Consider the following 72,089-nt stretch of genomic DNA (forward strand, 5'->3'; position numbering starts at 1 on the left):
CTACTAATGACGACGTCATTCAAAAGGGTGACTCAGGAGATGCAGAAAGAGGCCCAACTAGCCCCTTTTAAATTGTTTGAAAAACATATGCAAATTGGTACGTTTTTGTGTTTTATTATGATTATGATAGGTGTTTTTGTCCAACAAGAAATATATGGAACATTTCAAGAAATTGATATGATTTAAAGCACAAACAGAAACATTGTTTAAAACTGGAATCATTTTTAAGAGGTTCCACTCCATATGGTAGATTTTACAGATCTGTGAACTAGAATAATTCTGGTTAGTACTAGATGATATTTAAACATAGTCTGTGTTTTCCCAAAATATTTTCTTTGGGAAATTGAGTTTCAAATAATGTATTTCAGGTTCAGGTTTAAATCTTTTTATTGAAGAACTATAACAGCATGCCAATGCGGCATAATCATCAAAGTATATCTAACCCGCACCAGTAGTGGCAATTCAAAGCTCTAAACGTACAACAGATTTTAAGTATCTAATTATTTCTACGATCCATTTCACATTAAGCAAACACAGAGGACCACCAAAGACCCAACAAGGATAGTGGAAAGAACATGCTTTAGAAATTCCACCGGATAAATACAGTTGCCACCCTTATGAATAGTGGTTCTCTGTAGATGCATTTATGCTAATGCCGGTTTATACATTTAACGTGGCAGTGCCCAGGGGCAAGGTTTCTGAGGCCCTTGATGGTATCATTGGGTTTCAGCTGTACTTGATGCCCCATGATGGCCCTTCTTGAGATATGTTGCTGGTAGTCCACATCCAGTTCAACGGTTCACAGCTTTGCTGATGTTGAATGACAATAGCCTGGATGAAGTGCTGCCCACCCAGGACCGATACTTGGGTGCAAGTCAGCCATGTACTGCAATGACTCAGCTGACTGTTTTGCTATGGGACAGTCTGCTCTTTGCAAACCCAGAGATATATGGGGTTCACAGCGGGCCTATTTAGAAAGACACATGCCAACTCATAACTAAGAAAAAAAAGATATTGTGTAATTGGGGGTCCAGATTGATGTATTGTAATACTACTACATCTATAAATGTAATTGTGCATATCATTTCACCTGGTGAGATAAAGAGGGAGAAATAGGGTAGTTGGATCTCCGCTCCATAACACCTTTGATTAGCTAACCAGTGTAACTCTTTGTGTACGTTTAAGAACACCTGTTTGACAGTATGGTCAAGAGCATTTTGATTGTCGTTTGTTTATCGCATTGTGGCGATTGATTTACTGACATTTGCAGACATAACTTGATGTGTTGTTTTACTTTGCTGGAAAATCTAAAATAAAGAATTTAAAAAAGAATAACAGTTGTTTTTCCAGTGAGAGAGCCCGCAGCCCACTCAACTGCAGTCTCACTCCCCATGTCGCATGGATGATCCCAGATCAGTCACCTCAGACTCCGATATTATTGTGGAGTGTCCAACGGGAGATTCTCCAGAAAGGCCCTGGGAGAATCTGCTTGTAAGAACATGTACTGCGTCCCATTGTATGACGGTCTCAGGCATGATGGGAAATCCATTGACACTTCCAGGCCTTTTGTGATCAGCTCCTTCTCTTGTCCCATAAAGTCTCTTTAACTTGGCAAAGAGTCCGGGTTCAAGTCATTAATAAATACAGTCCTACTTTTCTAATATGTTAACACCGAGACACACATGGACCCTCTGGAGGCAAGATTGTAGAGTAGGATTGTTGATTGTGTGAAATGTTACCAAAAGGCCGAATAAGGTCAGAGAACAGATGCCATCACCCTCCATGGTCTTTTGCAGGACTGAGCTAAGATCAAGGCAAACTATGTGCCGTAGTGAGAATGAAATCCTACCATCAAGATAAGTGTTTTTACCCAGTTTTAGAAAAGTGTGGAGCAGTTTGATAGCAGTACTTACAAGTGGGTGTCAGTGCCCTGCACGCACAGAGGCATATGGTGCCTTGGTAGTCAGTGATGCTACCAGTTAGTATTACTGACTATCATGGTGAGTGTCCTTGGAAAGGTGGAACCCAGATAGTCTTCAGTGGCACAAAACATGTCATTGCTATTGGGCTCTATTGGACAGGTTGCATGACGCTGGCAGAACAGTATCTGGGCATCTGCATGAAGACACTTTGTATAGACAATGCCTTGAAACTGGACCTGGTAATTTGACAGCCACAAATCCAATTATTTCCTCATCTGGACGTTCCTTCCTTCAGTTCCCTCTTCCACAAGCAAGTGCAATAAACAGAAGACATGCACAAGGTACCTGTTCAACAGTAATCATTTCTCATCACAAAGTGAGGTTCTGTCTGCCATAAATTTCCATCACATAGAGTACTGCCAGGAAAAAGACATGCTTGCCATGTAGAAAGAACACCTGTGTAAGGAGGATAGACAGAGTCTAAGTTTGCAGCCGGGGCATCAGGCTGAATGCTCACACACGTTTTTGGCTCCAAGTCATGGGTAGGACTTCTGGGGTATTGAGTTTAGAGGCAGATTTAGGATGCTGACACATAAGAAGTCGCATCTGGCAGTTTTGCGTATTGTTGGCCTTTTCAACTTTTGTAGTGGTTCACTCTCTCACCTGTTTTTAACCCTCTATTACTCCCAGGGTCTCTGAGTGTTGTTGGTTTGTCTGGCATTCCTTTGCCTCTCTCTCTCTTCCAAAGGACTGGCTTCCCGAGTTTAACTCACTGCCCGAGTTTCACTTTATTTTCTCCTTCATTGTGCCTCGCTTCTGTGCCGGCTTCCTGTCGAGATGGAAATTTCTTTGGAGGTTTCTTAAGGCACCTGCTAGTAACAGCAAGTAAGCTGGTTAGAACACCTGTGATTGTTTTTAGCTATATTTTGTAATGCATTTAAGATACTGTTCCTGGCAAGATTAACTCCATGTTCTGGCCCTATGCCTGTGAAGTCCCTTGAACTCTGGTAAAGAAATAAAATATTGCACACAGCAAACACAGTCTCTAGTACAGTGCACCTGTGGCCTTTTGAAAGATAGAATCGGTGCTTTCATACATGTGGAGGTGGACTGTAGTAGGCCCCAGAGGCTTGCTGTAAGATCATAACATATGACGATGAATGGGAGGTTAGCGATCTATTGACTAGTCAATAATTGTAAGTGGGATTTATTTGGTAATATTTTATCACTTCATGAAATCGTTTTAACAAGGGGGGAGAGTCACAATCCTTTAGTCTTAAATCAGTCTGACGTGTAATGCGACATCAAACCACTGACAATGATAGATAGTAGTGTACTTTCTTATGCACTTTATCCCCCGTTCGATATGTACTGAGACAGGTGACTCCACTTAAGGGAACAGCTACCACAGAACCCAACCCATATTCATACAACTCATATTACGTGACTGAATATTCTGAAATTGATAAATAGCTAGGGTGCTCACAGTAATATTGTCAGATAAACAGCAACTAAATATATATATATATATATATATATATACACAGTTAGTCAATTTCAGTTAGTTTCTGAAAAGCGCAAATTTGTTATTGCCAAATTTCATTCAAAATAAACAAGTTATCCATTCAGACAGTCATTATTCTGTCAGCCAGCACATTTTGTTCCAAGTGGAATTTCTTCAGGTCTGTGAATAGCAAATACATACATTGATGTAATTAATTATATGAAGTAAAATTATACTTTTTTCATTGGCCACTATTGCCCACACATTCTTCAACAAGTGATTGTAATTCTACGAGAATGAATTCTTAATCTTCCTGCCAGCTTCCTCCTTCTCTGGCTTGCCGTTCTTTCTATGCTATTTCCTGCTCCTGTGCACCTCTTCTGTAGGCTCTCCTGGTCAGCAATGTGCTCCCGAGGCAGTATACCTTAGTTATGATACCGTCAGGTAATGAGACATTCTTAATTTGTGAAAATTGATATGCGATGAATAATGAATTACTTATTGGAGAACAGTAAATTGCAAATCATGAGGAATCGCAAATTAGTACTGACGTAGCGTTTCATATATGGATTTGCATTTCGGTAATTGTAATTCAATATTTTTCATAATACCTGCATCACATAATCCATTGGGCAGTTAGAAGATCCATGTTAACATGGAGAACCCTGGTTTGCTTCAACTCATGGTGTCTTTGCTTTCCTTGATTTCCTCTTCATTCCCAGTTTGCTATTAACGTCAGTACTAATTTGAGATTCCTTGTGATTCGCAGTTTACTGTTTTCCAATATATGATTCATTATTCATTGCATATCCATTTTAATAAATTAGGAATAGTTTATCACCTGATGACATCATAATAGGATATGCTGCTATGGGAGTGCATTGCTGACTAGGAGAGATTTGTGAGCAACAGATCTGGGAGGAAGAAAGGAGACTGATAGTGACTGCTTTGACTCATAGGAGGGAATGATTGTGTGCTTAAACGCTTACATTTTGGTCTCGAGGGCCATAGTAAAGTCAACCTAATTTTGTCTTCTCAGACTCCGCTTACCAGTGTGGGTTGCGATATTTATTGCACCCAATGAAATCCAGTTTAGGAGGGTTTGGAATTTGTTGGGTGCAATACAAAGCATTGATTCGAAGTTCTTCCCAAAATAGGGCATAAAATGGGGATTTTGATGATTGCTGCAAGAATATCTCCATGGCACATTATTTATTACTTACGCTCTTCTCCTCTGTAAATTTCTGTCAGGTTTGACCCACAAAATGCATCCGGGGTGTGGACTTTAACACATCTGGTAAATACTAGGTGAACTTCGGACAGCTACAAATTGCCATTCTCATTCTCATGTAAACACTTAGGCCCTGATTTAAGATGGCCCAGCGCCATTTTAGATCCACCTTGGTGTCATTCTTTTTACGCTAAGGTGGCCTTTTTCCTGTGCCATATTTACAAAGTGGTGCAATGCATGCATTGCACCACTTTGAAACCCTTTGCACCACATTATGCCTGTGCCAGGCATAATGTATGCAAAGGGGGCATTCCCCCGACTCTTTGAGTCATTTTTTTCGGCTCTTATAATGCCTGCTCTTAGCAGGCGTTAAAAGGGGGTACACCATTGTTTACAATAGGCCCCTATATACTGTTCACAGTTAGCGCCAAAATTGTGGAGCTATCCCTGAACAGTACATCAATAGCGTCAAAACCTTTGACGTTATTGCCCCTACCCTGCGCCATGGTGCACCATGTCTTAGATATGATGCATACATGGTGGCGGTAGGGGGGCGCTAAGGGGTGCAAGGAAAGCGGCACTGCACTGTGTGCAGCACCACTTTCCTTAAATCTGCCCATTAGGCCCTGATTACAATCTTGGCGGATGGGATACTCCGTCACAAGCGTGACTGATATCCCATTCACGTATGGCAAGTTCCCTTATATCCTGTGGAACTTGTATCCCATCCGTCAAGATCGTAATCAGGCCCTTAGATGTTTGTGCAGGAAATCTAAAGATACAGGGCACTCATAACCAAAACCATATCTACCCACTAATTCTAGGATTTTTGACAAATCGTTGCGGATAAAAATAAACATGTAAAGAGCCATTAAATGTGTCATCCTTCGGGACAGCTTAAGAGAGTAAGATTCATCTGGAGAACCTGAGCAGTGACTGTGCTTCAGATGCTGTGGAATTGGCTGTAATGTGAATGGCTGGAATCAAGTCGGTAGAGGTAAGTGCAAAAAGTGAGCAGATGTTGATTTGAGAACTGGAGTAACCTAGTAATGTTAAAAGTTGTCAAATGGAGACAACCATAAGGTCCTGACGAAACTTTTGAATTTCTAAATGCATGGTAACAAGAAGTTACAAAATCCCAGGGAAGTATTTAATGATGGCTTGCAAAAAGGGTTGTAAGTTTTTTTGGGCTCAGACACAGTCTCTTCTCAGCCAAAAGGGCACAAAATTCCTTAGTGTGTGTAAATATATTATTTTGCTTGAGTCAGTATTTGTGGGATAAACCTGACGTTTCAAGGTATTCCCAGATTCAGATAACAATTTCTATTTTCTCTCGAAAGATCGATTAACGGCCTTCTCTTTTTTTCCGTAAACTCTAAAATTATTTTATATAATGTTACTGTTTATTTTTAGACATACTCCTAGAGCATCTCCAGAAATGTGCCTCCCCCTCCCCCCCCCCCCCCCCCGGAGTGTTGCAGAGTGTGCAAGTGGAACATTTCAATGGGTGTGGGACTTCATTAAGTCAAAGGGTGGCGATAGCGAGAGGGGGCGGGTGGATTGTGGGTGATCTTTCTTGATTAAAAGACAAACGTTGTTAAAAGGAGGCAGTATGTTAAGGTAGAGAGGTTAGCAATGAGATCAGTGTATGGCTTTTAAAAACCGGGTTATTATGACTTTATAGGCGAGGGTGAACTATTGAAAGAAGAACTTTCGAAGTAGCTTTTTGTTAGGATCTGATTGTCGTGTTGTGCTTTTGTGACACGTTGATTTCCTGGTAGATGATCAGGAATCAAAAAGGGAACTACAGGACGTTTAACCAGATGGTGGGGAACGGTGTAGTACAACGATGTAATCGTCATGGAAACGCTAGGCTGATTAAGTAGTGGCCTGCTGCCTGTCAAAGTTGACATATATATCTACATTAAAATACTGTACACAGACCCTCTTGCTTGTTTTTCTGCCCCATTTGTGTTGTGCGATGTGGCAGCAGATTACTGTTTAGGGCACTGTCGGGTCACATAGGGACCAGAGAGCCTGCAGAGGAGTGGCCTAAAAGATGATTACAGGAACCGGTTTAGAAGATTCTTTGGAATCTCTGCAATATCAGGTACTGGTAGTTAGGTCAGCAAACTGACAGAACTACCAACAGAACCGGAGAGCCCTGATTTCTATCACGCCAGATATTCAGTCTTGGGGTTTCACTGCAAGTGTTGCAAAGCTGTATAGGTAGGTCAGCTTCACAGTCTTACCAAAGAACTGAAATCTGACCAATGGAGATATTATTGAGCTTTGCATTTACAAGCGTTGCCAGTAAGGGCATTGGGTGGATCTTGTTTGTGACCTTGTATGGGTGGAAATGGTTCACCCCGATGAAGCTGGCTTTATACCGTGCACTTTGCCGCAGGACTAGAGCAGGCACAGTTTCTTTGCACAAATCTGGATAGGGTTTTGAACGATGCTACTTGCCTTCTGCGTTTTCAGAGGATCTAGTGGATCTGTTCGGCTCTCTGGAATCAAAGATTCCATCACGTTTTTTCGGGCTTAAGCCCATTACACTTAAAGTCAATAAAAACCATTACAGCAATAGGATAAAACGTTGCTCTGACCCAGCGAATGTACTAATACAAATCTAGGCCATTGTGACTTAAAAGCAATGAAGTAAACCTTTTAAAAAGGCACCCCATAAATCACTTGTGAAACTTCCTAATCATTCAAAAACACTGCATTGCCTAATTTTCAAGGCATCCAGCAGAAAACGTGAGACAGCGAACACCACGGGTCTTGAGGTTTCGTTCTTAAACAAATCCATCACGAACCTCTCGCTCCAGGTACCCATATTGCTTGAGCCATTTTTGTCTCGGATGGCGTACATAGGACAAAATGGCAGAACATCTATCTCATCTTGCCCACCTCCGACAGTTAACATCGTATTGCTCTGGCTTGAGCAGCGTCCAAATTACAAGCGAAATATTTCAATGCTACAGGGCCAATTCATAACTTAAAATACAACACTTTTGCTAAGACTGGTTCTACCTCGTCCAGATAGGTTTAAAATGTGGGTACGCATTTGCGGGTTAGGGAAAATTGGTTAAGTTCTCTGGGGTGGGATCTGGGACCAAGAAGGCCTGAAACCATATTTTATACACAAATTTGACCTTGCATGTCATTCATGGGGTGATAAAGTCGGAAGCAGTCCAAATATCTGCCAGATCTATCTGTACTAACAAGTCACAAACTTGCCTGAACCAAACACGTGAGCGATCACCTATGAGCTCTAGGACATCACTTAAGGTCTTTTTCTAGAGGACCACATCGGATCTCCCTCATGCTGTAATTCAGTATAATGGAAGTCGTTACTGATGAGGGGATATCCATCATCCCAAGGTCGAAGAGGTGCCGGTGGGGTGTTGGCGGGTAGTCTCAGCAAGCATTTTAAGTAACCTTTCTTACCGAGAGTTAAGTATGAAACATTGGATTGTTCCCACATTGGTCCCATGCTCTACTCTCTATAATGACAAGTTCCGAGCACTGTCATTTATAAACCTCCTGGGCTAAAGAAAACAAACATCTACCCTCCTCTCTTTCAAAACATGTTGTTGCACCTGCTCGCTGTACCGCAGACTGCCTAGGCCCGATTGTGTGTTTATTCCATATTAATTAATGTGCTACTTCTATACCCAAGTATGTAAATTGTCGCACCTGCCCAGGAGCTGAGTTAGCCTAAATTTGTTCTTGACAGTTTATGTGGGCTAAACATTGTTAACGTAGTTTTGGTAGTATAACTGGCCATCCATTGGCAGTACAAACATCAACATATCTAGTAGGTTCTGTAGGCATACTACTGTGTGTCTAGAAACCAGTAAGGTGTTGTAGACAAACAAAAGGGTTGCAACCTTAAATTGTCCTTAGTTTGTTGCGTCACTCATACATGTATTAACCGCCTGATTTACATTGAAGGAGAATGTTGGAAATTAGGTCTCTATTTGGCAGTCAGTTTGCACCCTGTCCAAGTAGGGACCTACAGATGGACACCACACCAGTTTAGAAAAATAGCCAAAATTTAGCAATGTAAAACAAGACCAAAATGGCAAAAATCCAATATACACAAGCAAAGATATGTATTTTTAAAGATAAAATCCCAATAAAGCGCTAAGAAACACAAGAGCTTCAATTGGTGCTATCACGGCGTTGTGACAGAATCGGTCCCAACAGTCTTATGCCACTTGCCAGGGAGTGCAGCGCCGGTCACGGAGTCGCACGGACACCAGGTACAGTGCCTTATAAACAAGGCTGAGTCAAAGATGTAGCATGGTTTGAGGGAGGTGGAGTTGCTGAAGCCGGTGCGGCGTTGGTTCCTTGCTGCTACGGAGGGAGTGAGGAATTGGTTCCTTACGGAGGTGAGGCACTGGTTCCTTACAAAGGCAGCGGAGGTAAGGCTGCGTCAGTGGCGAGGCATCGGTTCCTGACGATCCGGCAGGTTCGATGAGTACAGCAGGTCAAGACACGATGAGGTGACTTCACAGGGTTGCTGTCACACCACGGGGTCACAGTCGCAGTGTTGGAGTTGGGTGTCACGGATGCCCGTGACTCAGCACTCGAGACTCACAATGTTGTGGAACTTCAGGGGTGCTGCGTCAGGCCAGCCGGGTCAGTCGTGTTGTTGCACTCCAGCGGGGACCAGGGCTTTGGGTGCAGGGAGAGGCACAGAGTCGGGCAGCGGCACCAATTCTGGAGTTGTCTGGAGCCGTTGTGTTTGGCTCTTCTTGTTTTTATGCCAGCTTTCACTCCTAAGGGTGCAGGAACTGGAGTGGGCACCATCTGGCGAGTCAGGGTCCTTAGCACGAGAACCCATAGGCTGGCTGGTAAAGTCTTTGCTGTTCCTGAGACTTCTTAACAGAAGGCAGGCTCAGTCCAAGCCCTTGGAGAAACTTCACAAGTAGGATAACCCAGCAAAGCACACACAGCAAAGGGCCAGTTCTCCTCCTCACAGCTCGTCAGCTCTTCTCCTTCGCAGTCTCCTCTTGATCCAGAAATGTTTTAAAAGTTTGGGGTTTTGGGTCCACTACTTATCCTCATTTCTTCCTTTGAAGTAGGCAAACATCAAAGGAAAGCCTCTGTTGTTCGGAGGATCCTTTCTTACCCAGCTGTGGCTCCTGACAGCATTGTGAGAGGACAAGCACAGCCTTAGCCAGGTGTCAGTGACAACCCCTCTCACAACTCCAGCTCAGGAATACCCATCAGCCAGTTGATGGATCATCAGGATATGCAGGGCACACCTCAGCTCCCTTTGTGTGACTATCTAGAGTGTGGGCTTGACTAGCCCCTGTCAGTCTAAACCAGATGTTGATTCCACAGGCAGGCAGAGGCACAGAATGGTTAAGCAAGAAAATGCCCACTTTCTAAAAGTGGCATTTTAAATGCTCAATTTAAAAACCACCTTCACTAAAAGATGTACTTTTAAATTGTGAGTTCAGATACCCCAAACTCCACACCTCTATCTGCTCCCAATGGGAAATGACACTTAAGAGATATCTCAACGCAATCCCCATGTTACCCTACAGGAGGGATAGACCTTGCAATACGGAAATCCGAATTTGGCAGTATTTCACTATCAGGACATGTAAAACACATCAGTACATGTCCTACCTTTTAAATCCGCTGCACCCTGCCCATGGGGCCACCTTTGGGGTACCTTACATGTACTAAAAGGGAAGGTTTGTGCCTGGCACGTGGGAGGACTTGCCAGGTCCACATGGCAGTTTAAACTGCACACACAGACACTGCATTGGCAGGTTTAAGACAGGTTAGCAGGCTATTCATGTGGGTGGCAAAATCAGCCCACTAGTAGCATTTGATTTACAGGTCCTGGGCACACACGGTGCCCAGCAGTCTAGTGCTGCCTGCTACGTGGGGGGGGTGTGCAGAGGGGAGGGGGCCATAACTTCAGCGGATGAAGCGGGCGCGCAGCGAGGCATAATTGTGAGTCCTCGACTGCACTGCCTTTTAATGCTTTTTAAAGTCTTTTTATGTATTTTAAGCGCACATCTTTGCACTTTTCTTTCTGTCAACTGTTTTTACCTCGAGGTCGGGTTCGGGCCTGTTAGAGCCCGCCCGTCCTCCATTATTGTGCCACTATTGCTGATTTGGAAACAGGTCAGCAGTCTAGTGCTGCCTGCTACGTGTGGGGTGTGTGCAGAGGGAAGGGGCCATAACTTTAGGGGATGAAGCAGGCGCGCCTAAGGCAAGCCCGTCTGTGCCCGTCTGCGCCCGTCCTTGCACGGTCGAGGACGGGGGCCTGCTCAGGGCATGAGTATCCCTGAGCGGATCTGTTATTCTGGACCCACGCTTCGGGCTCTGGCTCCAGCTAATTTGTGTAAACACATGCTTCTGCCATTTTTTGGGCAGATTTTTCAGAGGGCTTGTAGGATTTGTAGGTGGGCCCCGGTGATCCCCCGGTCAGACTTGACATTAGAGGAATCTGTTTTGGTTCTCCCTAAGAGGCTGGAAGTAATCAAACCTGTTGTTTACACATTGATAAATGCGCGGTCACTGGTAAAACATAAGACCGAAATTGCGGAAATGATTATCTCAAATAAAGTAGACTGCCTTTTTATAACTGAATCATGGGCCAAGGCAGATTCTAATCCGGATTTTATAGATGCCTCTCCTTGTGGCTATTACTTTTACAGACTGGATAGGCCAGCAGGCATGGGAGGAGGGCTGGCCATTATTTGCAGGTCTACTCTGTCCTGCCGGTGGGAACCAGCTAACGCTCCCGTAAGTCTTGTGAGGGTCTGTATTTTAAAATTCGCCAGAATAATTACACTTTGATTGAGGGCCTCCTGATATATAGACCTCCAGGCTCTGCTGCTTCATTTCTGCTAGATTGGCCCTTTCTTATTGAACCATTGATTGCGGCATCCAATTGCATAATTCTGGGGGATTTTAATCTACACTTTGATAATGTTCAGCTTCCCTATGTCAGAGAGCTGGTGAATCTTATGGCCTCGTTTGATTGGATTCTTTCAGTCACCTTGGCAACTCATTTGGCAGGGCATATCCTTGATGGGATTTTTGCGCGCCCAGAGGATTTGGTGACTGTGTCCAACATTCCCCTGGCTTGGACTGATCACCATCTTCTCTTGTTTAAAAGTACAAAGGGGTCCCCTAACCAACAGATAAAAGCAGGTAATAAATCATTGAGATTATGGAATAAAATTACAGAGGCTCAGCTGGGCCCGGCAGTAAAGGAAGGTTGGGAGGCTGTAGGAAATCCTCATTTGCCTGCCCTGGAAGCTTTCAATTCTGGTTTGGCCCTTGTCATGGATAAATTGGCCCCAGCGCTATTAAAGCCGGAGGGTAAACCTAAGAAAACGAGTTGGCCCTGGTTTGAAAGTAAGTTGAAGGTGCTTCAGAGGAAGTACCGTCAACAAGATCCCTGTCCACCCAGCATTCTGCAGATGATTCCGGATTTGGTGGTTCCGAAATTAGCCACCATTTTTAAGGATGTGCTATCCTCAGGTGTCTACCCTTCTTTATGGAAGCAGGCCACCGTTATTCCCCTCAAAAAGAAGGCTGATCAAACTGCCTTTGATTTAAGCAATCTCCGACCTATTTCCTTGCTACTGACATTGGCTAAGATATTTGAAAAACACATTAATCATGAATTGTCCATGTTTCTTAACCTGGCTGGAGGCTATGATCAGTCTCAACGTGGCTTCAGACAGGCTTATAGCACTGAATCAGCGTTACTTACAACATCTGACTCCATCTGGAAATTTCTGGATGAGGGACACAGCGCAGTTCTTGTGCTACTGGATCTTTCTGCGGCATTCGATACCATTTCGCCTGATATCTTGGTCTCTCGCCTTTATAATGCAGGAATAAGACATGCAGCACTTAAAATCCTGGAGTCTTTTTTAAGTGACAGATCTAACATTGCAAGCTGGGAAGGCTTTAAATCACAGGCTTTCCATCTGCCTTGTGGGGTGCCCCAGGGCTCGGCGTTGAGTCCTATGCTTTTTAATGTCAATATGGCCCCCTTGGCAAGACTTATTCGTTCATATGGTTTCACTCCATCCTCTTATGCTGATGAAACTCAGCTCATCATCCCTGTGTCTAGGAGCAACTGGGAGGAAGTGGCAGAACAGTTTAATAGCTGCATGCAGGATATTAATCAGTGGATGTGACAGAATTGGCTTAAGCTTAATACCAACAAGACGGAGATTGTCTTGTATGGTTGTAGTAAAGACCTGTGGAGTCCACGCTGGTGGCCGGATGAATGTGGGCAACTACCGGTCCCGTGCGGAGCTACTAGAAATCTAGGAGTGATCTTTGACGAATCATTAAGCTTTAAACCGCAGGTTAATGCCCTAGTTAAGTCTTGTTATTGGACCCTGAAAATCCTGAGGAAAATTTTACCGTTCTTGAAGCAGGAGGAAAGAGTCACGGTTATGTTAGCACTGATCATGTCCAGAGTGGATTATTGCAACTCTCTGTTATTGGATATTGATGACTGCACTCTGAGGAAACTGCAATTAATTCAGAATAATGCTGCTCGGAGTATTCTGGCACTTCCTCGTTCAGCGTCGGCTTCCCTCAGCCTAAAGTATCTTCACTGGCTACCGGTGGGCAAGAGGATTATTTTTAAATCTCTCTGCCTTACCTTTAAAGCAGTATATGGGGTTGGTGCGGAACACCTGGTTGACAGACTCAGGTGGTATTGTCCTGGACGCACCCTAAGATCGGAGAAGTCTTTCCTGATCCAGGTCTGCAGAACGCGTAAAGTTAGGTGGGGAGATGAAGCGTTCACAGTGGCGGCTGCCAGATATTGGAATGGTTTACCGCTTGATTTCAGGAACAAACAGAATTTCTCGATTTTTAGGAAAAGGGTGAAAACCTGGCTGTTTCCACTGTAGGGATATAGGCTTTCTGTCGTCCTCTTCTTTTATGTCCTCAAGCGCTTCGATGCTAAGGCCGGAATGCGCTATATAAATGCCCTTATACATACATACATACAACTATACTAGGGACTTACTAGTGAATCAAATATGGCAATCATGGATAACCAATCATAATCACATTTTACACAGGGAGCATTTGCACTTTATCACTGGTCAGCAGAGGTAAAGTGCCCAGAGTACCAAAACCAGCAAAAATGAAATCTAGCACACAGTCAAAAATACAGGAGGCAGAGGCAAAAAAGACAGATGAAACCATGTCAAGGATGCCAGGTCCAACAGAGAGTAACAGAGGGGGCCAATGAGCATCCTAAAATATTAAAGAGGCTGAGAGGGATGCCAAGGACATTCAGTGCAGTTCATAGAAGATTCCTCAAGACATTGCCATAAGCAGACGTCAAGTTCATGAACACAACATCAAGTGGTTCCTTCCTAAGCACAAGATATTTCCCTAAATATAAGTAAAACCTGAACACCTGATCCATCATACTGTTTTGTTTAAAGCCTGCCTGACAATGCGAAATACTCTTATTATTCTCAGCCCATATTTCCAGGCTAGGAAGCTGCGTGAATGAGAACATTTTCTGGATATTATTATAGAAAATACTTAATGGGTGATAATTCCTCAGAAAACCTCATTTACCGTGAATGGCTCAATCTGCACCTGTTCACGTGCTGATAAAGAAAAACAGGGATCCGTCTCTTTCTGGGCTCCTGGGACGCAGTACCAGGATAAAAAATGTGCATACCAGAGATCTTCAGTAATGTGTATTTCCGGTTATACGATGATTTGTTTACTACCGTTCACAATGCTATGCCAGAGAGTACAAGCATCTCTGGTTCTTACTGCCCCAAGAAGATTTTACCATTTGCTACAGTAGCACTTAATCTTCTGACTTCTGTGGAACCCTACTTAAATACTACTGGAAACCGGGGGCCCCACTGAACCATTGTTGGAATGCAGGGACCCCCTTAATTATTACTGGCAGCCAAGGACCCTGGCCAAAATATTTTCGGTGATTTGAGCCACAATATAATACACAAAAAGTACAGACACAAACATTCATCAAACAAATATAGAAATGTTGAAATATTTTATTTTATTCACACACAAATATACTAAAATCAGCATTTCAATTTTAATGGGAGGATTGGAGCTTTTCTAAATTCAAATGAGATCACTCATTGTCCATCCTATATTCTGTTTGATGCATGAAACAATCTGAGGATACGTTTTCAATTTTAAGCTTCCCATTTCAAACTCCTTCACATTTACAGAATGTTTAAACATTTTAAATTGTCAATTGTACTTCTTTACTTATATACGCTTTATTAATCTGTTATTTTGTTTTTAATTTTCAAAGCCTTTATGGAACCTTTGGCTGGCCTTTGTGGATTGTCAGGGAATCCCAGACCATTTGTTAAGAACCACCGACATGCTGTTTACCCATGTTACCTTCTTTTCACTTAACAACGAATTTCTTTTAGAGGCTATTTCTTCTACTTCAATGTAACTTTTAATGTCTAACAATAATTATTCCCTAGCTAATTTTCAATCATTGTCAGAACAATAACGTAGTTCTCAATAGATAACCTTCCAAGAAGAAGGTGATTTTTTTAGGCAGGGAGCTACGGGCTTGATGTTTTAACATGTGTTTTGTGATTCATAAATGGTAAAAATACAGAATCGCAAATTCTGAATTGCAAGACTGTGGGGGTGATTCTAACCCCGGCGGTCTTAGACCGCCGGGGCCAGGGTCGGCGGGAGCACCGCCGACAGACCGGCGGTGCCCCGCAGGGCATTCTGACCGCGGCGCTTTGGCCGCGGTCAGTGCAGGAAAACCGGCGGTCTCCCGCCGGTTTTCCGCTGCCCGTTGGAATCCTCCAAGGCGGCGCAGCTTGCTGCGCCGCCGAGGGGATTCCGACCCCCCCTACCGCCATCCAGTTCCCGGCGGTCCGCCCGCCGGGAACCGGATGGCGGTAGGGGGGGTAGCGGGGCCCCTGGGGGCCCCTGCAGTGCCCATGCCACTGGCATGGGCACTGCAGGGGCCCCCGTAAGAGGGCCCCTAAATGTATTTCACTGTCTGCTGCGCAGACAGTGAAATACGCGACGGGTGCAACTGCACCCGTCGCACAGCTTCCACTCCGCCGGCTCGATTCCGAGCCGGCTTCATCGTGGAAGCCTCTTTCCCGCTGGGCTGGCGGGCGGCCTGAAGGCGGCCGCCCGCCAGCCCAGCGGGAATGTCAGAATTACCGCCGCGGTCTTTCGACCGCGGAACGGTAACCTGACGGCGGGACTTTGGCGGGCGGCCTCCGCCGCCCGCCAAGGTCAGGATGAGGGCCTGTATGTCTTACTAGTTGTTGTTCTGTTTTAGCACGTTAAGATTCTTAACTGAAATTTAGTGATTTAGGGCCAGATGTAGGTAAGTCCGAGTTTGCGACTTGCAAATTGCGAGTCTGAGCGACTCGCAATTTGCAATTCGCAAACCCAAATGCAGGGTGGTGTCCCTGACACCATCTGCGAATTGCAAGGGGGTCGCAAAGACCCACCTCATTAATATTAATGAGGTGGGTCGCAATTTGCGACCTGCTTGCGATTCGCAGCACTCACAGGGATGGTGGCCTGCTGGAGACAGCAGACCACCATGTCTGTGACTGCTTTTTAATAAAATAATTTTTGTTTTATATTGCAGCTTAGTGATATACAGCCACATTTGAGATTGAGGCACTAGAGACATTTTTTTACTTCCAAGGTCTCACCCTCAATGGAGCTCGGGAGGACAGAAGAGTAGTGGTGGAACTGCAGCAGGGGTAGAGGAGATCTGAGCAATGGGGATCCTCACCAAGTAGTGAGACTGCACCCAGAAATTCTGCTTTTACTACTTTACTTGGCTCAGGGCGAAAGAGAAAATCAGAAATGAAGAATGTTTAATGGACTCGTCTTGTGTAGCCTCCTCGTGGTAGAGATGGTCTGTAGCCACCTAGGTGCTTTTGCCAAATTGTAGGATGAAGAGGGAGAGCTGTTGATGACGGTAACCTGCGGCATGGGAAACAAAACTGACATTTACAAAGCTGAATCTGCTCTCTATTCCCAGCGCTTTCTTTGTGAACCCAGATTTAGAGGCCACATGGATAGAGGCAGGTGTGCCAAAGAGCTAGCAAGAAGTAGCAGTTACAACCTGTAGTGGTCTTTAAATTAGGCTGATTTTAAATACTGATACTACTGTTACATATGGAATGCATTTGTGTCACAGAGAACATTGAAGAAGCTCTGTATTATAAACGTACGTATAAAATCCACTTTTAACAGAACTGAAAATCCCCAAAATAATCTGACATCAAATCTGATGTTTTTTCTAACTTCTTTGTATTTGAATGGGTCTTTTTTCCTTTTTCCAAACCTAAGTTTTGCCTCACATCCTTTTTGCTTCGGTGGAGTTGGATCTGAGCAATGCTAACAGCCTCAGCAAGGTAGGGCTGCAGATGCTCTGCAAGGAGAGAGGCTGAATGTGGGGAGGAAAGCCACCAAAGTGGATCTCCAGGTAGCTCTCAGAGCTTTTGAGGAGGTCAGGAGGATGCAAGTTACACCAGAGGAGCAAGAGGAGGCTGAGGAAGTGGAGGAGGAAGAGATTGGCCTGTCTATAGGTCCTGAGGTGCAGGAGGAGGAGGGCCACTTGCTACTGGAGTGAGGTCTCCTGCCAAGGTAGGGAACAGTGTACCCTCCCACAACCTGTCTCCCGAGGAGCAGAAGGCCAGGAATGCTGAGAGAGAGTTTCAGATGCAGCTGGCCAAACTGAAATTGGTAGCAGAAGAGATCACTACAAGGACGTCTGCAGATGAGGCTGCTGTAAACAGGGCCTTGAAGGACTAGAAACATGTTTTAGCTCACAAGGTGAGTCTGAAGGATATGGTCTTTGAAGCTAAGCAATGTGCAGGTTCCAACAACAATGGTGGTAGCGATACCGCAGTGTCCAGTGGAGACAGAAAGGTCCACATGCTAAAAGATCTGGTGCCTAACTTTTTTGTGTGGGATGAAATTGACAAGTGGCTTGAGACTTATGGGGTTGCTTGAGAGATGCACAGTCCCCCTGAGAAGGCTTGGGGTGCCAGTCTCTGGAGGCATATTCCCAGTAAAGGGAAGGATGCATTACTGGCCCTATGAAAGGGAGACAGAATGAGGTATCCCCTAATAAAGGATCTCCTTGTCATGAAGTATGTCCTCACTCCTGAAAAGTAAAGGCAGAGGGGACAGCAAGAAGCTACCCCACTAGTCCTGGGTAGATTATCTGGATTACTTCTGTAAAGCACTTGATGGCTTGGTGAAGGGCAGTGATGTGAGAGATTACAAGGGACTGCATGATCTGATTGTCAGAGAGCACATGCTCAGCATTTTTTTTGCATAATTGTGCCAACACCTAGTGGATAGCACGCTCACTAGTCCTAGCCAAGGAGGCAGGCAGCTGGCTCAGCATCAGTGTCTAAAATGAGGTACCTGGGAGTGACCCCAAGAAGGGTATTTCAGGTTCCCCCCAGCAGAGTGACAGTAGGGTCAATGTGACACAGGCAAACCCCAGAGTAAGGAAAGGGGTCTTATGCCTCTTCTGAGAAATGGGGGGAGATTCTGGTGGGCAGTGACACAGGGTGCCCCATTTTCAACACCATAGCTTTGAGTAGTCCCAATGAGGACACAGGCAGGGGGCACTATGGCCCTCATTATGACATTGGCGGTAAATCCCACTTACTGCCGTGGTGACGGCTGCCAACATACCACTGCGGTGGCGAATATCCATTGACACACACACACCAATCCGACAGAATACTTCCACTTACACAAATCCGCCAGCCCAAAGGTCAGTGCTAAAGTGGTGGTACCAACACCCATACTGTTATGCCAACAGAACAACGCCCACTAAATTATGTCCCACGAATCACCACGGCGGACATTTAATGGCAGTAAACCATTGGCGGTACATACTGCTGTGCTCAGAATGGACACCAGCATACAAAACAACACCAAATTGGCCAATACTAAAAACACACACCTGACACTCATACGCACACCACACACACACACACACTGACAGCACTATAAAACACACCCACATTACCCACAACCCATTACAAACAACAATTACTGGCAGGAGATTGACACAAACAGCACAGAGACAATTAGATACGCACACCACATACACTCATACATTCCTCACGCACCCCACATCTCACACCCCACCACATTACTCAACACAGTCTCACACAACACCCATGTCCCCACAAAGTCACCCCGATTCACTCATGAGAAGTTAAGGGTCATGGTGGAGGAAATTGTCAGGGTAGAGCCACAGATGTTTGGAGCACAGGTACAGCAGATATCCATTGCCAGGAAGATGGAGCTATGGCAGAGAATCGTGGATAGGGTGAACGCCGTGGGACAGCACCCAAGAACACGGGACGACATCAGGAAGAGGTGGAACGACCTACAGCGGAAGGTATGTTCCGTGGCAGCAAGGCACCAGCTCGCCATAGAGAGGACTGGCGGTGGACCCTCACCTCCTCCACCACAGCTCACAGCATTGGAGGAGCAAGTCTTGGCACTACTGCATCCTGAGGGACTCGCTGGAGTAGCCGGAGGATTGGACACTGGTAAGTCCACATTTACCACTTATCACCCCCAATACCTGCATGCCATCATACCCCCTCACTCACATCACTCCACTCCACCCCACACACTGCACCAATGCAGATGACTAACCCCAATGCCAATCCTGCATGCCATACAAATGAATGGACACCCCTCCCAGCCCTGCATGGACACCCATCACCAAAGCATACACAGCATAGGGAAACTAATCATCACACAATATACCACCATACACAAACAAAGGTGTCAGGGCAACAGCATCGATAGAGGGGAAGCCAGGGCTGTACAATGTGTCACAGCGATGAAGCATAATACATCACTTACATCCCCACAGGTGCCCCAGCCAATGTCAGCAGAGAGGAGGTACCATGATTATCCAGTCCCCCAACAGAAGATGGCCCCAGTGATGAAAGTAACTTTGAACTTCTGGATCTGGAGCTTTAACCTGGCCCATTAGGGACCACTGGACAGTCGGTCATCCAAGTCCACTCACAGTCCACCACAGAGCCTCCGCCATCAGTACCCAACACCACTGCACCCACCCAGTGTTCTCACATCTCTGTCCCCAGGGCACATCAATCAGCAGTGTGCCCACCTGTACAGGGACCCCAGTCCACACTTCACACCCAAGACAATCAGGGACCTGGGGTCAGTGGCAGTGGGCACACCGTTCAGGGGACAGAGGCACAGGGGAAGAGGGACACAGGGAGGACCGCTGTGCTCCAGGGGAGGACAGGCCCATGGAACCAACTCTCCAGGAGGCACTCACCGAGATCCTGGGAGCCTACCAACATTCCTGGGACACTATGGACCAGATCCTTGACAATGTGCAGGAGAACAGGCGGAGGGACAGTATCAAGAGATCAGGGAGGACTTGCAGGCCATTAACACCAGCTTTATCTCCATAGCAGGGGTGCTGGCAGACATAGCCAACATCATGAGGGAGGCAACAGCACAGCAGCGGGCCCCTACCATTAGCCAGTCCATTGACCAGCCCTCCACCTCTGCAGCAGCTAGTAGGCAGGAGGCCCCACCACAGGACCCACAGACCACCAGCACCCCTTCACCTGCAGAAGGTGAACCACCCGGCAAACGTTCCCTGCGACCCAGACGGAGCCAAATACACTTGCCAAGACCACTGCCAGGAAATTACACTCTCCTGATTGTCCCCCTAGTGTCCCACACAGTCATCCTGTCCACTTTAAACTGCCTTTGCTCCCCTTCCTATGGCCCCTTGGACACTGGACCTGTGCTACAAACAGCTTGGAACAATACCCTGGACTTTCCTCCATCATCACCCCATTCCATTGCACCTTTCCCTCAATTTCATGGCACTACAATAAACACCGTTGAACACAACTTGTCTACTAGTATTTTATGTTTTGAAAATGTGCGTTTATGGAAACAATCACATCTAGTGCAAATGATCTGAACACTGTGAGAGCATAGATATAAGGACTTGTAGCTGTCTATAGTCATAACATCAGTACACAGTTGTTATATCACCAACATCTGTAAAGTGACAAGCCATAGGTGACAGTAAGTTGAGATGCAAAGGAAGATAATGCCACCATGCTACATCCACACTGACTACATTCACAGTCAGAGGAATGATCAGTTGCCCTGTCTCTTGTGTGTCATTGGAAGTATTGACGGGTAACTGATGTTCTGTTGTCCTCATCCTCATCCTCAGCCTCCTCATCCTCACTGTCCCCAGGGTCCACTGCTGCCACAGGGGCATCTCCAGTCTACCCCTCCTGCAGAAAAGGTACATGCTGCCTGAGGGCCAGGTTGTGCAACATGCAGCATGCCACTACTATCTGGCAGACCTTCCGACCTTCCCGGATGAGTAGCACAGGGATCCACCTGTCAGATGGAGGCACCTGTACCTGGCCTTCAGGAGCCCGAAGGTCCTTTCGATGATCCTTCTGGTTCGCCCAGGTGCCTCATTATAACATTCCTCAGCCCCTGTCCTGGCATTCCTCACAGGGGTCAGCAGCCACGATAGGTTTGGGTAGCCAGAGTCACCTGCAAGTACAAAGGCATCATGCACCAGTCTTAGGATACTTAGCATTGACGTGGGAGATGTACTGGTCCGCCAGGCACACCATTTGCACATTCAGTGAGTGGAAACTCTACTGATTCCTGAACATCTGTTAATTCTGGCGGGAGGGGACAAACGCAATATGTGTTCTGTCAATCTCCCCAATAATATTAGGTATATGTCCCATTGCATAGAATCCGGCCTTCACTGTGGCCAAATCTTCCACCGGGGGGAAAGCTATGTAGCTGCACATGTGCTTCACCAGGGCAGACAAAACTCTTGCCAGCACGATTGAAAACATTGGCTGTGACATTCATGCTGCCAAGCCCACTGTCACTTGGAAAGAACCAGTTGCCTGGAAATGGAGCACTTATAGCACTTGCACAGGAGAGGGGACCCCAGTGGGATGACGAATAGCAGATATCAGGTCTGGCTCCAATTGGGCACAGAGCTCAGTTATTGAGGTCCTGTCCAGTCTATAGGTGAGTATAATGTGCCTGTCCTCCAGTGTACCCAGTGCCACAAGGGATCTGTACACGGGGTATGTCTCCTCCTCCTATTTATCTGCAGCAGTAGGTATCTAAGGGACACAAGAGTGAGTAGGCTGTCACAATTTGAACAATGGAACCACAAACTCAGTGTACATAGTACATTTATGTGAATGGACAGTGGGAATGGCGAGGTAAGTGCTAATCTAGGCAATGACGCAGTTAAGGTTGATATGACCATTGTCCGCTACAATGAACTGGCGACCGCCTGTCCTGTATGTAGGGACAGGTGGAAGTGAGGTAACTTCACCTACATTGGGTCTTGCACCGCCTTACAATTCCTCATTGGATAATATGGGGCTCTATGGAGTACAGTGGCCGATGGGGATCTGCGCCGGTGCTGACGGTGCACAATGCCGCAGACATAGCTGCCATTTTCTATCTGATTCCTCACTTGTTTCCTGACATTCAACAGGAGAACACCTACACTGCGTGTGCTGCTGTGCCCTGTGTCTGGAACCTATCATGGTCCGTGTGACCAGGGAAAGTGCCCCTGCCTTCACTTCGGAGGAGTTGGAGCGATTGGTAGATGGGGTCCTACCCCAGTATGGACTGCTGTATGGGCCTCCAGACCAACAGGTGAGTACACCTTGGGCACGATGCATGTGGGAAGGATGCATGGAGATGTGTGTGCAAGCATTGTGTCGTCGGGGGGGATGTCTTGTGGTGGTGTACATGGTGTGCGCCGGCCGATGTGTGTGCCAATAGTGACGGAAACAGGATTGGTGGGCCATATGGCTGGATTGTATGGTTAATGGTGTCCTCCTGTCTGTATTACCACTGCAGGTCAGTGCCCATCAAAAGAAGGGATTATGGTGTGCCATCGCCAAGGACGTGCAGACCCTGCGGGGCTATGGAAGGAGAGCACCCACTGTCGGAAACGGTGGGAGGACCTGAGATGATGGGCATGGAAGACCACAGAGGCCCAGCTGGGGATGGCCTCCCAACGAGGAACGGGTGCTCGTCAGAACCTGACCCCCTGATGGGCCGCATACTGGTGGTGGCCTACCCAGAGCTGGATGGGTTGAGGGAATCACAGCAGCCACAAGAGGGTGAGTACAGTGGGCATTATTACAATAATTGGCAGGTGGCACAGGATCCGGGTGGTGGATGTGAGTTAGTGGGTGCCCCTAAGGCCAGGCCAGACATTGCAGCATGATTCAGCTCAAGGGTAATGTGTGTATGGCAAATGCAGGTAACCTAGCTTGTTAGCATTCCATGTCAGACAGGGCTTTGTGGGTACCAGGAGGGGTGCAGTTGGCGGTGTGTGGCCCTCATCTTGCTGTGGCATCTAGCCAAATCAGAAGCAGTGCAATGCATAGTGCTCATGCCTGATCCCTGTGTGTGACAGTGCTGTGTATGCCAACTGTGGTGTTGGTGCAGTAATTGACCCAATGTTTCCATTTTTTCTCCCCCCCTATTTTCTTCTGTCATCCTGTCCATGTGTGCATTAGCATCATCTGACAGAGGAGCAGGGGCACCGGCGAAGGAGGGGGCTGCATCTCACAGGACCCAGGATGCAGAGTCCATCTACGCTGAAGGAACCAGTGGGACGGAGGGCGAGGGGAGCACCATGGTGAAGGCAGGAGGTGACAACAGAGACTCAGATACCTCCTCCGATGGAAGCTCCCTGGTGATGGCGGACACCTCTGTCACCAACCCAGCTGCAGGTACAGCCGCTACCCCTCGTACCAGCACCGCCCTCCCAGTAGCCCCTCAGTGAGTTGCCTGTGCCTGCTCACCCTGGAGGGTGGGCATTTCCTTTGTCCCAGGCATCTCAGGCCCTGCCCCAGTGAGCCCTGCTGCCCTGGGTGAGGAGGCTATTGACCTCCTGAGATCCATATTTGTAGGGCAGTCAACCATTGTGAATGCCATCCGGGGGCTGGCATCCCAGATGCAGCAATGCAATGCATTCCTGGAGGGCATCCACGGTGGATTGGCAGCCCAACAGAGATCGATGCAGGCTCTGGCCTCCTCTCTGATGGCAGCCATTGTCCTGGTTCCTACCGTCCCCCCTCCAACTACCACTTCCCAGTCCCAGTCTCCTCAACCCCAACCCATCCCATGCACACATACAGACGAGCATGCCCACAAGACAACACTCAAGAGTGGCACAGTCAAACACAGGCTTCACACTTCATCCCACAAGCACTCACGCAAACACCAGACAGTTGCAGGCACAACCACATCCACTGCCTCCACTGTCTCCTCCTCCACCTCTCTCACAATCTCGTCCACACTCACACCTGCATGCACTGAATCAACATCCACCACCAGCATCACCACACCAAGCAGCACACACACCTCACTAGCAGACACCTCCACAACATCCATGCATGCGTCCCCTGTGCCCTCCCCACCCTGTCTGGCCCCCCTACTAAAGGACACAAACGCAAGCACTCACACACCCAACAGTCATCCACCTCACATCAGCACACTTCCTATGCACCTGCACCCAAATCCATCAGACAAACACCTCCTACAACCACTCCTTCTACCTCCACTCCCATCCCTCCTCCCTCATCCTGCCCCACTGTCTCTAAGAAGCTTTTACTTGCCCAGCTTGACCTCTTCCCTTCCCCTCCCCCCCGTCCTGCCCGTAAGAGCAGGGTTCCAATGACCCAGCCCAGCACCTCAGCCAAACAGTTCAAGCGGACAGTGGTGGCACCACCTAGTCATTTTGGCAAGTTAATGAAAGATCCCACTCCACCAGCCAGGAAGGTTAAGGATCTCACACCTCCTGCCATGAAGGGGAAGGAGCCTGCACCTCCTGCCATGAAGGGGGAGAAGCCCTCGTCTCCTGCCTGGAAGGCTAAGGACAGCACAACCTGCCATGAAGAGGAAGAAGTCCTTGACTCCAGCGGAGGCTGTCAGGGTGACACCTACACCACCACCAGTGGTCACGGGGCCCCCACCGCCAGCAGAGGAAGTGCATCCCTCACCTCCAGCAGGGGCTGCCCAGGAGACACCTCCACCTGCCACCACAGTTCAGCCCTCACCACCAGCAGAGGCTGCCCAGGAGGCACCTCCACCTGCCACCACAGTTCAGGCCTCATCACCAGCAGACTGCCCAGCAGGCACCTCCACCTGCCACCACAGTTCAGCTCTCACCTCCTGCAGAGGCTGCCCAGGAGGAACCTCCACCTGCCACCACTGTTCAACCCTCACCTCCAGCAGAGGCTTCCCAGGAAGCGCCTTCACCTGCTGACAGTGTGCAGCCCTCACCTCCAGATGACACAGTGCAACCATCACCACCAGCGAAAGCCATGTAGGCCACCCACCAGGGACTGCTGTACAAGGGGCTCCCTCTAGGAGCAGTGGGCATGTTCCCCACCTGAGAGACTGTGACCTTGCACTCCTCAGGGCAGAGAAATTGGCATGGAGCCCCCTCCAGGACCAGTGGGAAAGTCACCCACTCCAGAGACTGTGGCCTTGCACTTTAGTGGGGATGGAGCCCCCTCCAGAACCAGTGGGAAAGTCACCCACTTCAGAGACTGTGGCCGTGCACTCCCCAGGACAGAGTAACAGGCATGGAGCCCCCTCCAGAACCAGTGGGAAAGTCACCCACTCCAGAGAATGTGGCCTTGCACTCCCCAGCACAGAGCAATGGGCATGGAGCCCCCTCCAGAACCAATGGGAAAGTCTCCCACTCCAGAGACTGTGGTCTTGCGCTCTCCAGGACAAGGTAATGGGCATGGAGCCCCCTCCAGAACCAGCGGGAAAGTCACCCACTCCAGAGACTGTGGTCTTACACTCCCCAGGACAGAGTAATGAGCATGGATCCCCCTCCAGAACCAGTGGGAAAGTCACCCACTCCAGAGACTGTGGCCTTGCACTACTCAGCACAGAGTAATGGGCATGGAGCCACCTCCAGAATCAGTGGGCTTGTGCCCAACTTCGGCTGAGGTGCCCCCCACCACCCATCCCCCTGAGGTGCCTGCCCACTTGCAAACTCATGTCCCTGCAGAGCTCTATCCGGGTGAAGTCAGGATTCGAGTTGGGCCTTGGAGTGTGCCATGTGGGCCCTTAGTACATTGGACTGGGCATTGGCCCTTTGTGTACATTTGTACATATCTGTTTCTTGTACAATTGTTTTTTTTGGTAGCTGTTTATATCAATACATTCTCATTACTGCATTCTTGTTGTCCTTGGATTATTCTGCTGTGTATCATGTGCCATTGTTTTTTATGTGTGTATGGTGTGTGTGTTTGTCGGGTGTGTGTCGTGCGTGTGTGTCACTCTTGTTTTCCTCACTCCCTCTCTTATGTGCTAGGTGGCTGTACTCACCGTCGTCATCTTCGTCTGCATTGGTGTTCCGGGTGGAGCATGATGTAGATGAGCATCGGGAAGACTTGCAGTTCCGGTTCCATGGCGGTGTTGTTCTTCCCTGTGCCTCCGAGGGTGAGTCTTTGCTCTTCTGTGCAGTGTTTCCGCCAGGCTTCTGATGGCATTGGTACTGCCCCGGAAATCATGGCGGATTGAAGGGTCAAAATATGGTGGCCGGTACTTTGTCTTTTGCTTGGCTGTTGACGGCCACCGCTGTGGTGAGTGTTGTTCACGCCCTGGCGGTTGGTGTGGTACATTGGCTGTCTATGGGTGTTTTCGCCGCCATGGTCATAATTTGACGGTAATTACCGCCAGCCTGTTGGCGGTATTACTGCCACTTTGTCACTCACCACCAGGGTTATAATGAGGCCCTATATGACCCAAGAAACCACCTACTGGTGAACCTCCATAGGGTTGGCCACTGTGGCCTTAGCAGGAAGTAGATGAGCAGCGGGTAGAACATGCCCTAGTCTCCTGTAGTTAGGAGATAGACTCAGGCTTCTGAGAACCTAAGGGTGGGAGTCACCACTGCCATCAGATTACAGTGAATGGGATCACAGTCACTGTACTGAGAGATACTTGAGTCAGCTAGACCTTGGTAGTAGAATGACTGGTTTCTCCATATCAGTACCTGCTGGGATAGGTGTCTAAGGAGAGCCAGGCCCTTGGGCAGGATTTTGTGTATGCTTTGGCACCTCTTAAAGGGGGTGGAGAAGTGGCCCTAGGGAGGGTCATAGTTAATTCCCAGATGCCTATTGATGGCATTCTGGGAAATGAGCTACAACTGGTGTTAGAATAGCTGAGAGCTGTGGTCACCCAGAGTGCCCTGAAAGCTCAGGTTTCTGGGGGTACTACTCTGATAAGGACAGAAAAGACGCCCAGATAGAGAGGAAGGGGCAGGAGATGGAGATAGTCCACAGTGGGAAGAGCAGTGGATCAGGAGTTACCAGCTCTGATAGCAAAGCAGCCCAAAACTGAACCTGGTGATGTCACTTGTCACTTGGATGTGCTCCATGCACTGTCACAGAGACAGAGGGCAACAGACCTGGCCAGGGCATACCCTTTCATCACACCGAGTGTGTCACCCTTGAGAGGGGTGGTGGTTCCCCCGGATGTTCTGACATTCTGACATGCAAAGCACCTGATTAATCTCAAGGTAAAGACCCTGGGCTGTGAGGCCAGTCTCAGCAGCCCACCCTTGAGCTGATAAGAGGGAGACTGGAAATAGGGTGCCTAACCCACAAGGCTGTTGCCCACCACTTTGAGACCTTGGATGTCAGGGAAACCTCAAGAGCAGAGTGGGAACTCCTTGCCAGCCATAGGTGAGGTCTGCCAAGGTCCCAGATTGGAGCCTCCACCTGGCAGTGGATGGCCCGGGTCTGGCACTTGACACTTGGCCCTCACTGCAGGACCACCCCAAAACCTTTTGCCTTCACCCCTCCTGCTTTGATGAATACATTTTTGTAAGCATCAAACGTCTGTTAGCACTGCTATCCAGTGCTAAAGTGCTTGTGCCTTGTCACTTAAACATGGTAAAATTGGCACACCTGATTGGCACATTTAAATTACGTATAAATCCCTAGTAAAGTGGTACTACATGTACACAGGGCCTATGAATTAAATGCTACTGCTAATGGTGGGCCTGCAGCACTCATTGTGCCCCCACTAAAATAGCACTACTTAAGCACTTCAAAATTTGTCTCAGGCCTGCCGTTGCAGCTTGTAGTGCAGTTTTAAACTGCCATTTCGACCTGGCAAAATAAACCTTTGATCACGCATAAACCTTCCTTTTCAATAAACATAAGCCACCCCTAAGGTAGGCCCTAAAGGCTTAATTGTCAGGATGCAATGTATGTAAAAAGTGGGACAAGTGGGTTTATGTTTTATATCCCCTGGTAGTGAAAAACGCCTAATTTCAGTTTTCACTACTGTAAGGCCTATCCCTCCCACTGAATAACATTGGGTCAACTTATTACATTCAAGTGCTAACTCTTGATTGGGAACAGGCAGAAATATTCCGTTTGGACTCAAGTTAATTGTAATGTATACCCCTCTTCATTGGTACAGACAAAGTGGACTGAGTGTAGGCAGGATGTGCCATCCTTCCAGGATGGTTGGGTGCAGAGCTCTTCCTTGCCCCACTTACACTTCAAGGGGCTTGCCCCCAGCACACACAAAGGACCCTGACACCAGCCTGTTGTCCCCCCAGGCTTCTTGGAGCCTTGGCAGGGGAATGGAGGTACTTACCAGAACCAGATGTGGGGGTAGCCCAGGATCCCCCCCCCCCCAATTCTACAGAAGAAGGACTGCCTTGTTCTCCAGAGGACTGCCCTGCTGCTTGAGGCCTGCCTTTTTACCCCCACAGAGAGTGCCTGCTGCTCGAGGCCTGCCCTGCTCTCTGAGAAGAAGGACTGGATCTGCTCCCATATTCCCAGGCTATCCTGAGTGACTCCAAGGATCTATTGACTGACCACCTGTTCTGAGCTACAGGGACACAACAAGCTACTCTGCAACTGCCCAGCTGACCTGCTGCAACTGGACCTGCCTGAGCCCTGCTGGCCTCTGTAGAGGGAGTCCTTGATATCCATGAAGTGTCTTTCCAAGCCCAGAAGGGACTCTGTTTCAAGAAAATTTGAACTCCTGAAGTATTGGGCCCTTCACAGCTGTGAACAGGCCTGTTGTACTAAGATTCCTCACCCACAAAGACTGCTACAGCGAGAACCAGCTGCGACCAGCAACACAAGATCTGCACTTCATACTACAGCAATGACAGCCAACAGTGACCACCAATGTGAAGCTTCAACATTGTCTGTGACACTTGACCAGATCTTCGCCCGACAGCAGTCTGTGATGCTAGGCCTGCTCTTCCTGCTACAGTGACGAACTTCCACAATTCTCCCTGCTTGTTGCGCCCTCCTCCACTGCCAACTGGACTCTTTACGACAGACTTTGAGAAGGTATGTTTTTCAGCTGGACTAACCTGGACTAACCTGGTTCCTGTATCAGGCCCGCACTCAGTGGCATCCTGCCTGAACTTGTGACTTTCCCTCAGTCTAGCAAGAACAGATGACTGTGAGTGGCACTTTGTGCTTTTAGGTGCTATACTTACCTAAAACCTTGAAATTCAATGTCTATGTTTCTACTATTGACTTTTTATCATTTTGCTTTAGTTGTATTTATTAAGCTTTACTGTATTTTTTTAATGGGTTTGGGATTTTTCCTGTGCTGTATTTTCACTTTATTACTGTTTGTGAGCTGCATAAATATTTTACACATTCCCTGTAAGTTAAGCCTGACTGCTTTGTACCAAGCAACCAGAGGATTACCCATAGGTTAATTTACTGACTTTTGCGGTTCACCCTGACAAGGATTATGGTTGTTGCCTGTGTGGGGCTTCCACACCCTCATCCAATAACCCAATTTCTTACACCAAGATATAAAGCATTCTCTCTAAGCACCAATGTGTAAGACTTATAGGCTTGTATGAAGGTGGGTATGACCCAAGAAGTCCTGTTTGGCCATTTATATTCACATCTTCATGGCCTGCTTAACTGGCATTGAGTGAATAGTAGCATCACCCCAGAGTTAGAATGAAACAGAAAATAGGATCGTGCACCACAATAAAAGTGGCCCGCATTAGTGAACCATATAGTAAAAAAAAAGTGTTACACAGTTGAAAGCTGGGACTGTTTTGAACATATAAAGACGCTGTGTACGCATTTTGGAAGGCTCGGTAGACTGCATGCATTTGTGCTTCCTGCAGACAATGTTTGTGGTAATAACATGGAAACTAACATTAAAAACCGGTCTACCAGACCATAAACCAGGCCCACAAACAGCCCTAAAAAGTCCAGCACACTGACCTGTCAGACCATCCCTTCTGGCAGTGCTTGATTGTCCTATAGGCCAGTCTGAGCCTTCATCACACCACCTGAAACCCAACCCCTCCCAAGAAAGAATCGCTGTTGCCCTGAAAACTGCTTTCCATACCTCCAATGTGTATTTCTCCAACCTCTTCTTGCAATGTGGCACACCTACACCAACCCCAATGTAATGCAAAGCAAAATCCTTTGATTTCATACTTGGCCTTGATACAAACATATATTGCATTATTCACATCTAAAAGGTGTTGAACTGTGCTCAATAGCTGCTTCTCCAGCTGAAGAATATTGCTCATTTCGGTCTGGCCACTGAATTTAGCATGTGAAAATTTTCCCCAAGGCGAGATCCAGAACATCGAAAGGAGCGAAAAATCAAGCATTCAAGTCTAACAGGATAAGTAATAGGATAGCCTAATCTATTTTTCTTTTTTTGACCAGCCACTAATCATTATACCATTTAACGACAGCAAAAGACCCACACCCTTTTTCAACTTTTTGGGTGAGTCCGAATAGACACATTCATTTTAGGAGCGGTCATTATTCTGCACGTAATTTAGCTTTAGGCCATAATGTCTTGAGGTGAAATAACAGGTGATGATGGCCGCTTCATTCAGTATCGAAAGTTCTCTTCAAACTTTAAAGTGTTGGGCACCTGAGTCGAAAATCATTATAAAATACGTATTCCAATGGGAAGCTATGTGAATACAAATTTTACAAAAAAGAGGGTTCTCGAAACCTGAATTTCTGAGAAATTAAGTCTGTGCACCCACGCCTGGACTCATGACTAATTCAGAGGTGATGGAGCAAAGGATAAAAAAAAGGAAGACAGAAAAGGAAAGGGAAAAATACTGGGATAAGAATATTATTCTTTAAAAATAATCATACACAATTCACACCATATAATTAGCATAATTTAAACAAGGATCAACAATGGTACACAAAAGAAAATATGTTGTGGTATTCAGCCCACAGACAGCATGGGCTTTTGAAATAAACACAGAAGTACGCATTGACCATATTGAAGAAAGAATGTCAGTACAAAACCCTCAAGATTTGTGAGTGATAAAAGAGTGGTGCACCTTTTGACCGCTACTGTGCCTCCCATAACCAAGAAAAGCGGGAAAGTATACGCCACACGGTTATTGATGGCGCTAAGGCCAGCATGTTTAGCTACGTCTGGTCTTTCAGCAAGAAATGACCTTGAAACATTTGCATTGCAACTATTTAATACCAGCCTCAAACGTGAATGCGGGAAAAGGTGCCTGCTAGCCCTCCTCACCTTAAATCATTCATCAATTTCAATGCCACTCATATAACTTTCCTCAATGCGCTTTAAGTCCCGGTGCACAAAGATTCTACGTGGCAATTTGCTACTGTGCATGACAAAGCGGCCCACCTTTTATGCACCTGCATGTCAAAACAAATCAATTACTAATCTAGTGTCTCGCGAAAAACTGTTTGGGACAAACAACACTTTCCAGGAACAACCTAACACGTGAACATCAGTTGTCCCATTCTGACAGTGGTCTGAACATGGTAAAACATAATGGGGGTGATTCTAAGCTTGGCGGGCGGCAGGAGCCGCCCGCCAAGCGGGAACCGCCAGAAGACCGTACCGCGGTCAAAAGACCGCGGTGGTCATTCTGGGTTTCCCACTAGGCTGGCGGGCGACCGCCAAAAGGCCGCCCGCCAGCCCAGCGGGAAACACCCTTCCACGAGGAAGCCGGCTCCGAATGGAGCCGGCGGAGTGGAAGGGGTGCGACGGGTGCAGTAGCACCCGTCGGGAATTTCAGTGTCTGCTAAGCAGACACTGAAATTCTAAGTGGGGCACTCTTACGGGGGCCCCTGCAGTGCCCATGCCATTGGCATGGGCACTGCAGGGGCCCCCAGGGGCCCCACGACACCCCATACCGCCATCCTGTTCCTGGCGGCCGAAACCGCCAGGAACAGGATGGCGGTATGGGGGTCGGAATCCCCATGGCGGCGCAGCAAGCTGCGCCGCCATGGAGGATTCCCCTGGGCAGCGGAAAGCCGGCGGTACACCGCCGACTTTCCGTTTCTGGCCGCGGCTGTACCGCCGCGGTCAGAATGCCCAAAGGAGCACCGCCAGCCTGTTGGCGGTGCTCCCGCGGACCTCGGCCCTGGCGGTTTTTACCGCCAGGGTCAGAATGACCGCCAATATGTACAGTAAGAGGCTTTGGGGGTCATTCTGACCCTAGCGGCCACTGGCATGGGCACTGCAGGGGCCCCCTAACAGGGCCCCACCAAGATTTTCAGTGTCTGCCAAGCAGACACTGAAAATCCCGACGGGTGCAACTGCACCCGTCGCACCCCTTCCACTCCGCCGGCTCCATTCGGAGCCGGCATCCTCATGGAAGGGGGTTTCCCGCTGGGCTGAAAAAAACAGCCATTTTTCTCCACGTTTTACTCTGTAACTTTTTCCTGCAATGTCAGATTTTTTAAAGCAATATACCATTACGTGTGCTGGATTCTTCCGGTTGCGAGGATATATAGGGCTTGTAGGTTCATCAAGATCCCTAGGTACCCACAGCCAATAAATGAGGTGCACCTTGCAATGGGTTTTCATTCTATACCGGGAATACAGCAATTCATTTGCTGAAATATAAAGAATGGAAAATAGGTATCAAGAAAACCTTTGTATTTCCAAAATGGGCATAAGATAAGGTGTTGAGAAGCAGTGGTTATTTGCACATCTCAGAATTCCGGGGTGCCCATACTAGCATGTGAATTACAGGCCATTTCTCAAATAGACGTCTTTTTTACACACTGTCTTACATTTGGAAGGAAAAAATGGAGAGAAAGACAAGGGGCAATAACACTTGTTTTGCTATTCTGTGTTTCCCCAAGTCTCCCGATAAAAATGGTACCTCACTTGCGTGGGTAGGCCTAATGCTCGCGACAGGAAACACAACATGGACACATCACATTTTTACATTGAAATCTGACGTGTTTTTTGTGCCTACCTGTAGATTTTGGCCTCTAGCTCAGCCGGCACCTAGGGAAACCTACGAAACCTGTGCATTTTTGAAAACTAGAGACCTAGGGGAATCCAAGATGGGGTGACTTGTGGGGCTTTGACCAGGTTCTGTTACCCAGAATCCTTTGCAAACCTCAAAATTTGGCTAAAAAAACACATTTTCCTCACATTTCGGTGACAGAAAGTTCTGGAATCTGAGAGGAGCCACAAATTTCCTTCCACCCAGCGTTCCCCCAAGTCTCCCGGTAAAAATTGTACCTCACTTGTGTGGGTAGGCCTGATGCCTGCGACAGGAATAGATCACACAACGGTCAATGTTGGTCCTTACATGAGGCAGCTGTTGACCCTGGGGTGATCCATTCCTGACGCAGGCACTAGATGTAGGCACTCAAGTGGGGTAGTGTTTTTATCAGGACAGGTGAGGAATCACTGGGTGGTAGGAATGTTGTGGTTCCCAGCATATTCCTGTAGTTTGTGTGACAGAAATGCGAGAAAAATAGAGTTTTTATTCAACATTTCAGCTTTGCAGGGTATTCTGGGTAAGAATCCACACAAGTCACACCTCTGTGGACTCCCCTGAATGTCTAGTTTCCAGAAATGTTTGGGTTTAGTGTGTTTCTCTATATGGCCGCCAAACCCAGGACCAAAAACACAGGTGCCTGCCTTACAAAACCAGTTTGTTTTGCAATAGATAATTTTGATGTCTCCACAATACGATTTGGGCAGTGGAATTTGGGGCTGAACTAAATTGGGGAGGTCCCAAGAGAGCACTCTCTCTCTCTGCTTGCCGCCGCATTCACCTGCTCTCTGGGTTGGGCTAACCCATTACCCCGTTGCACAGACTGTGCTTGCGAAGGGATAGCAGGACTGTCCTCATCACCTCCCTCATAATTTACTGGAAGAGGAGTTATCGAATGGGACTCCTCCGACTGAAAAATCACTCCCAAAGTCTGCGCCATTGTCCTAGCCCTCAGATGCTGTCTCAGTATCTGATGTCTCAGTCACTGATCCTATGTCAGAGCTGTCCTCTATAACCCGAGTGATGGCAGCAATCATCCATCAAGATGCCATCTCTGCTATTGGCTAAACTGTTGCTCTAAAACACTAGCCTATGTACACAGTCACAAAATCGATGGTGTGTGTGAGATACGAGCAACAGTAGAGGCCACCTTACCTGCGCTTCTTCCCTCAATCAGCATGTTCTTTCAAGACACTCAAAAAACACCTTGTCACATACCATTTGTCACAGTCTTTAGCACCTCCTTCACCCAGTCCAACAATCATTATTGGTGCTCCCACTCCCTACTCCTCGGATTCCCTCATTACCACCCAGCAAAAGTGTCCTTCATCTCTCCATAGCCTTCATAGCCGCCCTCCACCCCGCACATATATTTCATTTGTATTATAGCGCAGGTAATGGCTGACTTTACTAATGTACTCAGCTATTTACATAAAATACAGATTTTCTCTTTGCAGTAGGCATATAAACCTTCTGCGCTTCTTTATGGCACTAAAACTGCCACTAGACAAGTCTGACCCTTCTGTAGCAGAAACATAATCACAATACTTACTTGACTTTTTTATTGCTGCCTAAAAGCTACAGTTGAAATGCGTCAGTTGAAGTATGAGCATTGCTTTGAAGACGCAAGCTGCAACTGCAACAAGACAACTGGTGGCAAATATATATATATATATATATATATATATATATATATATATAGATCACTTTTATATGTGGGTCTGGTTTTCTGGTTTTCCTGGGGGCCGATCGCAGCCCCTAGGGAAACCACACACGCATTGACAAAAGTGATTTATATATATATATATATATATATATATATATATATATATATATATATATATATATATATACACACACATGTATCTCTATATATATATATCTATCTACATAGATATAGCTATAGATATATATATATATATATATATATATATATATATATATATATATATGCCACCAGTTGTCTTGCAGTTGCAGCTTGCATAGATATATATATATATGTATATATATATATATATATATATATACATATATATATATATATATATATATATAGATCTATCTATAGATATATCCATGTAGATAGATATATCTACATAGATATATCTATATATATAGATCTATATATATATATATAGATAGATCTATATTTTTTTTAGTTGTTGTATGGTTTCCTTGGGGGCCAAAATGGCCCCCAGGGAAACCCTACAACAACTAAAAAAAATATTGCCCCCACAGGGAGTCGCCCTGCCCACGGGCAACCCCCTGTCCCTTTCTTTTTTTTTCTTTAAAAAATAAATAAAATTAGCCCCTGGGGGGGCGTGATCACTAGCGATCGCGCCCCCCCCCCAGGGGACACCTACCTTTTTAAAAAATAAAATATGCCCCCGGAGGGGGGTGGCCCGTTTTCCGAGGGGGACAACCCCACCAAGTGAAATCCCTGGTGTCTAGTGGTGTTTCCTGGCCCCTGACCGCAGCTGTGCTGCGATCGGGGGCCAGGAAACACTTTCAGGAAGGCCTCGTAAGAAAGGGGAGAGTCTCCCCTTTCTTACGAGGCCTTCCCGAACGTGGGGAAGGGCGTTTGTGGCCAGTGGCCGACGCCCGCACCCAAGGGGTTAAACACAGAGACACTGCTCCCTCTCTCAGCCCTGTTAAATTAAAAAACAGATGAATTCCTCCGGTAGAGTGGCAGAATGTAATCAGTGATTCTGTATTACAAGAATAAAGCAGAAGTACAAAATTCCTCCAATTCTGCCAGCGGAATTAATAAATCCACCAACCCCTACAAAAATATATTTTCTTTTTGTTTGAATGACCTGGCAGCTGGCATTTGCTGCCAGGCTAATCCATTTTTTGAAAGCACTTTTGCATATGTTAAAGTTACTTTTTTAGCTACTGCCCCAATTGCTGTTCTCCATCTTAAAGTGGTATATAAAAAACCCAAATGGCAGCCGTGAAATGACTTGTGCACTATGTGGTGATTCATGCACAATCATACATCATCACACTAGGCTGCCATAGCATCACAGCACATACCTGCATGTTATCATGCTCGTTTTTGTTTTTTAATTTTTTTGCTGGTGCTTCACATCATCTGCAAAAAACAATTGTCAAAGCTGATAGGTTGAAACAGCGAGACTAACTAGCTTTTTTTAAAAAAAAACTATTTTTATAAATAATGCTTAATCTCAACAATAGGCATGTTTTCACACAAGACGTTACTAATCACATACCATGGATTGGTTCCGGTGCAACACTGTATGACATCATAGAATACAATCTGCTACTTTATACATACTGTACTTCCCATAAACACCCAGACCCTTATGGGCCACTTGCTGATTTCCCCAGGCCACTTTTATCTACAGTTCTCGGTAAGCATTCCCCAGACTTTCTCCCATTCACGCAGGCAAACCCTGCTAAGGTATATGACATGTGCAGCCCTTTGGCACCAGTCAAGGTAGGTTTCTCAGTCAAACACACTTGGTAAATGTGGGGATCCCCACTGTTCAGCAATATTATGGTTCGCCACTATTGAAGCTAGTGTCAGCCAAATTTCCTGATACTTGGGCCACTGCACATCACCTGTAACATTTAGTAGGAAGCATTTAGCATCTAAAGGAACATCTTGGCCTGTGCACCGGTGCATTATACCTTCTACCTTCCTCCAATATTCTTTGATTTTAGGGCATCCCCACATTATGTGGATAACAGTCCCTTCCTGCCCACACTCTCTAAGACAATAAGAGTATGCGTTTTCCCTATGCAATGCAGCAGCATCCAGGAATAAGATACCCTACGTAGGATTTTAAGATTTACCAGTCTAAAACTGGCTCGGAGTGCTACTTCCCTAGGACTCTGTATAGCTTTGCTCCTGTCCTCATCCTCTATCACTCTTTTATCTTGATCCCACACAGCCCATAGTTTTTCCAGTTGGTCTGGAGCATTGTACATTATTTTCTTAAAAAGAAGGGAAATTGCCTTTTCGATTAAAGGTCCGACAGCACCGATCCTCCAGCAAGGCCGCCAACAGCAGCTGTTCCCCCTCCACTATGTGGCATCAAAGCACATGTCCCAACTGTAGGTATCTGTACCTTTCGGTGTCTTACATTTCAAAGTCTGCTGGAAGGGACTCGAATGTAGTGTATGCTTGGTTCTTCCATACAAGGTATTCTATGCCAATCTGGGCCCATTTTGCAAATCCTTGCAGGCTTCTCACAGGCTTAGCATATTGCTGTCCCACAACGGGGTAAGTTCTGTGAGTTTACCAAATAACAGCTCAAATATCTGGTTGCTTCTCTCTATGCTTGTACTTCTGCTTGAGTGTGGAAGTGCAGTGTTCTTCCCTCCGGTACAGGAGAGGCAAGCAGCCGCCGGGGTCCATAGCCAATCTATGTACTCAGTAGGCAGGCTCCTCTGTGTGCTTGTGGATCCATGCATTCACTGCTACTAGCTGGGAGGCCCAATAGCACTGCAGCACGTTTGGGACCACTAGACCTCCCTCATATACTCCCCTTTACAATTTGATCATGCTCTGCGCAAGGTGCCCCCACTCCAAAGCAGATGGTGCAGTTGTGGTCTAATTTGCAAAATACGGTTAAAGGAGAACTCGAGTTGTGTCACATACAGGAGTACATCATCTACGTATAGGGATTATCTCATCCCACTCCTGTCCTACCGGGATGCCTCACATAAGGGGGTCCTGTTGGATCGAGCCGGCTAATGGCTAGAGGGCCAGCACAAAGATCATGGGGGACAGTGGGCACCCCTGATACTTCCTCTTGTGGACGGTAAATGCCCGTAACACTGTGTTATTGATTCGTACCAAGCCAATGGATCACTGTGTGGAAGTTTGACCCAACCGGTAAATTTAGGGCCAAAGCCCATCCTTGACAACACAGAAAATAAGTAGGACCATTCTACGCTGTTGAATGCTATCTTGGCATCCAGAGACATTACTACAGCTGGCTCATGGTCAGGATCTTTTGTGACATGAAGTAAACCGTAGAGACGGCAGAGACTAAGCCGCGTCCCCCAATGCCACATGAATCCATATTGGTCTGGATAAATATGTTTGGTAATGACTGCTCTCAGTTGAGCTGCCAGGGCCTTCGGCAGGACCTTCACTTCGAAGTTATGCAGTGAAATGGGTCTATAGGATCTGCACTCATTGTTCAGTTTGCCCTGTTTAAGGGCAACAGCGATTGTGGCCCTTTGCTGGTCTTCTGGGAAGATTCTCTCTTCTCTTGATGATTGTAACATTTCCAAGAGGTGTTGTCCAATCTTATCCTCAAGGCATTTGTATAATTCTACCAGCAGACCTTTCAGCCCCACCACCTTCCCAGACTGAAGGGCTTGAACAGCCCCAGTTAGTTCCTCCACTGTAAGGTCTTGTTCTAATGTCCTGCAGTCCTCATCTGTAAGCTTTTAGATCGTGAGATCCTGCACGAGGTAATCACAGTGCTTTCTTGACATAGCAGGAGGTAATCACAGTGCTTTCTTGACATAGCAGAGGAGGTGCTTTCTTGAGCTATTATGAGACATATCTTGCCTCATAATAGGTAGCAAAGGTGTCAGATATGGCCCCCTGGTGGTCTGCGGCATCCCTCCGGTCTCTGATCTCTAAAACCCAGTTCCGGCCTTCGTCTCACCTGTCCAGCCACGTGAGCAGCTTTGTGCCCTTGTCCCTTATGTCATACAGGTGGTGCTGGGATGCTAGCGCATGCACGTTTTCGGCCCATACTCTATGTATGTGCTGCTTCATGCCCAGCGTGTGATGCAGTTGAGCCGTGTTTGATCCGCCGGTCGCAAGACTGGCCTCCAAGGACGCACAGGCTTGTTCCAACGTCTCACATTTGAACCGATTCTCCTTCTGTATGCCTTTCGTTAATGCTTGGACTTGGCCTCTTAGGAGCGCCTTAAATGCCTCTCATAGTACAATGAGTGATCCCACTGAGCCAATGTTGTCCTGAAAATAGTGGTCAACCCGATTGCATATTTCTTCCCGGAATGCACTGTTCTTCAGGTACCACAGGTCTATTCTGGGGGGCAAGCCACAAGTCCTGCCAGAGATAGTGAGCAGTGTCTCCTCTGGGGAGTGATTTGAGTTCCACGGCACCTTGATTGCAGTGGCGCTAAATTCACCTATTACGGATATGTGGTGGAAGAGATAATCTAGTCACACCAGGCTTCCATGTGCTGCCGAGGTGTGTGTATACTGTTGCATTGTGGGGTTTCATGCCCGCTAAATGTCAATCAGCCCCATGGCTTTGAGAAAGTCTCCCACTGGGCCCGGTGCTCTCACTTTTTGCACCCTACTGTTGCTGTCCATATCCGGGTCCAGTACATCTTTAACATCTCCACCTAGGACCAGCAGCCCAGTTGGGAATTCAAGGAGTATAGAACCTAAGGCTGCAAGGGTTTGTGCATGTAGTCTGGGGGTTATGTAGAGAGAACAAATATTAAGGACAAGCCCAATTTCCCATTAGCACCACATATCTGCCCAAGGGGTCTGCCCATATCCGAGCAGGGGCAAAGGGGATAGATTTTTTGCAGAGAATACCTACCTCGCCTGGAGTCTGTTGTATAGCTGGGATGGGCTAACAGCTTGTAACTGAGCCTATCAAGGGCCTTGTAGTGATTCACTTTAAGATGTGTCTCTTCAAGCAGAATTAAGTCTGGAGCATTCCTCCATAGGAACTGGAGTATCACCGTGCACTTAACCTTACTTCACAGGCCGTTTACATTCCATGCCCATATTTTAAATGCATTATGTTTTTGAGTACCCATAGGCACTTGGATATTGTATCTTAGTAACCAGCCGTGTAACTCCCGGCCCCTATGCTCCCCGCGGCTCATGTTCTAGTCTTGCCCAGGTAAGATCCTGTAGCTGTATAGCACTTGAGCCTGTAAACAACTTCAACACATAGTAAGCAAGCAATGCCAATAACACCCAACTGGTAACCCCCCCCACCCAGCGACTCTTCTATGTAGGCCTAAAACGGGCCACCTCGCCAACCTATTGAGTGCCTGTCGCCCAAAATAGTGCATATAGAAAACTGAAACCAAATTATGGAGCGGTTAGCGGCACCTCGACTAGCCATCGGATTTTACCACCATCTATATTGGCATACCCCTTTGTCCGGTCTTAGTTATTTGTAGTACCTGAGGCGTCATGCCAAAACTGTCCAATCGCCCATCCTGGAACTGTTGCATCGCTTCTGGAGCCCACCCCCTTCAAAGTAGGCTCCAGGCTCACCTGGTAGGAGGGAATGATCTCACTGCCCTCTCCTGCTCCCAGGCCAGTGTCCGTCAGTTCAGGCCCAATTCATGTAGTTTCCGTATCATGGGTTCCCCCTCTGATGCCCGTGGCTTCCTCCGACTCACATGCAGAACCTCCTCCAGTGTTGTCTGTCTTGGTACCACTGGTGTGTCATCTTCCCATTAACCTCCAGATCTCTATCCACTCCCAGGCAGCCTCTGGAGTAAGGGAATGCCAGGCCTTACCCTTTGCAATTACTTGCAGTTTGGCTGGGTAGAGCATCATATATTTGAAGTCCTGTGCCCTGAGTTCTTTCTTGACTGATTCAAAACTATGCCTTTGATGCTGGGCCTGCAGAGTGAAGTCCGGAAATAGGCAGATAGCAGCGTTTTCATATTTAAGGTCACTGTGAGCAAGTGCTGACTGGAGTATTGCATCTCTATCACAGTAGTTGAATAGTCAAGCTATTATGGTTCTTAGAGGGCCCCCGGTTTCGGCAAAGGTAGTGGTGCCCTATGCTCCCGTTCCCCCGAGAAGAACTTGGAGAGGCTCTTGGGGTGAAGAGTGTTGACAATGAAGTCTTCAAGGAAGTTCCCCTTTGGCCCTCTGCCCTCTGCAGGACCCCCACTACCTGGATATTGTTACATCTCGCCCTGCCCTCCTGAGACTTACTAGCTTTGATAATGTTTGTTTAAAGTTTCCTTCTGTTGTGCTTTAGGGTGGCTACTTGCCCCCTTCAGCCATCATTCACATTTTGGATCAGCCAAATGGACTTCAGTTGAATAGTGTTGTGTTTTTCATGTCATTCCAATATGCTGTTATGCCTTTCAGTATTGATCTTCGGCTTTGTCAGTAATCACATGTAGTACTTTGTTCAATGTTGTGTATGACTGTTCAATGTTGTGTAAATGTTAGATCTATCATTTTTTTCAGATACTACTGTGTACTCTCTCTCCACTGAATTGGATCAATAAATCATTGGTTGAGATTTTAAATTTGTCTATGTATCTTATTCCTTCTCAAATAAATTCTTAATATTGCATTACCATTTGCTAAGGAATATATCTCAGGACATTCTTGTTGGTCAAAAAATGGTTAATTTATTTTCATTTAATTTCCCAACATTTCCTCAAAGGTTAATCCATTGCCCATGTGCACATTAATGAACACATTTTGTCTGTTGCTTGTGCTTCATCAGGAGTACGTGCAAAGTTCAACATCTGTTTATCAATACATTAGATTAATATTGAGCAAAATAAGTTTGGTAATGTCAAATGTAAACATTATATGGTCAATCATATTTGCGATATGCTACACACTATCATCCACTGACATTTGGTTGCCTTACATGTATCAGCACTATTAATTCTTTATGAACTATCTTTCTCTACGTCTCCATAATCACATATTTCTCTACACAAGTATAGGGCTTTTGTGAATTCTTTCCAAATCATACAGTTGATCCCTGGTTGTTAAAATCAATGTGGGTGGCAAAAAGGTGCTTAATTGTCTTGTCCGCTAGACAATACATAATGCATTGCTGCTCTATGAGTCTCATTATGACTTCCTTGTGGTACCCTGTAACATTTATATGGATCTTTGGTAGCCTATCCAACAGGGAAAAAGGTCCCACCTGTTCCATGTCCCAAATGAATTAAACAGAAACCAAAGACAAGGACGAGAATGTTAAAAGCACAACAAATGTGTCAGTCATAAATGTAAAAAATAACAAGCATTTGCACTACAATTCAATAGGTCTTTCATTTTCAAGAGTTAGAGCTCTTATGTGCTTTGGCTTGGAGTGCAGTGGATGTATGTGGTATGGAGTGGAATGATGTGGGTTGTTTTGGAATTGCTAGTTGTGGAGTTATGTGGGTTAGAATAGTGCGGTGGGTAGTGTATTTGTGTAGTGGAAGTATGTGGCATGATGAATAGATAGGTGTGAGAACTGCACAGAATAGATAGAAAGGAAGATAGAGAGGGATAGGTAGTTTGGGCACAAAGTGGTGAATGAACTCTAGACAGAGGAGCAGAAAGAGTGTGTGAGAAAGAGAGAAAGAGGGGAGAGCAAGCCACAAACGGATAGAGGGCACACCTATGTACGGGGAAGACACCCCAATAAGAGGATAAGAGCTTGGGATTGAGGAACATAAACTTTGAAAAGGCACAGGAAAGAAACTCTGCTTGAAGACCTGAAGTCAACCGCATGAGAGAGATGGGAAGAGCCGCACCTTTGGGACCTAGTGGCTTTGCCGATAGATGTTAACCATGCTGCATAGCATCCCTGATCCTGTGCAGCATGGCTAAAGAATTAAAAAAACAATTTAGGGCATGAATGGTGGCGTTATTTTGTAAGCGTGAGCACCATCCATGCGCTCCTACAAAATTCACAAAGCACTTTTTTTTACAGATCTGAGTTGGATCTGTAACTTAAATGGAAAAATGCCAAGGAGGTGAGAAGATAAAAAATGGGGGAGGCGAGCAGAGGAAGGGTTAAGCAACACATGGAACAGAAACAACTCGGATGTGGGAGAGACACATATGATGAGACAAAGGAACATTGCCGTAAGCATAGAACCACATGGCAAGCCAGAGCAACACGGAGATGGGCAACACAAACACGCGGTGAGACAGAGCTATATGGACATGGGAAAGCAACATGGGGGACGAAATCAACAGGGAAGTGGCAGAGAAGCACACAACATGGCCAGACAATGTAACATGGAGATGGGGGGACACACAGAAGCATATGGCAAGACACAGCAACATGGCCACTGGGCAGACACACAGGTGAGACACAGCAACATGAAGACAGCAGGGCAGAGAAGCAGATGAGAGAGACGGCTTGAAAACACAAGCACTCTTGCAGAATGCTTAACCAAAGGAAAAAGTAGCTGCAGAGCAGTATATGCAGGGCCACTGGAATTGTGGAATTGTGCTGCTGTGGCGATTATTATAGATTTGCAGCAAATGTCACATAATCCACCATCCCAAAATATAGTTTCTAGCACAATCGATTCAAAAGTTACTAAAAACACAGCAACATGTGTTGCCGCATAGTGGAAGGCTCATTGCATCAGAAGAAGGTGGACGCCAATTAATATGGCGATCAGGCCTCAACTGTCCAACGCAGCCTCACAGACCTGATGCCCAGGCTGGACATCTCAAAGTCTAGTTGTATCAGAGGGTGATATAGGCTGCCAATCACCAAATATTGAAGACAGACATATTACCTAACGCCCATCCACATCCTTCTGCAACACATCCTCTGCACACAACACTGTTCATAAGGACCTGTTTCACAGTCAGCTTTTAATTACAGTTGGTCCGAGACCTGCAGGACCTTCAACACTTAAAACTCTTGGGAGAACACGGGCTGGGGCGGAAAGGTAGGGGGAAGAGTTGGACATGGGAAGGGTGCACAGAAGAAGCAATGCAGCTGGTCTGGAACAGCACAGACAGGGAGTAGGAGGATGACAAGTAATAGGGGAGGGCAGAAAGGAGGGGCGAAGGGGCACAGGCAGGCCAGCGAGTGCGGGCGGTGAAAATTCAGACATTATGTAATGTAGGACTCCTCAAAACATAAAAGTGTATTTGGGTACACAACAGTAAAGGGAGCAATGGAGCCAGGACCTGTCACGCATGGTTTGTATTCCTCTAAAGTTTACACCTGGTTCTCTGAGCACCACAAGCCCTGTACTGCTGTACCCTGTGCTCCTGGCTCTGTACAGATTGGACCCCTCTCTCTCGGACAGCAGCCCCTAGCACTCTTACTCATACTTTCTCCAGGCCCCTCTTAGCTCATCTGCTGTCCTACGAGGAGCAGCCCCCAAGTGTAGCTTCTTGCTGACTGCGTTAGACTGTGGGGCAGGAGCCTGCCGCGACATGAGAGGAGGTGGGAGGGACAAATGCAAGCAGCTATAGGCGCAGAGCTGAACACAGGCAAACAGTAACAGAGCAGGAAACAAAGACAAGAAAAAATAGTCCCCCAAAGAACAGATAAACAACAATAGCGCAATGATACAGTACTTAGGGCCAGATGTAGGAAACTTTTGTGAGTCTCAAATGGGTCGTAGCGCTATTTGTGACCACGCAAAAAGCGAAATGGTATGTACCAATGCCATTCCGGAGTTCCAAATAGCGATGCAACCCATTACCCACTCGCAAAAATTGCGACCTGATTTTGCGGCTCGCAGTTACGAAGTCGCAAATTGTGAGTCGCAAACCGAATGCACAAGCCAGTCGCAAATTGCGACTAGTCGCAAAAAGCCCGTTTTGCACACCCACATTAACACTGATCCTGAACAGGTGGTAACCAGAATCAGAGTATAAAAGGAGACCCAGAAGGCATCTGGCTTTCTCACAATGGCTGCACTATACGTGATTGCATGGAGAAGGAGAGTCCAGGCTGCCCAGCAGAGGAGGAGGAGGCAGAGACAGGAGAGGATATACCGAACCAGGCAGACACTATTTCAACAAACCTAGGATGAGATATATGATAAATACAGACTGAGCAGCGCAGTTATCGTAGAGATCATTGAACTGCTGAAGCCTCTGCTTGAACGCCAAACAATGCGCGGCTGCACTGTCCCCACACATGTGCAAGTGCTATGCTCACTGCACCTCTTGGCCTCGGGTAGCTATCAGGGGGTGATTGCAGTGGCAGGTGGGGTATCCCAAAGTGCCCTCTCAAGATTCTTCAGACGTTTCCTAGATGCCATACTTGCACACATGTCCAGATATATATACCTTCCCAGGAATGAGGCACAAATTAACAGCACCAAGTTGGACTTCTACAGAATTGCCAACTTCCCCCATGTAATAGGGTGTGTGGACGGGACACATATACCAATTTGCCCACCAGCAAATCTGGAATATGTGTTCTGCAATAGAAACTGTGCCAACTCACTAAACATCCAGGTGGTATGTGACGCCCATAATATCATTACTGACATTGTGGCTAAATATCCAGGGAGTTCAAATGATGCATACATATTCAGGCACAGTGGGATACACCAACGCCTAGAACGTGGGGAGTTTGGCAAAGGATATTTATTAGGTACTGTCGAGTACACTCTGATGCCTTAAATACATGTCACTGCGTAACCCTGTGATGCCCTGCTAATTTTGCCTCTTTTGTCACACAGGTGACAGTGCATATGCCCTGAGACCATGGATACTCACCCCATACCTAACACCTGGCAATCAGAATGAGAGACGATACAACATAGGACATCGGCGGACCAGGGCTGTCATAGAGAGGAAGTTCGGCTTGTTGAAGTCACGATTCCGATGCCTGCACAAAAGTGGAGGGGCACTCCAGTATACCCCAGAAACTGCATGCAAGATCTTTGCAACTTGTGCCATCCTACACAACATTGCCACCAGACGTGGGCTATATCTCACCCATGACGACACAGATTCGGAGGATGAGGAGTAAGAGCTACCACACCGACAGCCTGGGGATGGAAGCATCGCAATGAAGGACAGACTGAGACGGAACCACATTGCAACCCACTACTTTGGCAGGTATGTGGCAACCGTGACAACACTCACTAATGTAAGACACACATATCCCAATTGTGTAGTACAACAAATTATCCCTTTAATTTCAAGAATATAATGAAGAAAATATTGTCAACTAAACTGCACGAAGAAAGCAAAAAGTAAAGTCTGACACATTTAGTTCATGTGCCTCAGTCACAACACATATTGGTAGCTCACAGCCTCATGCGACTAGGGCCACCATGGCCCAATCCAGGTTGGTCCCCTGATCCTTGCCGGGCACTGCTACTCTGCAGGATTCGTGCATCAGTGGCAGATACACTGCTGACACTGGAGATCTCCTCGCTATCCTGAGGGGTATCGCCAATGCCCCTTGCTGCCTGGCTGGTTTCTATCAGGTCCACTGCATGGCTGATGCGCCCAAGTCCTCTTGCCACATCACCTGCAAAATGGCCAAGTTCAACCTGCAGCTTCACTGTGCGCCTTGACAGGCAGGTTGTTTTGGTTGCAAGGCGCCTAATTGAAACACTCAGGGGGTCATTCAGACCCCGGCGGGCGGCGGGAGCCGCCCGCCTGGAGGGAACCGCCATATGGCCGCTGGCCATTCTGGCTTTCCCGCTGGGCTGGCGGGCGACCGCCAAAAGGCCGCCCGCCAGCCCAGCGGGAAACCCCTTCCCACGAGGAAGCCGGCTCCAAATGGAGCCGGCGGAGTGGGAAGGTGCAACGGGTGCAGTTGCACCCGTTGCGAATTCCAGTGTCTGCTGAGCAGACACTGGAATTCAAAGTGGGGCCCTCTTACGGGGGCCCCTGCAGTGCCCATGCCATTGGCATGGGCACTGCAGGGGCCCCCAGGGGCCCCACGACACCCCTCACCGCCATCCTGTTCCTGGCGGTCAGAACCGCCAGGAACAGGATGGCGGTGAGGGGGTCGGAATCCCCCCGGGCGGCGCAGCAAGCTGCGCTGCCATGGGGGATTCCCAGGGGAGCGGAAAACCGTCGGGAGACCGCCGGTTTTCCTGGTCTGACCGTGGCCAAACCGCTGCGGTCAGAATGCCCTGCGGGGCACCGCCAGCCTGTTGGCGGTGCTCCCGCATCCCCGGCCCCGGCGGTCCATGACCGCCGGGGTCGGAATGACCCCCTCAGTCTGTACAAACGAGCTACAGTGTTGCACTCCCTGTGCCTTGCATGTGCCCTATCTGCCACTATTTCCCTGACCAAGTCGTTTATGGAACTGGTAAGATTTGCCATGTTTGTGTTCATAGCAGTGAACTGGTTGTCCACACTGGCAAAACACTGGGAGAGTATCGGCTGCAGTCTGTTCAGGTTCCTATTTATCACCCGCATGTGTCTGTTTTGCTTGGGTGTTGCCTTCTCCGCACAGAGGCAGCTGACCTATGTGGTCGACTCTCCCTCATCATTAGCCCCAGTGTCACGTTGGCTGCCTCAAGACCCAGATCAGGCTCATCCATGTTCTCTGGTGCACGTTGGATGGGTGGTGTAGTCATGCACTCCCCAGCAGTTTCTGTGGCTGCCTCGTGTTGTGTGTGTGTGGCTAGTTCATCTCCCTGCACAGTAGGGCTGTTGGTGGGTCCTTGTGAGAGACCTGTGGGACATAGGGGATACACTGTCAGTGCCTCACATATGTTTTATGTCTCAGAATAAATATTTCTCAATATTTGGACTACTGTACTACATTGCCCATAATGCACTGTTCTATAGGTTGCAACATAGGCATGGAGCTAATTTGAGGATGCACTCTTATGTGTACTGTGGTTGTGTGCATGGTGCATAGAGTGCTGTAAATAAGTTAATTTTGGTACCTACTTTTGGATGTTCCTGGAGAGAACTGTCAAGGTCTCCAATTCCAAGTACTGCCTACAGCTCCAGAGTGGTCTCCACCATGGTCTCTATGGCTGTAGGGGGTGGTACTGTAGATGGGCATCTTCCTCATATGCTCAGCCACCCTTTCCTTGGTCCTGGACCGGAGGTTGTACCACCTTTTGCGGACCTCATCTATTGTGCGGTGGCTGACTCCAATGGTATTAATCTTGGTGAGGATGTCCTACCAGATTTTCTTCTTTTGAGTGTCAGGGACACTCATCGCTGCCTTTCCAAACAATACATCAGGGTGCAGGCAGCACTCCTCTGTTAGGACCTGCAGCTCCTTCTCTGAAAACTTCAGTTTTCTTTTCCTGCCAGCACTGAGTGTCTCCTTGTCCTGAGATGCCATTGTTGTAGTAGCTCCTTTCAGCTGGGTGTGACTCTGCTGCTTGGGCTGGGTAGGCTCCTCCCTGTTCCATGGGGGTACTTCCTGGTTCTGATGTCATCACTCAGAACCAGGAAGTGTGGTTTTCACTATTTTATTTGCACCTGCGTGCAATTTGTGACTCAGTCGCTGTTTGCGACTCCGGACCACACCCTTGTGCAATTTGCGACCTCGCAAATTGCGAGGTCGCAAATTGCGGTGCGACCACGCACGAATCGCTATTTGGTATATTGATTTTTACGTGTATCTCGTTTTGCGAGTCGGAAATAGCGATTAGCAAGGAGTCACTATTACTGACTCGCACATTTTTTTGTTCCTACATCTGGCCCTTAGTCCCTGTTCTGTGGGAGGAATGGAAGAGAAAAAGGAGGGACAAAGAGGCAGTGCTGACCACTAGCAAGGAAGGATTTTTAAAAGACACTGGAATAAACAAATGTAAAGCAATGGCAAGCAACGGGCAGGGTTGAACCCCACAAACCATATACAACAGGTTGCTAAGCAACAGTTCTTTTAGTAGGTACAATAACATTTTTCACATAAAGTAATAAATGTGTATCACTACCATGTTCAGATAAAATGGCAGAAAGAGCCACATACATCACCTCCCAGAAAAGCAAATAATAATTACCTCACATGGGATACGCACACAGCAAGGAAACCAAATGTTGAGAAAATGTAAATTGGAACTGTATCAAATAATAAGCTAATGGTTGTTGTTGGAGGGCCACAACAAAAAAAAAATTGTGATTAATGTTAGAGAACACAACCATTCCCCCAAATGTAATGGAGATAGGAGTAAGGCATGTTCCATAAGATCTCAAAGAAGCAAGGACTAGCTCTCAGGAAGCCACTGGAACTATTTTAAAAAAATACTGGGTCAAGTTCTGAGCAATTCCTAGGACACCTGGTACCAATTTCCAATTTAAAATGATTAACATCACCATCATAAAAGCCACAACACAATCTCCAATGCTTCTAGAAAGTACCAGGACATACATACACAATCCAGACCACCTAACCAATACATATAATCCACCAGCATGACAATAATAATAGCAACTGGAGACTAATCATATATGCAACACTGAATAACCTACACAGACTTACCCAATGCCAAACGTGGATGATGGATGGAACATGCAAATTCTAAACCTTACCTCTCACGCAAATATGTACTATAAATGGGGAATTCCATAATAGTAAAATACCCCTAATCAACGCAATTGCATCATAACAAGAAAAGCGTAACATTATATAAACTACTAAACAATATTAAAATTCAAAATAAAAACTACTATTCTCAAAAAAATTATTATACTTTTTGAGGAGGCACTGATATAAACAATTTTAAAAATCTACCCGTATTCAGCATGCTTGCACTATAAAACTTCTGTGAATGGTAGATCATCAAATTTTTAATGGGTCTAGGTGTATGAATTTGTGGCTTTTCTTTCTTTTATCCAGTTTTTACTTATTCATTTAATATATCATGATAGGTCTGGAGACTTAACATTTTGGTGTACAATACGAGTTCAATTTACTTGTTTATATTTTTCTGTTTTTATTATGATGAATTGTGATGATTTTAATACATTAAGTAATAAATAAATAAACTTTGATCTATCCGCACACAGCCATACAAGGCTGCGTTTATCATCTTAAGCACAGTATTTGCATAAACCTCCAAAAATCTTTAAGGCCCTCATTATGACATTGGTGTTCTTCTCAGAAGAACGCTAAGGTCACGGCCGCCAACAGACCCCTGCGGAGGCGGCAGTCTGCCCGCCAGATAATGGCACACAAACAATCCCCTCAGACCTAACAGAGGCGAAGAACAGTCGGTTACACCACCCTCCCTGGCACACCTGCAACATCCTGTCCTCCAAATTATGAGCCATGAATCACTGAACGGTGGTCACCCATAGGCGGTGAGTACCGCCGCGGTTGATTTGGCCACTCCACACCAACAGAAGCCAACATTGGCAAGATTGAAAAACCCACAGCTGACACATATGCACACACTGTACACACGCACCAACAGCACTCTAAAACACCACCCCACACAACCCACAATTCTTTGTAAACTTTAAAATACTGCTGCACGTTGCCAGCCCACATATCCCAAAAACTGCAGACACAAACCACAGCCACCTATACACCCTTCATGCATTACACACCAAACACCATACCCTAACACCTAACACCCTCTCTACTACACACACTACACAATAGGCATGTCCCCACAAAAGAACCCCAGTTTCACTGATGAGGAGTTGTGAGTGATGGTAGAAGAAATCGTTAGGGTAGAGCCACAGCTGTTCCGTGCACAGGTCCAGCAGATATCCATTGCCAGGAAGACGGAGCTATGACGGAAGACCACGGACAAGGTGAACTCTGTGGGAACCTTTTCACGCACAAGGGATGACATTCGAAAGAGGTGGAATGGCCTTTGGGGGAAGGTGCACGCAATGGCCTCCAGGCACCACATTGCCATAATGAAGACTAGCAGTGGACCTCCACCTTCTCCCCCACAGTTGACAGCATGGGAGGAGAAAGTCTTGGCTATCCTGCATCCAGAGGGCCTCACTGGAATCACTGGAGGGCCGAGCACTGGTAAGTCACCATTACCACCCCACCACCACTGATACCTGCATGGCATGTCACCCCCTCACTCTGACTCCCTTCACCCCACTCCATCCCAAATAGAGAACTGCCCCAATAACCACTCTCAACTGTGTACCCCTACATGCCCTACCCACTGTAACCACACTGCTCCAAGCTCTTCATGCATGCACAATAGCAATCCATGGGCAGCATGTAGCACTACCAATCCCACAATCCATCACCATGCACTAATCAAAGGTGAAAAGACAACACTCATGCCATAGGGAAAGCCAGAAATGCTGAATATGTAACTGACAATGACTGTAACAAATCTTATGCATGTCCACAAGTACCCCATCCAATGTCAGGGGCCAGCATGGGCCACGGCAACCCACTCCTCCACCAGAAGAAAGCTCCAGTGATGACAGCAACTCTGGATGTCTGGATCTGGATGATCTCCCTGGCCCATCTGGGACCACTGGCCAGTCGGACACCACAGCCAACACCCAGTCCACCACAGTGCCCCCCACATCGGATTCCAATTCCACCACAGACACCCAAGATCCCCAAACCTCTGTCGCCAGGACACGACAATCAACAGTGTGCCCATCTGTATAGGGATCCGAGTCAACACCACAGAGGCAAGACACTGAAGGTCCTCATGTCAGTGAGAGTGGGCATACAGTGCAGGGGACACAGGCACAGGGGGCCAGGGCCATTGAGAGCATTCTGTGTGCCAAGGGGGAGGGGGGTCAACCCAGGGAACCGACTGCTCAGGAGGCACTCTCACATGTCTTGGGAGCATACCAGATATCCCAGGACAGGATGGTCCAGGTACACACCATCTTGCAGGAGAACCGGAGGCTACAGGAGAACACCACCAGGAGGTCATGCAGCAGTTGCAGGCTTTAAATGCCAACATGGCCTCAATTGCAGGGGTGCTGAGTGATATGGCCACCATCATGGGTGAGCACACAACATACCAGCGGGCTCCTTCCACTAACCAATGTACTGACTATCCCTCCACATCAGCTGCAGGTAGGGGACAGGAGAACCTGCCACAGGACTCACAGACCATGAGCACCCCTCCCTCTGCAGCAGAAGAACTAGCCCGCAAACGTTCCATGTGACCCAGACAGCCACCAGAGACTGTAGCCAAGACCAAAACCACTGCCAGGAAGTGAGCCTCACCAACATGTCTCCCTTGTGTGCCACTGAGACACCTTGTTCACCTTGGACTGCCATTGCTCCTTTTTCTATGGCCCCATGGATATTGGACCTGTGCTACAAAACAATTGGGCAACTACATGGAAGATTTCGTCCACCATCATCCCACTCTATTGCACAATCCGTTCCTTTTTGTCACTTCAATAAACACACTTAAACACAACTAAAGATTTTGTGCTTTAATTGCAACAATATACAATGTTTTGACCTTAATAATCCTGTGCTAATGTTCTGTAAAGTGTCAATCCATCCAGTGGACAGTCAGTTTGGGGTACACATGACCGGTGTGCGAGCATGCCACAAGTCACCATCCACCAAACTGTATGAAAGCAGCCTGTAGGCATCACATAACTTCACAGTAGTGACCACACCAACATCTGCAAAAAGTTAAATCATTAGTGACATTCAATTGAGAAGTAAAGGAAGTCGAGTAACATGAGCCCCAGAAACATAGCAGCCTACAGTCAGCTGGTCACTTCTGGTCAGAAATGTGCACAGCAATTGACTCCAAACACCATAAGTGAGGAGAAACAACTCATTTCAGGCCCTCTCACAAGATACAACAGTATAAGATATGCTGTGTTGCCAGCATGCCAATCCCTCCTCTGGACCATCTAGTCTGGATCACACTGTTAGGGAAATTGAAGTCACAGAGCAGTTGTGTAAGCACATTGTAAGTCACATGACATTCCTAGCAACATATGCTAAGTACTGGATGGAATGAGGACACAGTTTGCAGTGGGCATGTTTTTGAAAAAGTAAAACTACTGACACATTGCATGGGATAAATAACCTGTTTACTATCACCATAACATTGGCACAACTGACCACAGATGGAACAGTGTCAGGTCAAATAATGCACACATTTGTGCTTGCCACAACACAGCAGTCACACAGCAATTAAGTGTAATGGAGGTATGAACATAAGTACAGTCTTGCCTGAGTGTCATTGGAAGTACTGCTGTATCAGACGTGACCTGTTGTCCACATCCTCCTCCTCCCCATCCTCATCACTGTCTTCAGTGTCCTCTGCAGCCACAGGTGCATTGTCTCTTCCCTCCTCCTGCAGGAATGGCTCATGGCATATGAGGGCCAAATTGTGCAGCATGCAGCAGGCCACCACTATCTGGCCGACCTTCCCAGGGGCATAGAGTAGGGATCCACCAGAAACACAGAGGCACCTGAACCTGGCTTTCAGTAGCCCAAAAGTCCTTTCGATTAATCTTCTGGTTCGACCATGTGCCTCAATGTAACGATTCTCTGGCTCTGTCCTCAGATTCCTCACTGGTGTCAATAGCGAGGATAGGTTTGGGTAGCCTCAATCACCTGAAAGTAGTGAGAGACACACATTACTAATGTGCAGTAACACAGAGTACAACTCCAGGTGGCATACAGTGACATACACTGGGTGAAATCTCAAGCTCACCTATGAGCCACAGTCGCTCTCTCTCTGTAGTCATGCCATCACCTGTGGGATGCTGCTATTCCTCAATACATAGGCATCATGCACAGATTCTGGAAACTTGACAGTAACGTGGGAAATGTACTGATCAGCAGGGCACACCATCTCGACATTTATTGAATGGTAACTCTTCCTATTTCTGTAGACCTGCTCATTTGTCCTGGGATGGACCAAGGCAATATGGGTCCCGTGAATGGTCCCAATCACATGTGGTATGTGTCCTATGGTGTAGATTGCAGCCTTCACAGTGGGTACATCATCACTGTGGGGTAGTGAGATATAGCTGCTCATGTGTTTCAGCAAGGCAGCCAAAACTCTTCTCTGCACATTTGAAAAGATTAGCTGTGACATACCTGCAGCCAAGCCCACAGTCATCTGTAAAGAACCACTGGCCAGGAAGTGGAGCACTGATAGTACTGTACTGACTGGGGTATTGCTGCAGTGCTACGAATAGCAGGAATTAGATCTGGCCCCAATTGTTGACACAGTTCAGTAATTGTGGGCCTGTCCAGATAATAGGTGAGTATAATGTTCCGTTCCTCCAGTGTAGTCAAGTCATCTAGGGGTCTGTACACGGGTGCCTGCATCCTCCTCCTCAGTGGTGGTTGGGATCTAAGTAAACCAAGCATCAGAAGTGTGTGACAATAGGATGGAAGGCCACGCAATATCACAGTACACAGAGCAGTACCATCCAGTTCACGCCCACAATGATTGTAATTTGCACTGGTGTCCTCTACATGCAAATTGACCTCTTCAAAAATACATACTTTTCATTTGCCATTGTGTCTCACAGATGTAGTTGGAGTTGTGTGTTGTGATTTGTTGCATCCCATTTTACATATTCTGTCAACTATTCATCTGCAAGCAGATCGCTGGTATGAGATCTAATTGGAGTGCCAGAGTCTACAACCAAACCAAAGTATGTAGCGGACTGGAATTGCCTTGGTGTCTACCATTGGTACCTATGACGCATATGAAATTGACCCCCATGAGTACAAGCATCAGGAAATGGCAACCGCCTGTCCTGCATGCAGGGACAGGTGGAAGTGACCTCACTCTGCCGGCTTTTGGCGTCATGGTAGAGGGCGGTCTGCACCGCTGTGCAACTCCTCATTGGTTAACATGGAAGTCTATGGAGCACAGGGACCAATGATGATCACCGCTGGTGGTGACAGTGTTCACTGGCGTGGACGTCACTGCCATTTTCTGTATTCCACTTCACTTGATTCCTAACTCTCACCGCATCAACAACTCCGCTGCATGTGCTGCTGTGTCCTGTGCCTTGAACACTGAATGGCCTGTGCTACAGGGGATGGGGCTCCAGCCTTCAGATCAGTGGGATGGGAGAAGCTTGTGGATGGGGTCCTACCCTTGTATGGCAGCTGCATGGGCCTCCAGATCAACAGGTGAGCACTTTTGGGGTACTTTGGATGCAACATGGCTGTATGTAGATGTATGTACGTGCTGGCAGTGTGTCATTTGGGGAGTGTTTTTTTGCTGCATGCAATGTGTACACAGAAGTACGAGTAATGTTTAAGGTTAATGTGGGATCTATGCAGTATGTAAGCAATTGCTGTTACAAAATGTAGTGTGGTGTTCATAGTGTCCTTCTGTCTGTGTTCCCTATGCATGTCAGCACCCATCAGAAGAAATGGTTATGGCATGCTTTCTCCAGGGACCTGTGGACCCTGGGGGTACATATCCGGTGGAGCACCCACTGCAGAAAGAGGTGGGAGGACCTGCAGCACTGGGCCTGGAAGACCACGGAGGCCCAGCTGGGGACATCCTCCCAACGAGGGAGGGGTGCACGTCAGACCCTTAGCCCCTAAGGGCCCGTATACTGGCGGTGGCCGATCCGGAGTTGGATGGGTGCTTGAGGCAGCACAGCAGCCACAAGGGGGTGAATTCACATTGTGTGTAATTCTTTCCTGATGCCTGTCATGGTGTTTGGGTGCAAGGTTCTAGTCAGTGAATGGCCCAATATGCCTGTTTAGCTAATCCTGTGGAGTCCTGCTTAGCAATGGTAAGTGGTATGTACATTTGGTATTGGCAAGTAGCTGGCATACCATGGCAGACATGGCTTGGTGAGTCCCAGTAGGTGTGCAGATGGTAGTGTCTGAGTACATTTCTGCTATTGTTCACCCGTAATGGTTTGGTATTGTGGTTCATACTGCACAGTGTTAGTCCCAGTGAGTCATTGTGATGTGTGTGCCATATGTGCTGCTTGCTGTAATTGACCCTGTGCTCCCTTTCTTTCTCCTCCACCCTCTCTCCTTTTATCATCCTGTCCTTGTGTGCTTTAGTATCATCGGGCGAAGGAGCAGGGGCACCGGCGAGTGAGGGAGCAGCAGCCCACTGGACACAGGAGGGAGTGTCCACTGACGCCGTGGGAACCAGTAGGTTGGAGGGCAAGGGAAGCACCACAGGGGACACAGAAGCAACAACAACAGACTCTGATTCCTCCTCCGATGGAACCTCCCTGGTGGTGGCGGACCCGTCTGTGGCCACCCCAGCTACATCATCTTCTGCCACCCCTGTACCAGCATCGCCCTTCCAGTAGCCCCCCACTGAGTTGCCTGTGCCCGCTAACCCAGGAGGGTGGGCGTCTCCTTTGCCCCAGACACCTCAGCCCATGCCCAGTCAGGCCTGCTGCCCTCACTGAGGAGGCTTTTGACCTCCTGAGATACATCTCTATAGGGCAGTCAACCATAGTGAATGCCATCCAGGGGCTGGCATCCCAGATGCAGCAATGCAATGCCTACCTGGAGGGCATTCACAGTGGCTTGGCTGCCCTACAGAGATAGATTCAGGCTCTGGTCTTCTCTTTGACGGCAGCCAGTGTCCATGGTTCTTCCGTCCCCCCTCCAACTACCTGTTCCCAGTCCCAAAGCCCTATCCCCCCACTCCTCCCAAGCACACAATCAGACCAGCATGGACCTAAGACAACAGACAGGACTCGCAAGGACAAGCACAGGCACCACAGATCACACCACGAGCACACACAGCCAACACCCAGGTGCGCACTCAACAGCAGTCACTGCCTCCACTGTCTCCTCCTCCTCCCTCACAGTCACATCAGCACTCACACCTGCAAGCACTGCATCTTCAGTCCCAGATCCTGACACCTGTACAGCCTTGCCCGCAGTCACCACAACAGCAGACACGCAGACTAGCACCCCATTCACCACACGTTCAGTCACCACCACCACTATCACAACCATATGCAGCACACCCACCTCACTTGGAGACACCACCACAACATACATGCACACAACCTGTTTGTCCTCTCCCACCCTGTCTGCCCCCCCTCCAAAAACAGACATGCTCCCACTGAGACACTCAACAGCCATCCACCTCACGCAGGCACACTGTACATGCACCTGCAACCCAGTATAGAACAGCTACTCCTCCTACAACCACTCCCTCTACCTCCACTCTCAAACCTCCTACCACACTCTGCCCCACTGTACCAAAAAATCTTTTCTTTGACTGCCTTGACCTCTTCCCTCCTCCTGACCCACCCCGTATTGTCCGTAAAAGGAAGGTCCCACTCCCCCAGCCCAGTACCTCCAGCTCCCAGTCCTCTCATGGCCCCCCTGGTGTTGCACATGTCCCTCTGCCCACAGAAAAAGCTCCCACTGAGGGCCACAAGACAGCCACTCCGACCCCCTGCTCCAAGCCCACTCCTTCACCCCTTAAACAGAAAAACAAAGGCCTGTCCCCTCATAAACCCAATTCCAAGGACCTCCCTCCCAAGAAGCATCCCCCACCCTCCCCTGCCCCCTGAGGTGCCTGCCTTGCATAATGATGTCCCTGCCCAGTGGAGGGACTTGGGCTGTCAGGAGTCAAGTTAGGCCTATTTTGTTGCCTTGTGGAATGCCATGGACAATTTGACAGACCGATGGCCCTTTATATATATAGTTGACTTTCTTATGTGTGGTCGCTATTCCCACCGGAATACAGTGGTTGGACCAAAGATATTTGTTCTGGCTTTCTATACTTCTGGCTTATGTTGTTGTTGGATTTATCAGCGGCTTGTTCTCCGAGAGTTGTATGTATGTATGGTGTGTGTTGTGGATGTGGATGTGTCACTCTCCCCTCCTTCCCTTGTGTGCTGGGCAGCTGTACTCACTGTTGTTGTCTTCGTCGGCATTGCTGCTGCTGAACTCCCATCATGTGGTATAGCATCAGTAGGGCTTCCAGTTCGGGTTCCATGGCGGCCGCGGGCTCCTCTGTGTCCCAGGAGGTGAGTGTCTCCTTTTATATGAGTAGTTTCTGCCAGGCTTTTCGTGGCAGTGGTCCCGCCCCGGAAATCCTGGCAGTGTGCTATGTCATAATATGGTGGGCGGTGAATGGTGTTTTACCAGCCTGAAGATGGCAACTGCCGTGGTCGGTGACAGGACCGCACTGGCGGTTCAGGCGGTTCATTGGCTGCATATGGGAGGGATCACCGCCGTAGTCATAATTTGGCAGCCTTCACCGCCTGTCTGGCGGCAGCACTACCGCCATCACCCGCATGGTGGTCAGCTGACCGCCAATGTCATATTGAGGGCATAAGTGTAGAATATACAACAAATAGTGAGTTGCTTTGAAATTAAAAAAATAGTCTTAGCATATGTACCAGTCACATCAATTGCTAACCACTACCACATATTAATATAATAATTCCAATCCTACCAAAGACACAAGCAAAAACTAAGGGTTGGCAGACAGCACTGTTGTGGCCACCGACGTCAACCCAAGTTTCAAATACTATGGTGGAAAGTATACTACAGTGCCATAGTTCAAGAATCCAAAACCAGCAATGCAGTAGAAGGCTGGCACAATGCTTCCCAGACTACATCAAGCCAAAGCCACCTACCCGATGCAAATTCCTAAAATTCCTCCAAAAAAACTCAAAGCTACCCACAATTAAATATAGAACAATCAATAAACCAAATTAAACCTACAATATCTAAAAAGACCAAAGAAATGTATGAAATGTTACAATTCAAAGTACAACTCTTTGTAAATTACAAAGGACTACACTACCTCAAAATGCTCCTTAATAATACTTTCCAACACAAACCAGTGACCACAAAAATAAAATATTTAATAATAAATATTATAAAACGCATTTTTATTGATCAGTTTATAGAAGACATTTAAATAAAATATTATAAAATGAGATTGATAGATGAAAATAGTTTAAAATAAAATGAGTTAAACTATATATCTTGAAACAGTACAAAAAATCATAAACAATTAAAATGCACACAAAATATACACTGCATGTACACAAAAAACTTTGCATTTTCACGTAGATGTAAATAAATCATTATCTCAAAAATAACATTACCCACCCCACAAAGGATTAAACAATTTAACTTGCAATTTTGTAGCTGATATCTATAAACCATGTACACTCCATAAAAAACAAATTCACAAAATAGGAAAAATAAAATCCAACAAAATACAAAAATGAAACATCCAAAAATAAATTCAAATAAGTAGTCCTCAATTCTAAGTAACCATACAAAATGAAAAACAATAAAATAAGAACTGTGCCACAAAAATCAAAAATGAAAAGAAAAGAAAAAATGGTGATTAAAATGCAATCAAAAATTCTTTGTTTAAAAAAAACACATCTAAAAATAGCAAAAATCTTTCGCTCTGACTAAAAAACCTGTAACAAAAATAATATTCCCACCATTACATAACATAAACTCCCCAAAAAATACATACATTTCAACAATATAATATAAATATAATTAACATAATGACAATTACAACTGCCTACATTACATAAACTATAGTAAGACCTATCCCACTACACTTAGTACCACCAAAAGTCAACGTAACATTAAACAAGACAACCACTACAAACTAAAACACTCCTCTACAATACTTAAATCAACCCACATTCCCTCTACCCGAAAAATCTTAAAAAATAACTTAACAGTAATCTTACCTTGGTAGTAGAGCACCTGCAGGGAACTGAGGCTAACAACCAAAACCACTGAACAATGATGTAAACAGGATACAAAGCACAAATATAGGTTACAAAAACGGCCCCCCAATACAAATAAAAAAAGCTTTATTCCCATGGAAATAAATGAAAATGTAAAAATAAAAATATAAAAAAGTGTTTAAAACAACTACACCAAATATGTAACATGAGAAATGTCAAAACCTAATACCAATCTACATGTGAAGTATGTTTCAAAAAGTACTATAAAATATATACTAACCAATAATTCTAATTAATTTATACAAAACAATGTATATACTGTTTCAAAAATGTTTAAATACAATATAGTGTGCAAAAAAATACATATGTGAATAAACAATTAACGTCTAAAACAAGGGTAATATATGTAAAACATAAATATGTGTTATAAAAATGATAGTACAATAAGTTTGTAATTATTTTAAAAAGACCTCTAAATGTGTATGAAAGTACAAAATGTCGAAAAATGTAACTATTTTTGTGTTAGAAAAATGTGTATTTTTCAATTTAAGTATAAGAAAGCAACAAATATTTAAAAATGTATAAATAACATGTGTATTAAACTATCAAATTGTACTTTTTATTTCTAAAAAAAACACACCTCAAGCAACTGCAACTATTGCACTAATATAATACTTTACCGTTGTAAACCATATACACACATAATCCAAATATCCCAGTAAACAAACCTAAAGATGTAAATAGTGCAATACATGCAACACTCTGCAATAAAATGTATTTATTCAAATGAATTCAGCACTAAAGAAGTATGGTATGGTATTTCCACTCTAAGGCATGTTGGGGAAGGTGTTGAACACTAAAAGACTCATATATACTATTCCCATTTCAATTGAGACTATTTTGGAGAAGGCGTTGCACACTAACTGTAGGAAGGTAGCCTCTTCCTAGCCTTGTTACCCCCACCTTTGGCCTGTTTGTGAGTATATGTCAGGGTGTTTTTACTGTCTCACTGGGATCCTGCTAGCCAGGGCCCAGTGCTCATAGTCAAAACCCTATGTTGTCAGTATGTTTGATATGTGTCACTGGGATCCTGCTAGCCAGGACCCCAGTGCTCATAAGTTTGTGGCCTATATGTGTTCACTGTGTGGTGCCTAACTGTATCACTGAGGCTCTGCTAACCAGATCCTCAGTGTTTATGCTCTCTCTGCTTTTAAAATTGTCACTGCAGGCTAGTGACTAATTTTACCAATTCTGATTGGCACACTGGAACACCCTTATAATTCCCTAGTATATGGTACCTAGGTACCCAGAGTATTGGGGTTTCAGGAGATCCCTATGGGCTGCAGCTTTTCTTTTGCCACCCAAAGGGAGCTCAGACAGTTCTTACACAGGACTGCCACTGCAGCCTGAGTGAAATAACATCCACGTTATTCCACAGCCATTTTACACTGCACTTAAGTAACTTATAAGTCACCTATATGTCTAACCCTCACTTAGAGAAGGTAAGGTGCAAAGTTACTTAGTGTGAGGGCACCCTGGCACTAGCCAAGGTGCCCCCACATTGTTCAGGGCAATTTCCCCAGACTTTGTGAGTGCGGGGACACCATTACACGCGTGAACTACATATAGGTCAATACCTATATGTAGCGTCACCATGGTAACTCCGAACATGGCCATGTAACATGTCTAGGATCATGGAATTGTCACCCCAATACCATTTTGGTATTGGGGGTGACAATTCCATGCATACCCGAGTCTCCAGCATAGAGCCCGGGTACTGCCAAACAAACTTTCCGGGGTTTTCTCTGCAGCTACCGCTGCTGCCAACCCTCAGACAGGTTTCTTCCCCCCCTGGGGCCTGGGCAGCCTGGTCCAAGGAAGGCAGAACAAAGGATTTCCTCTGAGAGAGGGTGTTACAGCCCCTCCCTTTGGAAATAGGTGTGAAGGGCCTGGAAGGAGTAGCCTCTCCGGGCCTCTGGAAATGCTTTGAAGGGCACAGATGGTGCCCTCCTTGCATAAGCCAGTCTTTTGGCACTTTACTTATTTTTATTTTTCAACTGGGGGCGGTGCCTTCTTAAGTTATAAGTGTTAAAAATTTAGCGTGAAAACACATCTGTGCTATGTAAGTAGAGTTACAAACATGAATACTACATGCTCCCATGCTTAAATATTCCGCGCAGTGGTATAGCAAAAATATCTGGATCCCAAATGCAAGCAAGCAAAATGTTCCTGTACCCTCATTAGGAACTGACATACAGAAATAATTGGGATGCAGAGGGCACCCATGACTTCTGGGCCTCAGTGACACGACCCCTGTTGAATTATTGATAGCTTCACCACATGAATCACCCAAAGGTAGGTAGCATTGCCACCAGCCAGCCTAGAGTATGAAGAAACTTGCGGGTGTGTAAGGGCATAGTATGACTTTTTTTTTTACAACGCCGTAAATCGGATGTTAGTCGGTGATTAGTTGTGGATTAGGCGACATGGATCTGTTTCTGCGTAAACGTACTGTGAGCAACAAAAGACACCAAGTGATGGGATTTACTGAAACAGCAGGATCTCTTTAAAAAAAATAGTCACAAGCGGCGGAATCACTACTGTCAAGAAAAAAAATCTTGTTGATGCAATGTTGTGATCGTGTGGTGGTGGGAGCCAGCGCTGAGTCCCCCCCCCCCCCCCCCACAGCCTGAGGGCATCACTGGAAATTCCTTAAGGCTGGGGATGGAAGATGACTCTGCTCAATTTATCATGATTCCCCGGAAATCCTGAAAATTGATTTGCGTGGGATGTGTTCGCCTGCCCCGACATGTGCAGTACTTTTTTTAAAATTAAATGTGCCGCTGAATTCAGACTGGTATCTGCCTGATCCTCGAGCTCTGTGTGTTGGGTTTCTTCTATTTCACACTGGAGATGAAGGTTGCTTGAAAGTACCTTAATACTAAATAAAGAAAATGTTGACCTTCACGCGATTAAGTAGAAAAGAAGTTTCACGTGTCTGATAGCAGCATGAGCTGAGCACATCAAACAAAACAGCACACCGGCGAGTACAATGCAACGCATGCGTCAACGACGTTGCACTTCATAGTTGAAATCGTGAGTAACCGATGGGCCAACTTGTGTTTCGCAGGAAACTGAAGGCGATGTCATCAGGTCACAATGTTGCCTTCCACGGGAGGAGCTCAGACTCAAGATGTCACTTTTCACAGTTGGAATTGTGAGCAACTGACACACCAGCGTGTTTCAAGCAAAAGGGAGGGCACTGTGCTCACGGCATTTGTTGCTGTCTCATGAAGACTAGAAGAAGTTGTACATTCACGGCTAAGGTGGACACAAGAACTAGAGTCGGGAAATAATTCAGTGACAGCTGTTTTAGTGTAAAAGGTCATTTATTAGGACAGGATTGCATAAGTAACATAACCATTAACTTTCAAACGTAACCGTAACTTTAATAACGCCCTCCTATTAACATCTCCTCGCTCATCCTTCTCCTTCAAACCCTTATCTCGTTTCCATTCCCCTACGCACTCCCCTTTTCCTTTCATGCCCCATTTGGTTCGTGCGTACCCCCACTCAGAGCCTTCACCTGCTTGTTTATTCCCTGGAAGGGTGGCCAAGCCCGCATCTGACTCACCACCCTCCCCCATCTACTGCCAACCAGCACAAACCCATTTGGCGTTTTGCTGCCCCACCCCCCCAAAGGCCACGATACTGTGACCCAGTACTTCTCATTTCTTGTTTGTAATCCACAAATTTTCTCCCCGCAAATCTTCCGCCAGCAGTCTCAGATCTGTCAGATATTATGCGTTTCCCATTGTGAACAGGTGAACACCATCGTTTCTGAACAGTGCAACCTCCTGCTCTGTAATGTTCTTGTGTTTCAGTAATTTTTTATCTTTGTGCTCAGCAAAAAAAACCTTAACTCCTTCGAGCCCGCTCCCTGGCTCCATACTTAAATGCCCCTCTCCACCCTCTACGTGGAACAAATTCTATCCACCCAAGTATGTACCATGCCATTTTTGCTTGAGAATCTCCAAATCCCTCTGCATGTGTTGCAGTAGCGTGAGTTCTGACAATTTCACACGGTCATCCTCTCCCAAATGTATGATTAACAATTCTGCAACATCCCCAGTTCAATAAATTAGCAGTGATGAAAGGAAGCAGGTTACCCCACCGCCTTCTGCTCTTGTCCCACCATAACACCTCGTGCCGCCTGCTGGATAGTCCCAGGACCCGACCATATATCTGTTTTCTCCGCGAACTTCGCTGCCCAGTGGACAAATGAATGGCCGACCAGCCATGTAACCATCTTGCTCTGTGATGGACCAAACGCATCTCCTGTAATGGAAAAATAACTGTAACCTGTGTTTTTTGACAGAACAACCCCCCCCCCCTTCTAAACTCCCCTCCAACTGTATCGCCCCACCTTTCAGGGTCTTAACTTAAAGTTCACAACACCTTGATCGCTAGCGGACTCTCGTCTTGATCTTTTGCCCAGTCCCAAACCCAAATGCGTTGCGGCCGTAGCTGCCCCAATCCTAAACGAATGCGTGCCGAAAAACCATGGCCCGGCGGCCCCACGTCCCAACGCCATCCTCAACACTCGTAAGAGCTGAAAACTAGTGAGCTTGGACCTTGATCTGTGCACAAAAAACCCCGTCTTCCTTATTTGATAACCGTGAGGATTGACTAAAAGCTCCAAAAACATCCCCCCTGCCTAAACGGAAAAAGTGCTAGCTCGTATTCATCTGCGCAACATACCGGTAATTCGTGTAACAACTCTAGCAACAACTCAAAATCAATGGGTTCCCTGGCCGTTCTACCCCCCACCGCTCTGATTCTGCCCCACCCTTTTAACATTCTTCCAACAGATCCTTTCTTGCTGGGTCGTGATCAAAAACAATTGCCATAAAAAGATCCACTTGCCAGTTTACCCCCAATAATGGCCGCTGATAACTTCTCTGAATCATGCACAGTACAAAAAACTCAAAACACCTGATGCTCTAGCTGTTTGTCACTCTGCCCCCAAAAACCTTCCTGTAACCGCTCAAAAACTGAAAAAAAAACCACCCAGGCCAGCTGGTAACTTCGCCGAGAGGAGTCCGCTAAAGACATCTCCACCCACCCGTGATCATCATACCCCCCATTCCCAATTGTCTGCCGGGACCGCTGTCTTGGTCCACTCCGCTCCTGACGCCAGGTTACAGAAAGGCTGCCACTGTGAAAACGGGTCAGGGAAACCGCAATCTCGCTGGCCACTCCTGGTATATGGACAGCTTTAAAGATCACAATTCAGAGATAAGCCCTGCAACATGAATCTGCGCAAACAGCGCAAAAAACCTTCACATCCCTCGCTTTCTGTCCATTCCTAGCTCCACGACAGCCATGTTGTTGGTTCTGAAGAAAACTGTCCTATTTGCTAACTCGCGCCCCCATACTGTTATGGCCACCAGAAAGGGAAAATAATTTCTAGAAAAGCAATGCTCCTCCTTAGTTGTCACCAAAATGCTGTCCACGCCTCCGGATACCATCTGCCATCCCCGAAAATCTCTAAAACCATGCGCTCCTGCCGCATCTGAAAATATCTGCACCTGCCATACTGTCTCTTCTTCCCAGAACCACCTGGATACCCCAATTAATTGTTTCAGAAATATTTCCCACCTTAACATCTTCCGAGTCCCCTTGACCCTCTTATTCTGTGGTGTGGCAAAACTGCGCCTGACATGTACAACCCTAATCACCTGCAAACCGTCCTTCCCCCTTTAACTGTCCTACAAGCAAAGTTAAGGTACCCCAACCGCTTCTGGGCTGTCTCGAATCGATTTTTCGTGCTTCCTATCACCGTGACCAAGAAAAACAGCATCTCCGTTACTGTCTGTGCCGGTAATCTGGCCGTCATTATAATGGAGTCTTAAGACCCTACCCAGAAAGGTGAGAACCTATGAGGGTCCTTTGGTCCTTCTGGGTGCCAACGGCACTCCCATCTGCTGTGCCATGTCCTGAAAATCTTCCAGAGCTGTCCGGCCACTCCCCTCGAAACCTTTCCTTCCCGCAAAGGAAGTCATCCAAATAATGGGTCACCGCATAATGCCCACTACTCTTGACAAAAGACCCACTGCATGAAGGTGCTAAAAACTTCGAACAACGCGCATGATATCGCGCGACCCATGGGCAGGACCCTGTCCACATAGATTGCCCCTTCAAGCTGCATCCCCAGCAAATCAAAAAATCCTTTGGGTGTATCGGCAATAACCTGAAAGCTGATTGTATATCGCATTTTTCCAGTTCTGCCCCATGGCCGCACGCCCTGACCAATTTTACGGCATCATCCACATATGCATACACCAGTCTGGTGTCTTCCGCTGCCATGGAATCGTTAACAGATGTGCCCTCCGGCCATGAGAGGTGATGTATCAACCTGATTTCACCCGGGGCCTTCTTCGGCACGAGTCCCAGCGGGGATATCATCAAAATCTAACTTTGCCACTCATAAGAAATGGGCCCGCAATTCTGCCCAATGACGTTCCTTGTCCAGCTTTTTTCCTTACCACCTGTGGTAATTCCTTTGCAGACCGCAAGTTGTCTGCCCAGTGTCTCACCCGTGGGCCGTGATAACTGACCCTGAAACCTTCTTGAAACCCTTCTGCTAACTCAAAGCAGCTGCCCTACCCGTGTATATACGCAGCCCTGGTAAAATAAACTAACCTAACTGGCGTAGGCCCCCTTTGGAGCAGTAGCGCCCTGAGTCCCTCTGCCTTTTGCCGCTCTCTGTTGTACGGAGGGACTGGAGAGTGAAAAACATTGAGGAACCTGGTGACGGCCCCCGCACGTGGAGCAGCCATGTTTCATTTTTACAAGGATGTCTGGAGTAGAAACCCCTGTTGAAATTCCTGCACGCTCCTGTCGTGTTAAATGTTGTTCTTTGTACCCCCCTCCCCCCCCCCCCGGGCTGGACGTGCCTGAAACGGCTTATATACCACCGGTAACCCACTGGCCATATGTGTCGCTGCTGCGGATTGTGATGATGCCATCCACTGCATCCATAATTCTGGGTCTACATCCCCCCCATGGCTTAATGATGTCCCTGTATTTAAATAGCGCTATAGCCTATGTCAGGATATTTCTCGCAATAAATGCTTGCAAAATTAAAAAACCTGACGTCCATATTAATTGGCACCCTCGGCCTATGGGCCAACTCCTACTCCTCTTCCTTAGACCCTCCTTTGGCTTGTATGTCCTTATGTAATAGTTTAAAAAATGTCAACATAATCGGGTCTCCATATCCTTGCCTTCGCTTGTTCTGCTACGTGTGAGCACAATGGCATAGCCAGACCCATATAGGGTAGCCTCTTCGTGTGTTCTCCTCCTTCCTACTTTCCTGTGCCTGCCTTCTCTCCTGCTGTCTTGTCCCCGCCCTCGCCCTCAGTTGTAGCTCTGGCTCGCAGCAGTGTGTCAACTGTCGAAACTTCCCCCCACCCCAAAGGACTTGTAAGTTGAGATGACATCCCCTTTTCGCCGTCCCCCAAACCTACCACCATTGCCCTTTACCTCTTCCACGTGTAGCCGAAAGCCGCGAAACCTTCCGGGCCCCTCGGCCCCGTGCCTGGTCCTGCCTTCTTTCATGTGGACCCGTGCTGTTGTCCCGCTCCTAAAAATAGAAACAGAGAGAGGGGTTGCGCCGCTCCTGCGTCCTCTTCCCTTCCCCCTTATGCTGTGTACCTCTGTTTCCCAGATCTCCCCCTCTTCCCCTTCTTCCAGAAACCTATTCATAGTCCAGTTCCAGCACCTCCTATTCGCACACATCCGTTTTTCCAACACTCCCACTCATCCTCATGCATTTGTTAGACATGTCATTGTGACCCACATGGCGTCCGCCATTCTGTGTTGTCCCCGATCCTGGGGAGTAGAGAAGGCCGCCGGAGGCCCCTCTAGCGCTTCTGACCAACGTGCCAGGGCCGTATTGCGCCCCGTTGGTGTCGCCTTCTTTCTACCAACCTCTTGCATTGGCATTGACCTTCCGCGCGCCGCATGGCCGTATGCGCCACTGGCTCCCATCGTGCTACCTAAACCACTATCCTCCCCGACTTCCTGTCCCCTTCTGTTCGGGACCCGTACCCAGCTGCCCCTTCCTCTGTCTTGGGGCATGGTTCCTACGTTGCCTGTACTGTCTGCTGGCCTCTCCGGCCGCCCGCCGCATGGCACAGACATGCCCGGGGCAGGGGTCCCTCCTACACTTGCCTGCCTGTGCCCCCTTGCTGCGGCCCACCAAGGGAGTGTTGATATGGGATACGTGGGCCTTGCGTAACCTGCCGCCTCCCAGGGTCTTGACATGGGGCCTGACCAGAGGGAGGGGGGCCTGTGAGCGCATTAATGTTTCCTTGCGTAATAGCCTCCCTGTACAAAACTGTATTTATTACTTTTCATAATAATATATTTTTTTTTTGGGGGGGGGGTGGCCTGTATTGGCCCTAACTCGCTAAATTGGGCCCTGAAGGCCTGTGGCGAGGGCCCCAAGCCTGAAGCCGCGAGTGCAGGCCCGCTGGCCAGCAAACACGTGTCTTGAATCTTGAGAGGGGGGGGAGGCCGCTCGAAAGGAGCGCATGGCTGCCCCCAGTAATTGTGAAAGGGGGCGCCGCGGGCTGAAAGCGTGCCCCGGCCCCCTAGTATTAAACCCAAGGCACAAGCCCATATGCCTCTTCCCTGCCCTAAACCCCAGCCTACCTGTACCACAAACTCCCCACTATGGAAGATCCCCAGGGACCGGCTGACTCCAAATTAAAACGTGCGATGGTAGCGCGGAAAAGAGGCCGGTCCCTCCACCCCAACCCCTTTTATTTCCTCCCCCTAGACCTGCCCCCACTTACCTTTTTCCCAATCCCTGTCCCTCGCCGTCACTTCCTTTCCCGAAATGACCCGCGGGAAGACTAGAGCGTTGCTCTTGCTTCCCGCGGGCCCCTCCATTGTGGAAACAGTTGTGGATACTGTCCGTCGGTGACAGGCACACCTCATATAAAAAAACTGAAAGCTCTTAAATGACAGTGTTTATTGAAAGTGCACACATTGTTTTACCTCTTGTAGTGATTTTACCATGTGGTAGGTTCTACAGCAGTGCCAGTCAGATACTTTTGGTGGCTGTCTGTGTCCTCTAGCAAACAGTATTGATGGCATCAGGAATAGGAAGGTTCTGATGGGATATGAGTTCTGCTAACAATTACTTTATGGCAGTTAAACATTTCAGGGAATGGGATTTGGGATTTATCTAGATCTCTATGGGTTCTTGAATGTTGTGTCAGTCTTGGATTTTGAAACGCAGAACATCACACCACCATATTTTTTTTTACCGGAGACCAGGGGAATCACTCGGGTATTGGGCTAAATGGAAAAAGCTTTAACAAACGATACCAGTGTGTTGGTGCCTTGATTAGATATGAAACTGGAGTTATTCTTGCATAGTCAGTGGCGGATGGTCAGGAGGTTCTAGACAACCTTCCTGAACTAAAAAGCGATGCAGCACAAGGTTTGAATGATTATGAGATCTATGTGAAAAAGTTAGATCGACAATACCTGCCTCTAGTTTCAACGATTCTCGAAAGATATAATTTCAGCAAATGTAAACAAACTGAACTTGGCTTTGCAAAATTTGGCCGACCCATGTAACTTCAGTCAAATAACAGAGGAGAAAATAAAGGATCATTGTTTTCAAACTGTATTTTAGAGAAAGTGCATGACGAACTCTAACTCAAAGACGAGCGCATATTGAGTGAGGTTGTCTCCAGAGCTAAGAAAGCAGAGCACAGGTTCCGTTGCATGAATGAGTTTTAACATGAATATAATTGTGTAGCACAATAAATACTGTAAACATTGCCAACCCTAAGAAAATGAATGATAAGGTACTTAGGTTTAAATGCCTGTTTCAGGTACGTTTTGCAAGGCCATATGGTCAACAGTAAAGACTTTCCTGTGCTGACATCCATCTGCAACAAGTGTGGAAAGAACAGCCATTGAGCGAACTGCTGTTGCGCGTGTGAGGTCAAAAGAGCATTCAAAGTGAAATGCAAGTGTGAGGAGGCTATTCAGCAGGTGAAAAGAAAAAAAGTGTTTGAAGAGTTGATTGTAGAAAATATAAAGTTGTGAGCTGTGGATATTAGACAGGAGGATTAAGGCAGTCAGTCCATCAGGATGGATGGGCATTTTGAAACCAGACTTGACATGGGAACAGAGTCATTGGTGGCAAGTTCTACGTGGCCAAGAAAAGGGATGAAATTCTATGGAGGCCTCACAAGAGAGAACTTGGAATATGGCTAGATTCTTATGCAAATCCTCAGGTAGTTATGTAGCAGATAGATTAATCTTATGATGATGATTGGAGCGCGTATCCAGCTGTTTTCAGTGAGAAGTTAGATTGCCTCAAGGGCTATGTGCATCACATAAAATTGCGGCGACGCTTGTCATGTATATGTGGAAGTTGGTTTTGGTGGTGGTGGGGTCGTCAGTGAGAGAGAGGATGAGTTGGGTGTCTTGTGCATAGGAGATTATGTTGAGGCCGTGGGATCTGATGATGTTATCTAGCGGGGTGATATATGAGTTAAAAAGCATGGGGCTGAAGAATGATCCTTGGTGGGCCCCGCAGGTGATGTCTTTTGGTTCGGAGGTGAATAGAGGCAGGTGAATCCTCAGGGTTCTTCCGGTGAGGAAGAAGGTGATCTGAGTGCGTCCCCTTGGATGCAGATGTGGTGGATATGGTATCAAATGCTGCCGAGAAGTTGAGGAGGATCAGGGCTGCTTTTTCTTCTCAGTCTAGGAGAGGGTGGATGTCGTCCGTGACTGCGCTCAGTGCGGTCTCTCTGCTGTAGAAGTCAGATTGGGAGGCATCAAATAGCTGGTTCTGCTCCAGGTAGGTCACGATTTGCGGTTAAGTGGAAGTTCATTTGCATCACTGGAGGTTCTGCTGCAGGCTGAGCAAGAAGCCAGCATATCTGAAAGACCAGCAACATCTCTCCTCACCATATCCAGCGATTGTATAACCTGCAAAAAAATGATTTAAACTATATACCCTTCTTTGCCTCCTTTGATGAGAATCCTATAAGTATTGTTGACGCAGATATGCTAATCAGAATTTTTTAATGAATGTTCAGTGTTTTTATTAATGAAAAGTTCATAGAGAAATTAATTGTGGAAAAAATAAAGTGGACGTTTGAAATTGTGACCACGGGGAGTGGCAGCCACTTATACGAAGTTGTACTAAAATAACTAAAAATGTGTGAAATAATGAAAATGTATAAGAATAATGTAGTAATATGTCATATTGAGATGTATAACCTATGTTTTGCATTAATTTGTAGAATTAACTTAGCTGAGGTTGTGGCCTAGTTTTCCAGGCCACACACAAGAAGCTGAATTTCTAGCGCACTGGAGAGAAGCTGGTGCATAACCCGACCCTGAACCACCCGATGTTAAAGTTGCTTAGCTAGAATTTTCTGCAATGTACCGATGGACAGGAGATGACGAAGACAATTTGATATAATTATGTGTAGAGTTGGCTAAATATACTTTCCCAGGACTTGAACAATGAGAGCACTGACTGAAGAGGAACATGCAACATTTTCGATACCTGAAGAGCCGGATGATGAGGACATCGTATAGTGGACCAATCCATGTACTGTGAAAGAAGAAATATTAGAACTCATAGAATTGAGAAATTAATATTATAGGTTAGAGTCATATCTGCTGACTAACTGACCAATTGGGAATTAGGAGGATGGACTGGAAAACTCTAATAAAAAGACATAACAAGGGGCTAATACTTCAGAATTAGGGAGAGATAAGGCAGATACGAGGGGAGAATTGATGACGTCAGGAGGCGCGGTTCGAGATTCTGTCGTTGTGCTCATACTCTGGAGAGCCTGATGCGTTGCTGATCTATTGATGACCTGAGGACGAAGTTTGACTTTGTTGCTGATCCATTCTGTGGATAGGTAGTTATGACAATGTGACTGATTAACTTGCGCCTTTTCTTCTAGGTACCAACTGCGCTGCTTTATAGTTACTTTCGTAGTTAGATGTTTTTCCAAATTTACTTTTTCTACATCATTTTGCATGAAGTCCCACATGCCAATGCTAATCTGGGTTAGGTAGGCTCCTATGAGTGATGTTCGACAGTGACAAATGATTGACGGTCTATTTGCTGAACTCTGCTAATAATGCTGTTGTATTCATCTTTATTGGATTACATTGAAGCATTCAAGCATATATTTTCCTCAGTTTCTGATTAGTTTATGATATTGATGATGACTAATGAACTAATTGTGTGTGGATGAAAGAAAATTTGATAAAACTTGATGACTTAGCATTGTAACTAATAGGGAAATAAAAATTGTTGAATGCCTCCTGAGTTGTGGTTTTTCATGAATCGATGGTTATAGTTGTTTATTGATTAATGCTTTTAATGGTTATTAATTGATTACATTGATTATTTTTTGTGAAACTGTTTTTATTAACATTTATCATTTAAGAAACAGTGAAAGAGACAATTCAAATCACACATATGCTCCGGCAATATGCCAAATGTGTTAGCCCCCCCTCGCTATAAGGGTAGATATATCCATATTCAACAGAGGATGAGCTTCAGGTCAAACATAGCTCGAACATTCCCCCCGGAGTATGCGCCACTGCGCTAACTTCTGACAATGCAGTTAAAAGAAAAAGAAACAAGAAGAAAATGTAACATTGAGAAGAAGAAA

The sequence above is a fragment of the Pleurodeles waltl genome, chromosome 2_1 (assembly GCF_031143425.1).
Source record: "Pleurodeles waltl isolate 20211129_DDA chromosome 2_1, aPleWal1.hap1.20221129, whole genome shotgun sequence".
Taxonomy (NCBI): domain Eukaryota; kingdom Metazoa; phylum Chordata; class Amphibia; order Caudata; family Salamandridae; genus Pleurodeles; species Pleurodeles waltl.